Source organism: Anguilla anguilla, chromosome 13 (assembly GCF_013347855.1).
Source record: "Anguilla anguilla isolate fAngAng1 chromosome 13, fAngAng1.pri, whole genome shotgun sequence".
Lineage (NCBI taxonomy): Eukaryota > Metazoa > Chordata > Actinopteri > Anguilliformes > Anguillidae > Anguilla > Anguilla anguilla.
In genome coordinates this window covers 29753-101841 of record NC_049213.1, presented here as the reverse complement: position 1 = coordinate 101841, position 72089 = coordinate 29753, and the positions used below count along the sequence as shown (strand labels likewise).

The 72089-nt window shown below is 43.2% G+C and overlaps 2 protein-coding genes and 1 pseudogene across 5 annotated transcripts; 2 read left to right on the top strand and 1 right to left on the bottom strand.

Annotated features, from left to right (window-relative positions):
* Positions 1-31020: 31020 nt before the first annotated feature.
* Positions 31021-46626, top strand: LOC118210958. 4 transcript variants are annotated; one of them, XM_035387510.1, is made up of 5 exons: positions 31021-31141; positions 33406-33679; positions 36158-36873; positions 42895-43064; positions 44629-46626. In XM_035387510.1, the coding sequence occupies exons 3-5, from the start codon at positions 36178-36180 to the stop codon at positions 45536-45538; spliced, it is 1776 nt and encodes a 591-aa protein (XP_035243401.1). In that variant the 5' UTR covers positions 31021-31141; positions 33406-33679; positions 36158-36177; the 3' UTR covers positions 45539-46626. The 4 variants fall into 4 exon arrangements, with proteins under 4 accessions (XP_035243401.1, XP_035243398.1, XP_035243400.1 ...); XM_035387509.1 differs by lacking the exon at positions 31021-31141 and adding an exon at positions 32667-33190; XM_035387507.1 differs by lacking the exon at positions 33406-33679.
* Positions 46627-63566: 16940 nt separating this feature from the next.
* On the top strand, positions 63567-68118 carry LOC118211329. The gene is made up of 3 exons (XM_035388476.1): positions 63567-64687; positions 67483-67502; positions 68080-68118. The coding sequence occupies exons 1-3, from the start codon at positions 63667-63669 to the stop codon at positions 68116-68118; spliced, it is 1080 nt and encodes a 359-aa protein (XP_035244367.1). The 5' UTR covers positions 63567-63666.
* Positions 68119-68273: 155 nt separating this feature from the next.
* On the bottom strand, positions 68274-71053 carry LOC118211328 (annotated as a pseudogene).
* Positions 71054-72089: the final 1036 nt, after the last annotated feature.

Here is a 72089-nt window from a genome sequence, read left to right as displayed (position 1 = left end):
CGACAGCTTGCCTGGAGCAGACTGCCCTCCCACACTGAGCCTCTGTCCATCATTTGTCACAGTTAGTTGCCGTGGCATCTAACATTCCACTGGCATGTACGCCGTCCCACAGGGGTGGGGGTGGTTGGGGGGGCACTTTTTGTCCAGGGTCCTGCTCTGACCAGCCCTGTTTTGTCCTGGTAATGCTCTGCAGTTCAGCCTCCCCCATGGGCTAAGCTAATGTGCGGCAGCTCTCAGATGAACTAAATCTCACACCCTCTTTCCTCCCTCTATATACAGTATGTTCTCATCTTAAAAATAGCATCTAATATAATAAGCCAAGTAGACTTGGCTTGTGGGTGCACATAATCAGTCTGGTATGATTCAGTTGGAAAATAAAACAAGTTTTCACAACGCCAGGAAACAAGGCACTGAATTGTGTGGCTGATCCTAGAACCCTTCCAGACAAGGGCATTTTAAATAATTATTGCTGTCTTATTTCCCTCATGCTTTTTCCCATGCTCAATGTATTTTCATTACATAATAGCATAAAGTTAGATTAAATGCAAAGTATAGGGACAAAATTTTGTTGTTTTGGCTCAGTACTCGAGCATATAGGATTTGAACTGAAATAATGAATATGATTTTAAATTGTAGACTCAGCTTTATTTTGAGGGTATTTACATTCATATCGGCTGATCCATATAGGAATTGCAGCCCTTTTTATATGCAGCCACTGCTAGGCCGCCTTTTGGCTGCTTATGAAGGGTCTTCCACACCTGAATTGATAATGGAGGCTGCAGCAGTCAGCATTGACAATTAGGTCTGGCCATTCCAAAATTGGGAAGTAATGCATTTTTAAATACTAAAATTAGAGATGGTGGAAAAATAAAAGTTCTTCAGAGGTGGATTAATAAACAAACACAAAAACAAGTGAAATGCATTGTATCTACCTGACAGAAAGTGTAAGCTGAGTCATTGTGTTCACTTTAATATTTTAGTGCTTCTCAAGTAATTAATGCCTGAGACACCTCCAAGAAATTCATAAATTCATTTTGTGAATGACTAATTCTGCTTTCTTTTGTTATTGGAAAAAATATAAAGATTTTAATAAAACCTGCAAGTTCAGCTCCATTGTGACACATAGGGGTCTATGTCTGGCTGGCGCATGGTGTGTGTCAAGCTCAGGTATCCATAACAAAAGGGGTTTTGTTATGGACACCAGAGCCAGTTTGGTAATTTTGTGACTTGCCATGCACCAAAGTAGGAGGAGAGCCTCTGTTGAGGGTGTGTCAGTAACAATCTAGCAGCTGTTTGTTGTCTTTTTTCTTTTTGTTATTTCAATTCCTGTAGTTATTACATGGCAGCATGGTGGCGCAGTGGGTAGCACTGTCACCTCACAGCAAGTAGGTCCTGGGTTTGAATTTGTGAGGAGTTTGCGTGTTCTCCCTGTGTCCGCATGGTTTTCCTCTCACAGTCCAAAGACATGCAGGTAAGCTACTTGGAGACTCTACATTTTGCAGAGGTGTGAGTGAATGGTGTGTGTGCCCTGTGACAGGCAGCCTGTCCAGAGATTATTCATACCTTTCACCCAGTGCACGCTGGGATAGGCTCCAGTAGACTTGAATATGTATTTCTTTGTCCAAAATCTTTCTACATAAAATGATTATATTTGTGAAAAGAATATTTCATTTGTGTTCAAGATAACTTTCGAAATACATTTTACAGATAAAAATGGATCTGAGAAATAACAACAGATGAAAGGGCAAAGAAAAACTTTTTAAGAGAACGAAACTGCAGCATTTCCATAATTTGCACCAGTACTGTATATGCAAGCTACATGCATTGACTGCACTTGCTATCTCCACCCAAATTAATTTAGCATCATCTGGTAGCGCTCAATATCAAAGAGACTCATAAACAACAAGCTGTGTTATTGTTTTGCCAGGAGGGTATACTGTTACATAGCCTACAAAATAAAGTTCAAAGATGTGGGTCATGCTATCCACAGAAACAAAAAAAATAATAAAGGAGAAAGTCACCTGTAACATATGTGAGCGGCAACTGCCTATTTTTCATCAGTTCAGTTTAGTATAAGTAAGCAATGCCATTGTTGTGAATTAATGATGGAATAATTATTTTATTTTGTTTGAGCAGCAGTTTCATTTTACAGGTGAGAACGTGATCACTGTCATTATGTCTTAGCATGCCATGTTTGTGCTAAGAGGGAAATTAATGGGAAATTAAAATTGACCCATAATAAATGTTTCAGGGATGTTTTATTAAAATTCTGACTGAATGAAATTCAAATTCATTTGAACAAATTTCTCTTATTTAAGTGATTTGTTTAAACTCAATTGTTGAAAAAAGCAAAAGCCCAACTCTGCACCTCCCGCAAAAGAACATCTTAGGAGAAAGTTCCGATTAGTATATCCTCATCCTCGTCTTCTATTCCAGTCAATTCATTTGTTTGGCCATGATTGAATCCAGCTGTAACACACTTACTGATTATATATTCTGCCAAATCCAGCCCATTTTCCACCGGTGCCACCCTCTTTCAGCTGTGCCCTCCTTGGCTCTGGTCACAGAAATACAGGCATTAAACAGCCACACCCAGTGCACCCACATGCCTACAGCCACACCCAGTGCACCCACATGCCTACAGCCACACCCAGTGCACCCACATGGCAACAGCCACACCAAGTGCACCCACATGCCTACAGCCACACCCAGTGCACCCACATGCCTACAGCCACACCCAGTGCACCCACATGCCTACAGCCACACCCAGTACACCCACATGGCAACAGCCACACCCAATGCACCCACATGCCTACAGCCACACCCAATGCACCCACATGCCTACAGCCACACCCAGTGCACCCACATGCCTACAGCCACACCCAGTGCACCCACATGGAAACAGCCACACCCAATGCACCCACATGCCTACAGCCACACCCAATGCACCCACATGGCAACAGCCACACCCAGTGCACCCACATGCCTACAGCCACACCCAGTGCACCCACATGCCTACAGCCACACCCAATGCACCCACATGCCTACAGCCACACCCAGTGCACCCACATGCTGTGCCCCTGATTGCGCCCATACACTGTGCAACATTGATTCCAGAATATAGAGCACTCCAGTTTTGTGAATAGTTTTTTGTAGTCCTGGTGATTTATCTTATATTCTTATATTAGACTTTCTGTTTTTCCTCTCCTTGGACTTTTGGGGAGAGAAAATAACTCTATAAAGATGTATCATTAATTCAAATTATTATTATGATATAAATAATGTGTACAGTGCAAAGCCGTTTTATTTAATGGCCACAAATGAACTTTATAAATCTCCAGGATATGATACAGTAATTCTTATTTAAATGTAAGAACCTTTCACGGGTTTTTGACAACATGCTGGAACTGCAATCCTTCTGTTAATTTCTAAATGATCACTTAAATGAGCAATCAAGCATCAAGATTTCTCAAGTGCTACCATGTTAGCAATTACTGTAATAACAGCAGTATTAATAAGAGGGCCAGTCTATCTCGGCCCAGACTGATCAGAGGGAGCCTGTGGGAGGTGTTCAGCCCACACCAGCCTTTCATTGATGAAGACGAATGTGCAAACATGGGTCGGAAGAATTGCTGTTTGTTTTTTTTATTTTTAGTGTGGCCAGAGGTGCATGGAATGGAAGAACCAGGCCTCCTGATTTATTGTTTTTGGAACACCACCTCAGCCCCCCAACACCATCTCCACCCCCAATTCCTCAGCATCCCTTTTCACTTGTGGGAAGGTGAGCGGGTGGAGATTGCTGCAGAAATAGCATCTATGCATTGCTTTTTGCATTCAGCCTCATTAATGCACAGGAGAGAGAGGAGGTCTGGAGAAAGGGAATTAAGAAAGAATAAGAGAGAGATAGAGAAGTGGACAAAAAATAAACATAAAGGGTCAGGGGAATAATTGCGGGAGAAAGCAACTGGCAGACTTTTACATAAATCTACCCTGACAAATTTTAGTGGCTGAATGTCTCAGCACTGGGCTAACCAAACTATGGCTTTCACAACCAAACTCACTTTCGTTTGAGAGAATATTAAAATGTTCAACAAATGTTGAACAAACAGACACTTAAATTGGCCAAATTGCTTTACGCTAAAAAGACAGATTAGCACTAAGGAAAAAAGGTGAAGAAGAACATACAGCAGCGGAAGAGGAGGAGTGAGAAAAAAAACCTGGAGAAAGGTGGACATGGTCAGTGGGCATGGCAAGGGAACCTGAGAAATAGAGATAAACTAAACAAGATTGGATGGGCAGGGTGAGGCAAGTTACGTTCTGGCCGTGGAAGGACGCTGAAAAAAGATAAATTAATATAAATCAATTAATAATGAAGAAAGAAGCAGGGGAGCGGAGAGGCAGTGGGGGAATGAGAATGGATTTAAATAGTCTGTTTGGGGGGGAGGGGGTGTTGCAGAGAGAGATGACAGGTAGAATTGAAAGGTTGAGCAAGAGGAGGTCTGGGTGGGTTAAACCACAAGCAAATTATCCGACAACAAGTTTTGGACAGAGGAAAATGTTTCAGTGACACGGCCCCTGCTACCACTCGACCCATCTCAATGCCTGTATTTCCGACCATGAAATTACTGAACTGTTCGGAGGAAAATATAATAAAATTTTATTCAATTTGCACAGGATTAAATGAACAATTCCCCCAGTGTTTGTGCTGCTCTTGTCATTGCATCGTTATTTGGCCTTGGTGTCACAAAGAAGCAAAAACTGCAGATTATGGAAGCTCATGTTTTGCTGCCACCTGTTGGTTGCTTTAGATACTGCAGGTTTTCTGAGCCATTATTCAAGAGTCTGTGGCTTTCAACACCGAATACAAATGAGTGCAAAAGTATACTGTTCGTATTCAGACATGGTACAAAAGGCAGCATTGCTCTATTAATTCACATAAATTTATAACATTTAATAAAGTCTTCATCAAATCTCTTCGCCCCCCCGATCTGTGTTAAAACACTTTTCTTTGCTTGGGCTTTCTATTTTACTTGCGAGATTAATAGCTGAGGACCTATTCTGCCCAATCATTCTGTCTGAATTATCCAAAAGATTTCCCATTAACTCCCTATTACCATTTAGCTGAACTTTAACTATGGACACCAGGGTGGCCAACAGAAGATGTAATATATAATCTTGGGGTTCCTCCCAAGATTTCTTGCCACTGAGAAGTTATTTCTTCCCACTATCTGAGTTTTTCCCCACTAGGGAGTTTTTTACTTGGTTTTTTTCCAGGCTTATGCTCAGTCTTTCCTTTTTCCTCTTCTTGACAGTGTCTCTGAAAAGTGCCCATACATAAAAATAAAAAGTAGGCTTGAAAAAATACATGTTAACCAAAATTTAATAAAAATGACAGTTTGCAAATACACAAAAAGTGAATTTCGTTAGTGCAGGGGCCTGATTCATAAAAAAACGTTCTTGGATTAAAACTTAAACTTGATCTTATGACCATTTCTCAAGCTGGGCCCTGTTTCACAAAGCGGGATTACTGGAAGATGGACAGAAGTAAAAGGAGCTGTTCCGGGTTTTTCTCAGCACAGTTATCCAGCTAACTCTCCTGTAAGTCTGGCCAGCAGTAATCCTGCTTTGTGAAACACTCCCCTGTGCTTACTCTTGATTTATCCACAGCAAAAAGCATGAATCAACTGCAACTGCAGTCATTGGAAAATGGTCTATCTATGCCTGGGAGTAAGGCTAGTTTATACAGCACTGGGTTGATTGCCATGAGCCTCAGCAGCCACCCTGCCTGTGAATGGGACAGGTGCTATCCATGGTCCTGCAGCTCTCCTGTGAGTCTAGCCAGTGCTGTTTATGGTCCTGCAGCTCTCCTGTGAGTCTAACCAGTGCTGTCTATGGTCCTGCAGCTCTCCTGTGAGTCTAGCCAGTGCTGTCTATGGTCCTGCAGATCTCCTGTGAGTCTAGCCCAGTGGTCTCCAACCCTGGTCCTAGAGAGCTACAGGGTCTGCTGGTTTTTGTTTTCACCTCAAAATCAGCACCCAGTTGAGACCCAAGACACCAGGTGAGTAGAGTTAACTGCGTAATCAACTGCTCTAATTGATTCATGAAGTGCAGAGTCACTATGAAAACCAGCAGACCCTACAGCTCTCCAGGACCAGGGTTGGAGACCACTGGTCTAGGCAGTGCTGTCTATGGTCCCGCAGCTCTCCTGTGAGTCTATCCAGTGCTGTCTAGGGTCCTGTAGCTCTCCTGTGAGTCTAGCCAGTGCTGTTTATGGTCCTGCAGCTCTCCTGTGAGTCTAACCAGTGCTGTCTATGGTCCTGCAGCTCTCCTGTGAGTCTAGCCAGTGCTGTCTATGGTCCTGCAGATCTCCTGTGAGTCTAGCCCAGTGGTCTCCAACCCTGGTCCTAGAGAGCTACAGGGTCTGCTGGTTTTTGTTTTCACCTCAAAATCAGCACCCAGTTGAGACCCAAGACACCAGGTGAGTTGAGTTAACTGCGTAATCAACTGCTCTAATTGATTCATGAAGTGCAGAGTCACTATGAAAACCAGCAGACCCTACAGCTCTCCAGGACCAGGGTTGGAGACCACTGGTCTAGGCAGTGCTGTCTATGGTCCCGCAGCTCTCCTGTGAGTCTATCCAGTGCTGTCTAGGGTCCTGTAGCTCTCCTGTGAGTGTGTCCAGTGCTGTTTTATGGTCCTGCAGCTCTCCTGTGAGTCTAGCCAGTGCTGTCTATGGTCCTGTAGCTCTCCTGTGAGTGTGTCCAGTGCTGTTCTCTGGTCCTGCAGCTCTCCTGTGAGTCTATTCAGTGCTGTCCATGGTCCTGTAGCTCTCCTGTGAGTGTGTCCAGTGCTGTTTTATGGTTCTGCAGATCACCTGCGAATGAGACAGGTGGTGTTCAGTGTCCTGCAGCTCACCAATGAGTCTAGCCAGTGCTGCCTATGGTCCTGCAGCTCTCCAGTAAGTCTAGCCAGTGCTGTCTATGGTCTTACAGCTATCCTGTGAGTCAGGCTGGTGCTTACATTACATTTAATTTATTTAGCAGACACTTTTATCCAAATCGATGCACAAAACTGCATATCAAGGTCATTGGAGCAACTAGAAAATACTGGTTCAGTAAGGTACAATACTCCTTTTGTACAGTTATTCATAGCCAAGAACACAGTCCAGTTCACACAGTGAACATTATTCTGACCTAACCTATGCTAAGTCAAACTAGGGGGTACAAGTACAGGCTACAACATCATAATACAAGGCACAATAAGTGGAATGGATGTACATGTAACATGAGTGGCATGAAAGAGGGGGATTTAAAGTGAAATGATATGCAGAGTGGTAGTAGTTAGTCCAGGTATAGTCTGAAGAGATGCGTCTTCAGACCACGGCGGAAGATGGGTAGTGGTTGGGGAGTGGTTCAATGACGAACAGGGAGTTCATTCCACCACTGGGGAGCTAGGTGCTGAGTTCATTCCACCACTGGGGAGCTAGGTGCTGAGTTGATTTCACCACTGTGGAGCTAGGTGCTCAGTTCATTCCACCACTGGGGAGCTAGGTGCTGAGTTGATTTCACCACTGGGGAGCTAGGTGCTCAGTTCATTCCACCACTGGGGACCTAGGAGCTGAGTTCATTCCACCACTGGGGAGCTAGGTGCTGAGTTCATTCCACCACTGGGGAGCTAGGTGCTGAGTTCATTCCACCATTGGGGAGCTAGGTGCTGTCCATGGTCTCACAGCTCTCCTGTGAGTGGGGCCGACCACACCATGCCTGCTTTTCTGAGTGAGCTCATATATGTGTATGAGGGGACCTGTGGGCTGATGAGCCAATCATGAACTTCATCTGCCTTTAACAATTGAATGTTTGCTCTCTGTATGTAAGCTGAGGTGGCTTTTTTTCCTCGAATGATGTGTTATTGATTTGGATGGTTTATTACAGGCAGTGTGAGTATTAAGACTGTCCAGGAAGATGTGAGTGTGGGATTATCAGGAAATGTAGTGATCGATTGAGTCTGAAGGGGAGTGGCAGGCTTTGCTGTATCTTTATAATTCCGGGGGGGGGGGGGGGATTTAAGAAAGAGACAGAGACAGGAGCCCTATATGACACATCTATCAACTTAAAAAGCCTTTGCCCAAGATGCTAAGATAAAGCCACATCAACACTTTGTTTAACTTCATTTTGTGTAGTTTTGGTAAAGTGTTCAGTACTGAATATTATCTAACTGTCTGTTAGGCACTGTCATAACATTTGCTGATAAACAGTGACAGTTTTATGTCATTTCACGTAAACTGACATCATCTGCTATGCCATCTTGGGAGAGCTGTTATTACATTATATTTATTTGGTAGATGCTTTTATCCAAAGCAACCTACAATAAGTGCACTCCAAAGGTCATTGGAACAACCACATGTTATGTCATGTGTATGACAAAGTCATGTCAGACTTATGTCGTGGGGTCTAAGTAAAGTGTTACACCATCTGACTGATGGTGAAATCTGTATCAGCATGTGCATGTTTGGACTCTCTTCATCCGCTTGCATGTGCTAAAATATTCCTTTTGACTCATTTCCCCACCTTTCTCAAATAAAAGAAAAATAGGGAAAAGTCAGTGCTTATAAAAAAAACTGTGGTTCAGACAGATGAAGGCCTCGTTTTTCATCCTTAATTCACATTAATGCATTTAGGCTTCTCAGCATGCTTCAGTCCATTTATCCTTTGGGGACCACCATGGTCAATGCCATCCATGTATTGTCTTGCTCAGATTCTGTGGATCAACGCAGATTCTATTCTTATCTGATTCTGCAGCGGTTATTGTGCTTTTCTTCCATTGAGTTGGTCTGTTTCTCTGTAACTCCTTTATCCAATTCTCACCCTTCAATTCTATTGCCTATTAGCTGAACCAGCGGTGTTCTGGGAAACCTTCTTCCAGTGTCAGGCATCAACCCGTTCCCTATTCAACTGCAAGCCAAACCTTGCTGGTGTGTCTAATACATTTCATGTTTTCAGGGGGCGCTGATCGGCTTATTCGGTTAAGGAACCACAATGAGGTGCATGAATGAGCCTCACGGCCTTGGACTGAATCCAGACCGTGCCTGTGCAGACTGCTAGCTCCACAGGGAGACGCACAGTCTCACTCAGAGTATTGGAGGGTTCAGCTGGATTGGGATCAATTTTTTATCAGCAACCCCCACTGGACAATAAGCGCACTCATATGACTGCATGTCAAAGCTGCAAACGAAAAGGCTTGCTCTGCATAAGCTAAGCCGCACACTGGGACACAAAGAGAGTTTTTCGGAGGAGGACCTGTAAGTAAGAAAGACTGTGGCCTACAGGGTATCATGGGAGCTATCCATAAGCACTCAGCTAAACCATGTGATCAGAATATGTAAACAGTGAAACTGTGGCCTACAGGGTAACATGGGATCTATCCATAAGCACTCAGCTAAACTATGTGATCAGAGTGTGTAAACAATGAAACTGTGGCCTACAGGGTAACATGGGACCTATCCATAAGCACTCAGCTAAACCATGTGATCAGAGTGTGTAAACAGTAAGACTGTGGCCTACAGGGTAACATGGGATCTATCCATAAGCACTCAGCTAAACCATGTGATCAGAGTGTGTAAACAGTGAAACTGTGGCCTACAGGGTAACATGGGACCTATCCATAAGCACTCAGCTAAACTATGTGATCAGAGTGTGTAAACAGTAAGACTGTGGCCTACAGGGTAACATGGGATCTATCCATAAGCACTCAGCTAAACCATGTGATCAGAGTGTGTAAACAGTGAAACTGTGGCCTACAGGGTAACATGGGATCTATCCATAAGCACTCAGCTAAACCATGTGATCAGAGTGTGTAAACAGTAAGACTGTGGCCTACAGGGTAACATGGGATCTATCCATAAGCACTCAGCTAAACCATGTGATCAGAGTGTGTAAACAGTGAAACTGTGGCCTACAGGGTAACATGGGACCTATCCATAAGCACTCAGCTAAACCATGTGATCAGAGTGTGTAAACAGTAAGACTGTGGCCTAGACTCAAAGACCGTTTCCCCTTGCCTTTCAGTGAGGAATAACTACTGGGTCTATTCCTAATACCTTCCTTCTGGTTCACAGTACAGCTGAACATCAACATAAACACATACAAACATTAATTAATTCCCCAGGTAATTAATCCAATTAATACACAGTCAGGAGGCATGGCATAGTTTTCTTTGCACAGTTGCACAGACAATTTACATCGATTTCATTTCTGTTTATGTACAGTTTGCATGTGTGATTGCTTATACACGCAGTGTCGTATGAACATGATTGAGGATGTATCAGACCTGGGTCAAATAAAATAAGTATTTGTATTTGAAAATATAGTTTAATACATATTTGAAGTATTTTCAAATACATGTACAAATGAAATATTTTGTATTTGATTCATTTAAAATGTAAACTATTTAATAGAAAACCAAATACTTTCCTAAATATTATTTTAAAAATACATTTTTTTAAAAAGATACTTTCTTGGGAAACCAAATACTTCAGTATTTAGAGCCTTTTAAAAATACATTAAAATACAATTTAAAAATATTTGAAATATTTCTGAAATATTTCTGACAACAGAAATGACTGAGCCAGCAACAATGTTGGCTTCATACTGAAGTGTGTATACCAGAGTTCTTTGTTCAATCTTTGTGAGTGGCCCTCGATGTGATCTCAGCGAGTTATAATATAGAGGGCACTCCAGGGGAACTACTAATTTCTAGGGTTTGAATTTAGATTATAAGCAAGGGTAGTCTACACTGGGAATTTTAAACAACCCATGCACTGCCTCTAACAGACAGTAGCCTAAATGCCCATACATGTCTTTGCATGGAGGGGATGACAAACCAAGTTTATTTGTACCCATGCAATCTTTTAAAAGTTAGTGGTGTTTTACTCTATTTCCTATTTGTCCTGTTCGCACAGTGTTCTGCAGCCATATGTACAGTTCCACTTTTAACATTTTGTAAGGTTAGAAACTGATAAAATAGAATTCACTGTGTCATGGTCCTGTTTTCCTGTCTGTGTTTCCCCTGTTGGGCCGCCAGATGGCGGCACTTCTGTTTTGTGTCCTGCTCCCCTCCTGTTAATTGTATGATTGTTTCATTGTCTCGTTATCCCATCATTGTTCCCACCTGTGTCTTATCCCCTCCTTCTGGTTTGATTGTTTTTTGAGTTCACCTGTGTCTTGTTACCCCTGTCTATTTAAGTTCTCTGTTCCCTTGACTCGGGTGCTGGTTCCTTGTGTTTGTTACCTGACTTACATGTTCCTGCCTGCTTGTGTTTGTTCCCGATTTGCGTTTCCTCAGACCCATTGTACCTGCCTGCGTTTTTTACCTGTTTGTGTTTGTTTCCTGACCGTATTATACCTGCCTGTTTTGTTTGAACTGCCCTTGTCCTCTACCTGCCTGTGTTCTGCCCTGCCCATGTTTGTGAGTTCCTCTTGTTTTCTGTTTTATTTAGATATTTTTTGAGTTTGTGTTTTTGCCCTTCGTGTCCTTTCTGTTCCCTGTTTGTTTGCCTTATTTAGATTTTTTGAGTTTGTGTTTTTGCCCTTCGTGTCCTTTTCTGTTCCCTGTTTGTTTGCCTTTCTGTAAGTAAAGTCTTTGTTAATTTTCTCCCTTTTGAGTTTCGTGTTTTTTTCCACTCTGCGCCTGGGTCCCAGCACCCGTACCGTCACACACTGTGCATATTCACTACCAATCAATCCCTTCGCACGCATGCAAAATCTGGCCAATTTAAAGCTTTATAATTCCAGATGTGTGCATCACAAAGACTTAAAAAATGCCTAAATGAAGCAAGACATTTGTACCATTTACAATACTAACTTAGAGTCATTTATATGCATAATTTAGGAAGGAATAAAGTGCCACAAATGCAATTTTCTAGGCAAAAAAGCAAAAAATGAATTTGTACTTTTTCAGTTTGCAATGAAATACTGAGAGATCCCAAATATAAAATCGAAGGGTGGATATGTAGAACTACAAAAGATCTGTGAAGCAAAAAGTAAGCAGTGTACCGAGTGTCTCCAAATCTATCCAAAATGTCTAAATTATGCATTGCTGTAAATCACAAAATTATCATTTATTTGGTAAATGGACTGCATTTATATAGCGCTTTTATCCAAAGCGCTTTACAATTGATGCTTCTCATTCACACATACACACACACTCACACACCAATGGTGAAAGGCTGGCATGCAAGGTACCAATCAGCTCATTGGGAGCAATTAGGGGTTAGGTGTCTTGCTCAGGGACACTTCAACACGCCCAGGGCAGGGGATTTGTTATAACCTGGCTCTGGATTGTAACAAATGAAGGAGACCACACACCAAAATCATCAATTAAATTATTTATTTAAAGTAAATAATTAAACAAAAGCCTAATTACATTGTGGGATGTGTGAGATTAGAAGATCAGTTGTGTAAAGCATGTGTGGATGAGTGGAAATGAAGTGTAGGGTGTTGTAGAAGTGTGAACAAAACCAAAAGAAAGGCCTCCAGCAGGGAGAGAGTAAAAAGCCAGGTCAGAGAGAGCAACCAAAATGGCCACCATGACACTGCCTCTTATACACCTGGCCACCCAGCCCAGGTGTACATCAGTTAGAAGGACAGGCCTTCCAACTCCACCCACCAATCTCCTGCAGGGAGAAGAAGCAGAGCACAGAGCAACACAGACAGAGTGGGGAGGGCCGTCACAGGATTGAACCGGCAACCCTCCGACTGCCAGACAACCGCTCTTACCTCCTGAGCTATTTATTTCACTACATATCAACTGTTTTGACTCAAGAAACTCACTGTTGCATCATTTTCAAGTGGGAATTACAAGCTTTCTGTCAGTACAGTAGTCTAAAATATCTAGGGGTCCAGAAACATATCCAAAATCGCTCCAAAAATAAAATAAAATGATTTTGTCCACTGTATATAAATGTGCTCCCTATGAGGGGTTAAGATGAAACATTACATTACATTACATTACAGGCATTTGGCAGACGCTCTTATCCAGAGCGACGTACAACAAAGTGTATAACCATAACCAGGAACAAGTATGACGAAAACCCTAGAGAGAAGTACCGGTCCAAGTGCAGGGAACAACCACATAGTTCAACTTGGACCCTGATGGTTAAACTGATTAACACTAACAACGAGAACGGCCATCTATGGAAAAATAAAAATAAATAAAAAAACAAGTAGTCGTTAAGACAGTTGATGCGCCTAAGTCACCTATGAAAAAGACTGCCTAGTTACAACCCTAAGTTTAGTCATTTACAGGGGGGAAGGGAGGGATGGGGAGAGGTGCAGCCTGAAGAGGTGGGTCTTCAGTCGTCGTTTGAAATGGGTCACAGTCTCAGCTGTTCTGACCTCCACAGGGAGGTCATTCCACCATCGTGGGGCCAGAACAGACAGGAGACGTGTTCTGGAAGTGCAGGTGCGAAGAGGGGGAGGTGCTAGGCGTCCTGAGGTAGCAGAACGGAGGGATCTGGCTGGCATGTAGGGTTTGAATATCTTGTGGAGGTATGCTGGGGCTGATCCCTTGACTGCCTGGTATGCTAGGACCAATGTTTTAAATTTGATGCGAGCTATAACAGGCAGCCAGTGGAGGGTAGTGAGCAGGGGAGTTACGTGGGAGTGTCTGGGGAGGTTGAAGACCAGACGAGCCGCAGCATTCTGAATGAGCTGCAGGGGTCTGGTGGCAGATGCCGGTAGTCTAGCCAGAAGAGAGTTGCAGTAGTCCAGGCGGGATAGAACCATTGCTTGGACCAGGAGCTGGGTTGAGTAGGTGGTGAGAAAGGGGCGGATTCTGCGGATGTTGTATAGGAAAAATCTGCATGCCCGGGTTACTGCTGCAATGTTGCTGGAGAGGGACAGCCTGTTGTCCATCATCACTCTGAGATTCTTGGCGCAGGGTGATGATGTCACTACGGTGTCCCCTAAGGAAATGGAAAAGTCGAGGAGAGGAGAGGATAGAGCAGGAATAAAGATTAGCTCCGTCTTTCCCGGGTTGAGCTTCAGGTGGTGATTGTCCATCCAGCTCTGTATGTCCCTCAGGCAAGCGGAGATGCGGGCAGGGACCTGTGTGTCCGATGGGGAGAAGGAGAGAAAGAGTTGTGTGTCGTCGGCATAGGAGTGAGAGGGAACCAGAGGGAACCACAGCTGTCTACAGCTGACAATGACTACAGCCTGGATGTTGACAGCCTTTCGGAGTATAAGGAGATGGCAATCAGTTACACTGCAGGATTTATGGTCAACAAACTGAAAGACAAACTCACCAGCATGCCTTGCCCCTGAGCATTGATCTCACAGGACAGCATTCATCCTTTTGTGGCTTTGAGAGATAGGGGAGGTCTGTAGATGCCATTGCTTGGCATTGTTGCTGTGGGAGGCTGAGTACATTGACTTCTGAAAATGATTGTTGGTAAGTCCTCACAGGGGGAACACCACGCATTGTCAACCACTTATTCTGAGCGTAATCTATTCCCACACCTGCACAGCCACATATTTGACTAGTCGGTCAAAGGCAACCATGCACATCTGCTGGTAAAATGGCCTCCTCCTGGTTCTGTAATATCCACATGCATCACTTAGCAAGGCGATAAACACAAAAATGAACAGGGTCTGTTGTGCAAAGACTGTACACCAAGTTGGCTCTTTCCTATCACCAGTAGTGAGCAGTGTTTTTAGCAGTTCTGTGGTGTGTTTATATGTTTATAATATCTCTATCTGCCCTTCGTGTACAGTACCAGTCAAATGTTTGGACACACCTGACTGAATGTATGCTTCTCATGATCTTAAAGACATTTTGATCTAAAGGTCTATGCTGAAATGTTTGAAATTAGTCCATTTTGACAAATAGTGAAGTTGATGCCTATGTATGAATGTCTTCACAAAACTAAAATTATAATTAAAAAAAATATGTTTTTGAAATGCACCCCCAACAAGTAGTTTTCATTTAGAACTTCAGTGAAATTTAGAGGTGGAGAATGTTGAAGCACAATGATTTAAAATAATTTTAAAGGCACACATAGTAAATGTGTGTCTTTAAAAGGTCATTTGTAGAATGCCTTTTCTCATTAATGCCTACCGGCTGTGTTATGACAGGTAGGGTGGGTCATAAATAGCCCTGTTTGGTAGAAGGCCATTATTTCTGGTTGTCGTAGGCAAGAACAGCTCAACTTAGTAAAGAGAAAGGACAGCCCATCATTACTTTAAGAAATGAAGGTCAGTCAATTTGGAAAATATCAAGAACTTTGAAAGTTTCTTCAAGTGCAGTGGAAACAACCATAAAGTGCTATGATGAAACAGGCTCTCATGAGGATCGCCACAGGAAAGGCAGACCAAGAGTTACCTCTGTTGCACAGGATAGGTTTATTAGAGTCACCAGCCTCAGAAATCGGCAATTAATTTCACCTCAGATTAGAGGCTAAATAAATGCTTCACTGAGTTCAAGCAGCAGACACTCAGCATCAACTGTTCAGAGGAGACCGTGTGAATCAGGCCTTCATGGTAGAATTGCTGCAAAGAAACCACTACTGAGGCAGACAAATAAGAAGAGATTTTCTTGGGCCAAGGAACACAGGCAGTGGACATCAGACCAGTGTAAATCTGTCCTTTGGTCTGATGAGTCCAAATTTGAGATTTTTGGTTCCAACCGCCATGTCTTCATGAGACACAAAAAAGGTGAACAGATGATGTCTGGATATGTGGTTCCCACCGTGAAGCATGGGGGAGGAGGTGTGATGGTGTGGGGGTGCTTTGCTGGTGAAACTGTTGGCGATTTATTTGGAATTGAAGGCACACTTAACCAGCATGGCTACCACAGCATTCTGCGGTGACACACCATTCCATCTGGTTTGCTCTTAGTTGGGCCGTCATTTGTTTTTCAACAGGACAATGACCGAAAACACACCTCCATGCTGTGTCAGAGCCATTTGACAAAGAGGGAGAGTGATGGAGTGCTGCATCAGATGACCTGGCCTCCACAGGCACCTGACCTAAACCCAATAGAGATGGTTTGGGATGAGTTGGACCGGAGAGTGAAGGAAAATCAGCCAGTAAGTGCTCAGCATATATGGGAACTCCTTCAAGACTGCTGGAAAAGCATCCCAGGTGGCTACCTCATAAAGTTGGTTGAGAGAATGCCAAGAGTGTGCCAAGCTGTTATCAAGGCAAAGGGTGGAGAATTCTCCATTCTACTATTTTACATTCTACTTTGGAGAATGTAAAATACACAGCCTGGCAGAAAAAAAAGTCGCACACTCTAATATTTCGTTGAACCACCTTCAGCTTTGATTACGGCGTGCGTTCGTCGTGGCATTGTTTTGACAACCTTATGCAACGTCACAACATTTATTTGATCATATACTACTTTCTCCGGATTACTCGCCAAAGTAAATTGTAAATCGAAAGAAGCGAACAACTAAAGAAAATAAGGTAAGAGCGCATCATGGCTTCCATTCCCTGCACAGTTTGTTGCATGTTTAGCCTTAGCTCTGCTGCCAATTTTACGAGTAATGGTACTTGTGCTAAGTGTCAGCTTAATTTAGAATTGGCACAGAAAATAGCTGAGTTAGAGACCTGCATCCGGACATTATATCAGATTCAGGAGAGTGAGACTTTCTTAGACTCCCTTTTACCCAAGCCGGATGCTAGTAAATGCCTGTAATGTAATGTAATGTAGTTTAGATGCGAGTGTGCAGGATAATTTTGTCATGGTACCAAAGAAACATAGTTGCCAGCCCAGGGCCGCTGAGCACCACCCAACTCGCATTTCCAACCGATATTCCCCACTCAGTAACACATCTACTGAGAAATCCCTGATCATAGGGGATAGTATTTTGAGAAACGTGAGATTAGTGACACCAGGGAGCATAGTACATTGTATTCCTGGTGCTAGAGCCACCAACATTGAGGCAAATTGAAAAGTGCTGGATAAAAGTATCAAATTCAAATCAAATTTTATTTATATAGCGTATTTTACAACAGTTGTCACAATATGCTTTACAGACAACACTAGCCTAAACCCCCACAGGAGCAATCCTAAGGCAACAGTGGCAAGGAAAAACTCCCTGTGGCAGATGGGGTGAAACCTTGGAAGGAACCAAGCTCAAGGGGGAAACCCATCCTCCTCTGGTCGGCTCAGGGTGCCGACTGGTGACCAGCATGTCAGCCAGTTTATGCAGAAGATATGATATGTGATGTGGCTCAGATGATGGGTGGGGCCGGGTGGCGGTGATGGGGAACAGCAGGTGGCGGCAGATGTGGGCAGGGTGGAGGCAATGACGAAGGAGGGGCTGGATCGCAGAGGTGGGGGAGACCAGACGACTCTCGAAGCACTCTCGAGGGTTGGGGCAAGAGCCCCGCTGGCAGCGTGGGGAAGAGGGTGGAAACAGCAATTAGGGAATTTGCAATATAGCAGAGAGTGAGTAAGTGCCAGTGGTATGTATTGGGGGACCCCGCCAGGAGTAGAATATGGCTGCATATCTACTAGGACAGGGATGGAGAGCCCATGCAGTCATGAAGGGTAGACAACCATACCCGCCTATCAAGAGCCAGCCCATGTAAAGTCGGGTCACAGCTGATTGACAGGTGACAGTAAGGAAAGGATTGCCACCTACAAAGCTCTATGACTACAGGCTTCTCGCATCCTGTCTCCAGACTACAACTGATTGTAAGCCTGAGCATAGAGGTGCATTTTTAATCTAGATTTAAATATTGAGACTGTGTCTGACTCCTTTATAAATTTTGGAAGCTGGTTCCACAGTAGTGGGGCCCTGTAGGAGAAAGCCCTACCACCTTTTAGATTCTTGGAAATTCTTGGGACTACCAAGTAGCCTGCGTCTTGAGATCGGAGTGACCTTGTGGGCTTATAAGGTAGGAGCAGGTTCGATATGTACACAGGTGCACGTCCATGCAGAGCTTTAAAAGTCAGGAGCAAAACCTTTAAGTCTATCCTATGCTTAATGGGTAGCCAGTGAAGTGATGCTAGTACTGGTATAATGTGCTCATACTTCTTAGTTCTGCTCAAGATAGGAGCAGCTGCATTCTGCACAAGCTGGAGACTCTTTAACGAGTAATTATGGCAGCCAGAAAGCAGGGGGTTACAGTAGTCTAACCTAGACGTAACAAACGCATGGATCAATTTTTCAGCATCCTCGACTGACAGGAAATGTCTAATTTTAGCTATGTTGCGCAGCTGAAAGAAGGCAATTCTGGATATGTTTTTTATATGGGTGTCAAAAGATAGATCAGGATCAATGGTGACACCAAGGTCTTTAACGACCATATTAGGTTCAGCTAAACAACCATCACAGTTTAAGGTGAGAGTAGACAATTTCTCCCTTAATATTTTGGGACCTAAAACCAACATTTCAGTCTTGTCTGAATTTAGGAGCAGAAAATTTGAAAGCATCCAAACCTTGATATCTAAAAAAGCCTATAAAAAGTATAAATACTTTTATCCACGTAGGCACAAACGACATCCGATTGAGGCAATCGGAGGTCACCAAAAGTAATTTTATATCGGTGTGTGCAGTGGCTAAAAAGATGTGTCAGGAAGTAATTTGCTCTGGCCCGCTTCCAGCTCGTAGGAGTGACGAGGTCTACAGTAGGCTATCTTCGCTAAATCTCTGGCTGTCGGAGTGGTGCTCATCTAGTGACATAGGCTTTATTAATAATTGGCCTGATTTCTGGGGAAGGCCTGGCCTACTGAAGAGAGACGGACTCCATCTGAGCTGGAGAGGTTCTCGTGTCCTATCGAACAACATAGCTGCTAGTCTTAGTAAGGCCAGATCCTGACACTCCATCAGGGCGACGGCCAGGCCGCAGGCTTCTAACCCTATGTGTTTGCCTGCTCGTTTCTTTAGACCTGTGTCCCAGACATATGGCCCTATGCCTCTGTCTGCAAGGTGCGTTTCAGAGCTAGCCAAAAGAAATAGTATTTATCCAAAAGCCCCTTTAACTAATACTTTTGAACTAGAATCTAGTATCTGTAATATTGAGACTGTGTCTGTTCCACGCATCTACACCAAACGTAAAGCTAACCGTGGTATTGATGTGGATAACACCATTGTCATAAAAACACAGCATGTTGCTACTAACCATAGTGAACCTTCCTTGAAAATTGGATTATTAAATGTTAGATCACTCGCTCCAAAAGCAGATCTTGTCAACAAATTGATAATAGACCATAATCTCAATGTAATATGTCTGACCGAAACTTGGCTAAGACCTGATGAATATGTTGTAATTAATGAAGCGTCTCCGGTGGGTTTTATAGGTACTCAGGTGTCACGTCCATCAGGCAGAGGGGGAGGTGTTGCAGCTATTTATCAGTCCATATTGAGCCTAAGCATGGATATATGTTCTCCTCTTTTGAAGTTCTTGTTACCAACTGTGTACAGCCCGATCTAGCTAATAAAAGTGCTAGCGGGTGGCACTTTTTTTCTTGTGTCTGTTTACAGGCCACCTGGGCCTTATTCTGATTTTTTAAGGGAATTTGCTGAGTTTTTATCACACCTTGCAATTTCAGCAGATACGGTCATAATTGTTGGTGATTTCAACATACATATGGATAAAAACGGTGTCCCCTAGGAACAGCTTTTGCCTCTATTATTTATTCTATTGGTTTTTTACAGAATGTTTGTGAGCCTACTCACTACCGTGGCCATACCTTAGACTTAATTCTGTCCCATGGTATTAGTGTGGTAAATCTTACACTTGCACCTCATAACCCTATACTATCAGATCATTTCCTCATTACGTTTAATATTAAGGCATCCAATCCACCTGTATCAGTGCCTAGACATTACTACAGCCGATCAGTAAACCCTGAGATTATTCAAAAGTTTATAAACATGCCACCGGAGTCATTCCTCTCCACTGAAGAAATAAGGCTAATGAAAATGCTGGTGAAGCTGCACTGGACCAACGGACTAACCAGCTAACCCTTACCCTCATGAACACTCTCGATGTTGTTTCCCCCCTTAAAAGAAGAAACCCTAGTTGGAAAAACCACACTCCATGGTACAACAATACCACCCAGGCCCTGAAGCAGTCTACTAGAAAATTAGAGCGAAAATGGCGGTCAACAAAGCTAGAAGTATTTCATCTTGCATGGAAAAACAGCTTTCTTCAGTATTAACAAGCTCTTGCTTCTGCTAGATCTGCCTTTTTCTCAAAACTAATTGAACAAAACAGACATAACCCAAAATTTCTATTTAGTACTGTGGATAAATTAACTAAAAAACAATCATCAGAGTTTTCAACTTATCTCTCCAATCTTAGCAGCAATGACTTTATGAACTTTTTCGATCAGAAAATTGAGGCTATTAGAGACCAGATTTCCAAACTGTCTCCATCATGCACTATTCCAGTTCATAATAAACAGCCCTGTGCCTGGTTACAACAGGAAGATGTAAAGACAGCGGTACTAAACTGTTTTACGGCCATTAGCATGGTTGAGCTATCCGAACTAGTTATGTCCTCAAAACCGACGACCTGTCTACTCGATCCCATTCCTTCAGATTGGGTTAAACAACTACAACAACAATTTCCGGTACTAAGCCAGCACATACTAAAAATCATTAACACATCCCTAGTTACAGGATATGTACCTGAGACACTAAAAGTGGCAGTTACTAAGCCATTATTGAAGAAACCAAACCTAGAACCTGATAAAATGGAAAATTATAGACCCATTTCAAACCTTCCATTTCTATCAAATTATTGGAGAAAACTGTTGTTAAGCAACTAAGTGCATACCTTAGCTCTAACGGTATCTTTGAAGTATTCCAATCAGGGTTTAGCCTGCACCACAGCATGGAAACCGCACTTATCGAGGTTACAAATGATTTACTACTGTCAGCCAACCGTAACCCTGTGTCGGTTCTTGTACTCCTCTTTTGACAAAATTGATCATGGAATTCTACTGGACAGACTCCAGGTCTGTGTTGGACTTCATGGACAGGCACTTGCATGGTTTGGATCATACCTATGTGACAGGAAACAGTTTGTCAAATTAAAAGAAGAAGAGTCCAGCTCCTCAATAATTAAATACGGTATTCCACAAGGATCAGTACTAGGACCAGTACTCTTCTCACTATGTATGCTGCCACTTGCCAATATTATCCGGGCACATGGCGTAGAGTTCCACTGTTATACAGATGATAGATTTATATTTCAATGAAATCTGGCGAAGCACTGCCGCTTTCACGGTTAGAGGCCGGTGTTGTAGATATCAAGGTTTGGATGCTTTCAAATTTTCTGCTCCTAAATTCGGATAAGACTGAAATGTTGGTTTTAGGTCCCAAAATATTAAGGGAGAAATTGTCTACTCTCACCTTAAACTGTGATGGTTGTTTGGCTGAACCTAATATGGTTGTTAAAGACCTTGGTGTCACCATTGGTCCTGATCTATCTTTTGACACACATCTAAAAAACATATCCAGAATTGCCTTCTTTCAGCTACGCAACATAGCTAAAATGAGACATTTCCTGTCAGTTGGGGATGCTGAAAAATTGATCCATGCGTTTGTTATGTAAACACCTCACAGCTAGAAAAGAAGATAAAATGGATTAGAGTCATGAAGACCACACAAGTTAAAAAATAAGAAGAATTTATTTAACAGGCAGGTAGGTCATTAGCTTCAAATTCACAATCAATTATAAAATATGGAAGGTTTTAAAAACATAAATACAGAGTAAAAAGTTCTTACCCAGCCTGTTCAGCTACACACAAAATCACAGAGTCTGCGCAGTGTGGGAAGTCGATTACGATCTTCCCTGTTCAGCTACGCAAAGAACACAGTGCAGTGTGGGAAGTCGGTTACGATCTTCCTTGTCTAGCTACACACAGAGCACAGAGTATGTAAATGGTAAATGGACTGCATTTATATAGCGCTTTTATCCAAAGCACTTTACAATTGATGCATCTCATTCGCCAGAGCAGTTAGGGGTTAGGGGTCTTGCTCAAGGACACTTCGACATGCCCAGGGCGGGGTTTGAACCGGCAACCCTCCGACTGCCAGACAATCGGTCTTACCTCCTGAGCTATATCGCCCTCCTGGATTAGAGTCATGAAGACCACGCAAGTTAAAAATAAGAATTTTAAGCCAAAGTTAGGGGTTAGGTGTCTTGCTCAAGGACACTTCGACATGCCCAGGGCGGGGTTTGAACCGGCCACCCTCCGACTGCCAGACAATCGGTCTTACCTCCTGAGCTATGTCGCTCCTAGTATGTGCAATGTGGGATGTCGATTACGATCTTCCCAGATTGCTTTGTCTCCCTTCCTTTTAAGCCAAATCCCGCGTTCGGTCTAGGCGGCATTGCCAAAAATTAACCTGGCCGAATCAAATCTGGAATTTCGGCCCCCACCATTTGGAGGCTGCTGTTAAAACAATTAGTGGGGAAATTGGGAAACGGAGATGATTACCAGAGAGGACATTCCATTGTGATAGTTTTTCCCTGAGTTTCTGAAACTATGTTTTATTAAATGTGATTTGGTATGAAACACATTTCATTCAATTTCTGGAATTTCCCTGATACGCCCATATCAAACATGTCCAGGGGATGTAATATTATGGTGCAGTTGTCATGAAAATACCCTTTTGTTGAACCATTTTACATGCAATCCATGTTATTACTACTTAAGGCATAATACAGTAATATAATGAAAACATGTGCATGGTTTGTAAGGTTTTACATGGTTTTTGAATATGATAAACAGATGGTTTAGAATCCAGATCCAGAAAAGAAATAAAAAGTGTAATGGCAGAGGGGCCCACATAAGGGCACTGTGGTACTGTCCCGCGCAGTTGCCCCACCATTTGGCCAGAGGCCTGATGATCTTTTCACCCTTAATGGTCCCAACACACACACACCCACAACCCTAGACAAAGAGACTAGTTCCCCTTATCTCAGTCTTGTCCAGAGGGTAACAGTCCAGAGAGCCAAATGGCCTGCTCATCCAGAGGAAGTCCGAGTAACTTATTGTTTTACCACAAGGCTCTCGGGTCCTTTGAAGTACAGGATGAGTCCCAGCGTGCAGGCTCGTTCAGATGCCAGCATTTTCTGGGTCCCAGTTTGACTTCCCTCTTACAGTTACGTCTAGGTTAGATTACTGTAATGCCCTGCTATCTGGCTGCCCTAATAACTTGTTAAAGAGTCTCCAGCTTGTGCAGAATGCAGCTGCTCATATCTTGACCAGAACTAAGAAGTATGAGCACATTACACCAGTGCTAGCATCGCTTCACTGGCTACCCAAGCTCTGCATGGACGTGCACCTGTGTACATTACTAACTTGCTCCTACTTTATAAGCCCACAAGGTCACTCCGATCCCAAGACGCAGGCTACTTGGTAGTCCCAAGAATTTCCAAAAACCTAAAAGGTGGTCATTCCGATCCCAAGACACCGACTACTTGGTAGTCCCAAGAATTTCCAAAAACCTAAAAGGTGGTAGGGCTTTCTTCTACAGAGCCCCATTACTGTGGAACCAGCTTCCAAAATTTATAAAGGAGTCAGACTCACTTTCAATATTAAAAACGCACCTCTGTCCTCAGGCTTATAGTCAGTTATAGTCTGGAGACAGGGTGCGAGAAGCCTGTAGTCATAAAGCTTTGTGAGTGGCAATCCTTTCCTTACTGTCACCTGTCAATCAGCTGTGACCCGAATTTACATGGGCCGGCTCTTGATAGGCGGGTATAGTTGTCCACACCTCATGACTGCATGGGCTCTCCATCTCTGTCCTAGTAGCTATGCAGCCATATATTACTCCTGGCAGGGTCCCCCCAATACATACCACTGCCACTTTACCTGCTGTCTGCTATATTGCAAATTCCCTAATTGCCATTTCTACCCTCTTCCCCACGCTGCCGGCGGGGCTCTTGCCCCAAACTTCGAGAGTGCTTTGAGAGTCGTCTGCTCTCCCTCACCTCTGCGATCCAGCCCCTCTTTTCAAGTTTACAATGCTTTGCGTAAACTAAAGGAAATCAATCCTTTGTACAACCACATCTTGCTCCCTGATGATCCTGCAGACTTGCTTCGTAACCATGAATTGGAGGCATACATGTGCAATCAAGATGATCAAGAAGAAGTTGAATCTGATTCCAGTGTAGACGAGAACATTTCACAAAAACAGCAATGTCCCAAAGAATCGTTACTGCGAAAGATTGAACCAGAAGAAGAGGCTATTATCTACCAAAATTACAGCATTCATCCGTTACACTCGGAGAGAAAACATGAAACAGCCACAGCTCTTTACCAAATGCAACATGTACAAGACAACACCCTGAAAGACTGGGAAAAACAATTGGACTTACTCTGTTTCCCAGACTTGTACAGTAATGGAGCAAATGGAATGCATGCGAAAAGAGTAATCCCTCTACATGCAGGAGAGTTCGTAAAGGCTCGGCTCCAGTCACACCATGCCCAATTTAGACTCAATCAGCAATACCTCTTTCACCTGCAGCATCAAGCTAACCTTCGTCAGATCAGTGGGGGCATTTACCACAAGCTGAAAGTGCATCGTCCTAAAGAGCATATGACAGCAGCACAATGGGTTCAGAAATTGTCCATTGATGATGTTGAAATGGACCTCACAACCATTTTTGGACGCTTAATGAACACTCAACAATACTGGAAGAAACCAAGATGTGACATAGATGCCATGACAAGAGCCTATGGTCCTGCAACATGGTTTATCACAGTGAGCCCAGCAGAGTGGACTTGGACAGATCTAGGAGAATATGTGAAGGAGGTCAATGGACCAGAATTTCAAAAACTCTCCATCAGTGAACTTGTGGCACGTGATCCAGTTAGTTCATCCAGATTCATGCAAAACAAGTTTCAAGCTATTTTGGGTTTTATCACATCTCGTAATGGCCCCCTAGGCAATGTTACACATTTCTTTTGGCGCAGAGAGTACCAGGGCCGCGGCCTTCAGCATTTCCACATTCTGCTTTGGGTAGAAAATGCACCAGTAATTGGGGTAACATCAGAGAATGAGGTTGCACAGTTCATCAGTGAACATGTCACATGTGCCATCCCAAGTGACCTTGAAGCACCTGTACTCAGAGAACGTGTCTTAAAATGGCAGAACCATAAGTGCAACAAATACTGTCTGAGGTCAAAGAAACAAAAGAAGGGGATGGTGTCTGTCTGCCAATTTGGTTTTCCACAACCACAGCAAACAGAAATGGTCATCCGAGATGTTTCTGTGGCGATTGCTGGACGAAGAGCATTGAAATCTCACAGCAGGTTATATGATCTCCCCAGAGACTTTGCACAAGCAAGAATCAATGATTACAATCCAGCTCTTTTGCTGGCTTGGGAAGGCAATATGGATATTCAGTTCATTGGTGAGCACTCAGCAGCACTTAACTACTACATTACAAAATACATCTCAAAGCCTGAGAAGAGTTATGCACTGGGTATCATGAATGACATCAACTCAAACAAGCCTTTAACTAGCAGACTTTGGAACATAGCAGTCCGTAGCTTGTCCAATAGAGAATGTGGAGCACTTGAAGCTGCAGACAACTTGCTTGGCATTCCTCTACATGGAAAGGATCCAGACACAACTATCAAGTGGGTTGATGTGTCTATCATCAGAAGCCGGCAACTACTGTCAAAGGCAGACATTGATTCTCTTGTTGAAGAACGTCCTGACTCGACAGAGATCTTCTTTCCTTCTTGGACTGACACATACTATCCACAGCGTCCTGAATCTATGAATGACACAAGTCTCTATGATTTCATTGCATGGCATGACATTGTTAAAGAAAAGCCCTCAGATGAAAACATCACGTGGTATCAGTTTCCCTTCGGATACCTCAAAAAAAGACCAAAGCCCTATCTCATCAACCATTACCACTACAATGTCAACAATCAGCCAGAAAACTACTTCCATGCCATTCTGCTTCTCTTCAAGCCATGGAGAGACATATCAGAGCTTCTTCCTCAAGGGATCACATCCTACGTTGATGCATTCCACACGTGTAAGGATGGTCTTCGACAAGCAATGTCATACCATGATCAACTGCAAGAAATTTCTGCAGCAGAACAGCACTTAAACCAACTTGTGGAAAAAAAACAAAAAGAAATGGAAGCTGAAGAAAATGACTCTGACCTAGAGGGGCCTGAGAATCCACTTCAGTTTGTTCCCATGCAGGTTGCAGAAGCAATGGCTGAATTCAGGGATGGAGCAGCACAACCTCTCCATGAAGATGTGGATGACATGATTGCCAACTTAAATCTGGACCAGCATAAAGTGTTTGACCACATTGTTCAGATTTTAGAAGCACAAACTGAAACAAATGGTCCAGTTCTCCGCATGTTTGTGAGTGGCACCGGAGGCACTGGAAAGAGTTACATCATAAAAACTGTCACTGCTTGGGTTAGACAAAAAATGAAGAAGGAAGTGGCTATTACAGCTCCCACAGGAGTAGCAGCATACAATATCAATGGCATGACAATTCACAGGTTGCTAATGCTCCCAGTAGAACATGGACAAACACCCACTTATCGGACCCTTTCAGATGAAGTGCTTCACTGTCTTCGTACAGACTTGAGAGATGTCAAACTCCTCATAATTGATGAGGTATCAATGATTTCAAATGTCACTCTGTTGCACGTTCACCTGCGTCTATCAGAGATTTTTGAGACTACCAATGCAAATGATGGCTGGTTTGGAAAAATCAATATCTTGCTCTTGGGAGACTTACTTCAGCTTCCTCCTGTGCACGAGAAACCACCTTTTGTCCCACTTACACAAGAAGAGGTACACAAACTGACTGGTTCTATGGGGTCCGTAGACCTTTGGCAGTTGTTCACATATGATGAACTGACGATCAATATGAGGCAAAAGCAAGATGTAGCTTATGCACGGTTGCTTAATCGTGCCAGACTTGGAGCAACAAACAGCAGTGACCATGCTATGTTGCGTTCACGACTCATACCCATTGCTGGAAGTGACATTTCCACCTGTAAAAAAGAGATCATTCAGTACATGAAACAATTGGATGAAAAAGATGCAAACGCAACATGCCTTATGCCCACACTAAACGCCTGTAATCAGATACAAAATGCAATGCTGGATAGCATGCCTGGGGAGGACATTCATCTTGTAGCAATTGACAGTGTGGACTGCCCACAAAAAATAATGAAAACTGTCTCAAAGAAATTAAGCAACTACAAGGATGACTGCAGTCGCACTGCAGGATTGGAAACTTCAATACGGGTGAAAATAGGCTGCAAACTGATGCTTCGGAGAAATATTGACATTTCCAAAGGTCTTATTAATGGGGCCGTAGGGAAACTTCAGGCTGTTTCTTACTACATTGAAAATCCTCACATTGTGAAATCAATAACTATTACATTCAACAATGGAGTGACACACACATTTGAAAGAACAAGTTCCAAGTTTGAAGTCATGGAGAGAGCATACATTGTTCGAGAACAGTTCCCTGTTATTGGTGCCCATGCAATCACTATTCACAAATGCCAAGGCATGACACTACACACAGTGTTGACAGACCTTGGTAACTCCATTTTCTCCAGTGCCCAAAGTTTTGTTGCTCTATCCAGGGTAACTTCTTTGAGTGGACTTCACCTGATTAACTTTGACCCTGCCTCCATTACAGCACATCCAGCTGCTGTTGCAGAGTACAGCAGACTGAACGCTCAACAGTGCCCTGAGAGGATTAGCCAGAATTTAAGTACTAAACACAAAGTGCACAAAGTGAAAGACCGTGTGCGTTTTTTGCATCAAGCCAACAATTCTGTCCAAGACCAGCAAATCCCATCCACTTCGCGAAGCACCCCGATAATTGATCACATGGTGAGAGGTTTGCTCAATTCTAAATTCACCTCATGCTATGCCAATGCCACAGTACAGTGTCTTCTTCATTGTCAGCCATTGAAGCACTCTCTAAAAAACTGTGAGCAAACAGTTCTCAAGACCTTTGCAACGAAGTATGATGAACTACATTTTGCAGTTTCTTTGAGCACTGAAGAGATTTGTAACTTTATGGGAGAACCTTTCAATACACCTCAGCAGCAAGATGTTGCAGAATTCCTCACACAAATGTGTGCCAAGTGCCCTCAGATATCAGATTCGCTGTCCTTCAATGTTTCTCATGAAAGATTATGTAAGGACTGTGGCCACCTAACGTCATCGTCAGAGTTGGGCTACATTTACTCTCTCCATCTTAATCCCAGTGCACACAACATGTCTATTGAAGACACAATAAAATCAAAAGAAAATTGGACAAAACTAGCCGGACACAGATGTTTCTCTTGCCAATCTGAGGACTTGGTTGAACGTGACCGTTTTGGTCAAACGGGAAGATTGTTTGCTGTCCAGCTAATGCTTTGGAAAGCAGAAAGGCAAGGAAATGTTACACAAATTACAAAGCAGCAAGATGTGAAGTTTCCTGCAGCACACAGGAGCAAAATAGTTTTTGGAAAACACAAGTACAGGCTGTCCTCCATTATTTTACACAAAGGACAAGAAATTTCTTCAGGACATTATATTTCTGTCCTTTCAGTACCTGGAACTAAAAAGTGGGTGCATGCCAATGACACGAAGACTACATTGGAACCATGGCCAAAAAATGCAAAGGATATGTACATGGCCTTTTATGAAAAGATGTAACACTTGAGGTACAATTCAAACCTTACACATTGAGGTTAAGCAAAATAATATTCAACCACATGAAACCATACATGGAACTGCAGTTACTAACATGGCCAAAAATGTATGTATTACATAGAAAATCAGCAACAAATATTGTATATACTGTAAATATACATTGTATATATGCTACTTTGCCATAAAAAATGTAAAAGTGCAGGGTAATGTGTATTTTTAAGATAACCTGTTGCATCTGGAGTTCTGGCATTATGTAATCTGTTCAGTACTATTTACATAATATGTTATAGTTCTTAGTTCTTATACATTTCGTATAAAGTTCTTCCATATCACAATATTGCAATGGCAAGTGTACACACAGCTGTCTGTTATTGATGTAATAATGACAAATATATGTGAAATATTCTTTTGACATGCTTGTGTCATTCTTTACATTTTACCATACCTATAATTAAGCATAACCCATTAAAACACTTACAGTACCACAATCCATCAAAAAAATTACACTTCCATTTATTTGTAATTCATGTTAACAGAAAAATGACTGAATCTAGGCCTATGTGTTTCTTTTAGCAAGAATGTATGTGTGTTTGCATGTATGTATGTGCATTCATGGTTCTCTCTCATTTATATGCATTATTATTATCAGTTACACATAATAGACACAGTACAAAAATAAATGATATCTTTAAAAAAAACACGTTTTCAACGTACAAAAAGGCCAAGTTACTCACACATACAGTCATTAAAATAAAAAAAACTTGCAGAACCTAGGCCTGCGATTAAAAGTATTGATATCAAAATGGGGCCAAGTTACAACAAACAATATTGGCTATCTTAGCTTACACAAATTAAACAAGCTCTATTCCAAAGCAATGCTACCCAATGTTTCCTAAATCATTTCATGTAACTTGGCCCTGTGTTTTTCCATCTTACCATCTGAAGAGAATGTGGTCGTTCTAAATTTATGTGTCACATCAAAGTGTCAAGTGTCAATTGCCAAATCATTTATAGTGGATCTGCAATTCAGCTGTTACACTTAAATGTCATAAAAAATATATAGTATATGTTAAAACAGTTGTCTGAATCTAGTGTTTGTCTGTATGAACAATACATTATGAATAAAATTGGTTGTTGGTTTGTGGTTGTTGGTTTGTGCTGGTTTGTGGTGGTTGGTCTGTGGTTGTGGTTGTTGTGGTGTTTGTTGTTGCTGTTATTATTATGTTTTGAAAATAGTGTTCACAAATAAGAATACAATTATTTTACATTGTAAAATTAATTACACTTATTTTACTTATTTGGCTAAACTTCATCTGACTGAGAAACATATGGTATATTAATGGGGAAAACGAAAGGGCATGGGTTTGTAAGATTCAATATTTATTTAATATGAATTAATATATTTTAATATTAATTATTATAAATATTTGTAATTTTCTGTTTATTTATTCAATCCACCACCATTCTGTAGTGTAAATTATTGTATGTTTCTTGGTATAAATATCTGTTTGTAAATGTGTATGCTATATGCTGCAATAAAAATTGTCCCATGGGGTTAATAAAGTATTCTATCTATCTGTTTATCCATGTACAGTATGTATACATAATATTTATCCATCCATTATGTATACCCGCTTATCCTGAGCAGGGTCACGGGGGGTGCTGGAGCCCATCCCAGCGTGCATTGGGCGAGAGGCAGGAATACACTGTGGACAGGCCACAAATCTATCGCAGGGCACACATTCACTCACACACTCATACCTATGGGCAATTTAGAGTCTCCAGTGAGCCTATCTGCATGTCTTTGGACTGTGGGAGGAAGCTGGAGGACCACCGTGCTGCCCACATACCATACCTGGAGTTTCATTTTTGTCAGCCTTTAAAGCATTCATTTGAATGATGTATTCTTCCATGAGGCAATTTCTGTTATCTTACACTGATAAATTTAGAACGACCACATTCTCTTCAGATGGTAAGATGGAAAAACACAGGGCCAAGTTACATGAAATGATTTAGGAAACATTGGGTAGCATTGCTTTGGAATAGAGCTTGTTTAATTTGTGTAAGCTAAGATAGCCAATATTGTTTGTTGTAACTTGGCCCCATTTTGATATCAATACTTTTAATCGCAGACCTAGGTTCTGCAAGTTTTTTTTATTTTAATGACTGTATGTGTGAGTAACTTGGCCTTTTTGTACGTTGAAAACGTGTTTTTTTTAAAGATTTGAGATGTACCTTGCCTAATCTTTTCAAGTAAGGGGGAATGTTGTGTCCGCCACTAGGTGGCATAGTAGATCTAAGAATGGTTTGTGTGAGCCAGCGTTAGGGGAGAGATGAGAGCGGAAGTTCGGGTTTAGAGTGAGTGTTCCGGTGAGGTGGATGAAGTTGTGAACAGGCGAGCTTTACTGTGTAAATGGGCATGCACTCCTGTCAGAACTGTTTTGTTGCAGCGAACGCAGTCCTCGAGTAAGTTACCGTGACTGTCGTGCATATGTTGTGCAGTTTGTATGCTTATTCGGTGTTTGCTAATCGATCATTTCTAGCTTATTACACCGTCATTACTAGTTTTAGCTCTGTATGCTAGCTGTTTTCTGGGTAGCTGTCTATGTCTAGCTTAGGTTCGCCTTTGTTACGCACTGTTAGTGTTTATATTTCGTGTTTATATTTAGCCACGAATGTATTTCGCAAACTTAGTTGTTTTCTGTCGGTTTACATGACGTGACTGAGAGCTAGCCACCAGTTTGTAATTGCCTCTGAGTTGCGTTATTGCATAGCTATGGCTAGCTACTGTCAGGGTTCGTACGGTCATGAAAAACCTGGAGAAGTCATTGAAATTTAAAATGCAATTTCCAGGCCCTGGAAAAGTTATGGAAAATAATATTTTTTGAAAAGTTTTGGAAAAGTAATGGAAACACAGCTAAAGTTGCATCAAATATAATTACTAATTAATCCAATCGTAAAAATAGTATGTATAGTAATAAAACGTAAATTGTCACGTAACCTTCGCGGTATTTTGGTGGTGTGAGAAGTTAATTCAGTCTGGCTCAGTCTGTTTACTGGCACGCCCAACAGGCACGCTTCTGCTAATGTAGCAGTTAGTAAACGTAGGCCCTACTGTGCCGACAATATGCCAGGGAAGTGCAGCTTCAATAATATATCAGGGCTCGAAATTAACTTTTTTACTTCGTAGCACTGGTGCTCCCAACTTCAAAAAGTTCGGAGCACCCACCAAAATGTAAGGAGCACCAACAATATATGCAATAGATTTTTTATTGATAAAAAACGACAATATAACAGTACGGTTTACAAGTAACAGTTAAACTGTCACGCATAAAATGTGTCGACTCTTCAAGGAATTGCGTGTTATGCATTCAAACGACAAAGAGCTTCTCGTCACATTAATACCGCTAATTAAATCAACCGCCAGTAAACTGCATCGGAGAAATGAGCTGTTTCAAACGGGTCGCTAAAACACAGTTAACGTTTAAAAAAAATGCCGTAATCGTGCGCTTCAACTTTTCAGCTTTCGATAACGCTAATAAATTGAACATAAACTTTTGTCTTTAGGTAACATTAGTTAACGCGTTAGCTCTTTGTGTCGCGTGACAGTGGAGTGCAGCGAAAGGGAGTGATTGAAGGCTAATATTAACCAATTTAAAATCAGCATTAAAGGTAAGAATGTCAAGCTCACGATTGGTTAGAAGGGTTACCGTCAGCTCCCAAGGCACATACTGAGTGTACTAACTAGCGAATGTAGCCTACAGAGAAAGACGTTCGACTGGAAAAACTGACAAAAACTATTCGAATTAAAATATGAGAGAATGTATCTAAGTGTGTCTGTCTGGTGTTTATTTGTTTTAGAGAGGCACCATATGTTTCAGATGCAGACCTAATTTTACTTAGTGTTACAATAAATAATTTTAAATTGTCCCGCTGAGATAAAGTCATTTGTTTTGGTCATGGATATTCAGTTAAAGGTTGTGGAGAAGTCATGGAAAAGTCATTGAAAATCATTGGTGAAAAAGTGTATGAACCCTGTACTGTTTTTGTGCATTTCGGTCGCTATTTTTCCGTTGTTTATACCCTTGTATACTGATTGCTCGTTGATTAGTGACTGTCGTTCATATGTTGTGCAGTTTGTATGCTTATTCGGTGTTTGCTAATCGATAATTTCTAGTTTATTACACCCGTCATTACTAGTAGCATAGTAGATCTAAGAATGGTTTGTGTGAGCCAGCGTTAGGGGAGAGATGAGAGCGGAAGTTCGGGTTAGGAGTGAGTGTTCCGGTGAGGTGGATGAAGCTGTGAACAGGCGAGCTGCTGCTTGGCTAATAAAACACAGTTGAAGGAGTCATTGCCTGACTACTACTTGCTTTTCTACTCCACACAACACTATGGGTGACATTTAGCGTCCCTTCCGCGCTACACGGTATGCGTTATGGAAGCCAAGTTTACTGTGTAGATGGGCATGCACTCCTGTCAGAACTGTTTTGTTGCAGCGAACGCAGTCCTCGAGTAAGTAACCGTGACTGTCGTTCATATGTTGTGCAGTTTATTCGGTGTTTGCTAATCGATAATTTCTAGCTTATTACACCGTCATTACTAGTTTTAGCTCTGTATGCTAGCTGTTTTCTGGGTAGTTGTCTATGTCTAGCTTAGGTTCACCTTTGCTGTCTGTGCTAAATTCTGTATTACTAATCAGTCTGTACTGTTGTGTTCTATTGTTACAGAACCACACACACACACCTTTTTTGTGTACAGCCATTTGGGATTCATAAACGGCCTAAACCCTAGACCTGGACTCTGCATCTCTTTTTTCCCCACACTCACCTGAGCACCAAATAGTGTCCTGATCCGACACCCTGAAGTGGTTGCTGCCACGCCTATAGATCCATACACATCCTCTGACACAAAAATGATGTCAAATCATCTAAGCAGTAAGAATAGCCTGCCAGCAAAGACAGACTACATTGATTACTGAAACACGAGCCACTGGCTTACTCAGTAAGTTACTGAAATCATAGCCCTGGATCCTGGCTGAAGACTTAGCATAGTTATCTTTAAATAATTTGAACCAGTATTAATGGATACAGATGGAGTCAATACAACATATTAGGTAGCTTTTTAAAGGCAATTTGTTGCACCTGAGCAAATGAAGAGTTGTGACAAGGGGCGTGTATACTTACGTAAAAAATACATTTCAGGGTTTTATTTTTTTATGAATTAATTTAATTTACTATGAGCTTTCTTTGATTTAATGTCTTGATTTCAGACTGTAAGGCAACAGAAGGTGAACATTTTGAAAGGGTCTGTGAACTTTCTATAGGCACTCTATATATACTTATACCATGGTATGGATAAATGCTCGATTCTGATTGGCTGATGGCCATGCATTATTCTCTGATATACGCATGGCTATGATTGCCCAGCGTTCCAAAGATGCTACACTGAATGTCAAACTTCATTAATGACAACGTGCAATTAAACTTTGGCAAAACAGAAGAGTGTAGTCCTTCTGAATGAAAAAGCGATTGAAGAATAAGAAATCTATTCATTAAATAGCGCTAAATTAATTGTTTGGTGAATTAGTTTTTATTTGTAACGGTTACAAATCCAGCGGTAGAACATTAGCTACACTGTCACCAGCTATTGATAACTTCTTGATATCTAGCTAACGTATTAATATTGTAGATTATTAATCACCACAAGCATAGGCTAGCAAGTTGGTCGGCTGAGCTGACGTCCTCTACAGATCGCTCTGCGATGAATGGGTAAGTTTTTTTTGGTAGGCTATCGATAAAAGCTTTGCAAACTTCCGATATTCTCGGAAGTGGCTAGCAGTGTCGTTACTATAGTAACATCATGGAATATTCTGGCGGATACATGAAAATGCCTGATTTTGTTCTGTAAAAACAAAATTGTAGTAAATATATACATTGTAATGGTAATCATGGTACAAGTAGTATAAACCACGAAGAGGTGTGCGTATATCAAAATATATTGCACGGGTAGGCAGGTGATCGGCACAAGGAGAAGCACTCATGAGTTCCGTTAACCCTACCCGTGCAATATATTTTGATATACGATGCGCATAAAGTCTAGCAAACTTAAAATGTTATAGAAAAGTGCCTATAGTCCACAGGAACAAAATTGTCTAGCTGGCAAGTGGCTAACGTTAGCTTGCTAGCTACATTCCAAGTAGCTAGCTAGCTAAAGCAATTAGCTACCTTTGTAATTAAAGATAAAAATACTTCATGGAAAAACTTAACGTTAACTTAACAATTTAACAATGTGTGTCAATGAGTGAGCCAGTCAGTAACGGAATATGACTATAGTAGGCTGTACCCTGTTCCAGGGTCCAGCAAAAAAAAAAAAAAAAATTACCCATTCATTGCAAAGAGACCTGTTGAGGACGTCCGCTCAGCTAACTAGCTATGCTTGTGGTGATTAATAGCCTACACTGTCAGGATCCGGGGTAGGACTCAAAATCAGACCAAAAATCCAGTAAAACCCTTGGCGATTTATTGTCACAAACAGGGTACAAAAACAGCAACAGTCTCGAAATCACTAAACAGGCGTAGGTCGAAAATCCAAAAAATCCGAAATCCAATCGGGCAAAGGCACAGAACAGGAGCAGAGACCAGGTCAAGGGAACAGGCAAGAGTCGAAACCAGAAATTACACAACAGAGCAGGCAGGCTAAATTCGTAGTCGGAGTAAACAGGCAAAAATTTCAAAAACCGGGAAACACAGAGATACAGAATCGAAGGCTCGAACGGCAACTGAGAAAAACAGGCACGATCTGGCACAGGCTAACGGGGCTAACAGAAATATATAGCAAAGGAAACTGAATGGAGAATGAGTTGCAGGTGGAGACGGCGGCCGTGGCTTGATTGCCTAATGCGGTGAGGCTTGATGGAATAATGAGGCAGACGGGCAGGACTGGGGGCGGAGCGTGGGCGGGAACCAGGAACCTGAAAACCAAGGCCCACCCCATGCGCTCACACATACACACACACACAGAAAGCATAAAATAAAAATTAAAATAAACAGATAAAAAATAAATATAGAAACCGGAACAGAACGGAAACTCAGGCAGGCCTCCTGACATACACTATTAATACATTAGCTAGATATCAAGAAGTTATCGATAGCTGGTGGCAGTATTGTGTTCTGTTGTGTAGCAGTTACAAATAAAAATGAAATCATTAAACAATTAGTTTAGCGCAATTTAATGAATATATTTCTTATTCTTCAATTGTTTTTTTTTCATTCAGCATACTGTTGTTTTGCCAACGCTGAATTGCACGTTGCCATTAATGCTGAAGTTTGACATGTTCAGTGTTCATTTTTAGAACACTGGGCAATCACTGGGGAATACAGCAGGGCCATCAACCAATAAAAATAGAGTATTTATCCGAACCATGGTATAAATATATACATTTATATTTGTATAAATACAAATAATCTTTCTTTCTCACAGCTCTTTTGCACTTTTCCTCCATGGACATCGCATCTGAACTGTGTGAGGAGCTCTTCTCCTGGCTGAAGCAGAGGAAACTCTGTAAGCAACAGCTCATGACTCTGGCTCAGAAGCTGGAGAATCTACGTGAGGAGATGAACAAAGGTCAGGTGGTAACAAATAGTTTTCAAGTGGCTGGGGGAACTGCACTGGTTGGGGCGGGGATTCTCACTTTGTGCACAGGGGGGGCCGCTGCCCCATTCCTGGCCCTGCTGGGAGTGGCTAGTGTAATCTCTGCCACAACAGTCGACGTGTTTCTCAAGCTGGCGGAAACCTGGAGTTCAAGCAGTACGATGAAGACTGCGAAAGGGATCATCCAGAAAGATGAAGAGATTGGGAGGAACATCCAGAGGCTCCAGGAGAGACTGTTGGAGACATGTGGAGAGCAGGCCCGTGGAGCTTCTTCCTCTGATGGGAAACACGAAGCAGCTGTGTATATGTTGAAGGCCATAGGCATACAAAGTGGGATACAGTTGCAAGACGCCTTGTATCAGAATCTCATCTTTGTAGTTGGATCTGCTGCAGCTGATGGAGTGAAAAAGAGCCTACTGGCACCTGCTATCTTGACAAATATAGCATTAACCCTAACTATGGCAGTGATAACGGATATTGGATTCATAGGTCTGAAATCTGCTGCTAAAGGATCGGCAAAGGTTGTGGCTAACTGTACCGCTCAGGTAAGTTCATAAGAAAGTTTGTTGATTTATTGCATGTATTTTGAACCAGAAAACAATTATTTATTTTTTCAGATTAAAGTAATAATCTCAAAGATTTTCATTAAAATAAATGTCTGTTAAGTCACTATCTATCGCTGAATTAGGTAACACAATGGTGATTGAGCCTATTATTATATTAATTAGTGTGGTTGCCTTAGGGAAACACACTATTATTATCGCACATATTAATTTATTTATTATTATTCCACCCATTTTTTGGACCGCTACTCCTCCCAGAGTTTTCGTACCACTTACACGTGCCATATGTCAAATTGACCGGCTTCTTTGGGAATCGTGTGCTATTACTTTTTGGAAAGTTTCGCTGCACGGTTTTTGAGAAATGTGACTTTTTTTGGCCAATTTTTCCCATTGAAAATGAATGGGTAATGTGATGTCATACATATGTGAGTTATGAAGTTACAGCATTGGTCGGCTTTGCACACGTGATGCAGTCCGCTCTACGTTTTCACCTGGTTTATCTACTGGGTATTCAGAACCCTGATACGGTGCATATCTCTCTTTTGTCGTAATTACATAAAACACACATTCGTAAAACTCAAAAGCTTTATACCACTATTTAGATAAGTCCTTGACGAAGACGTACATGCACGTATTGTGTTGTTCAAACGAGGTTTCCCAGCGACTTAGCCACCAGAAAGGATATAGCTGAATGCGGAAGTGAACGCGATAAAACGGTATTCCAAATGCAAAATTACAAATGAAAACGCTGTCAGCTAGGTATATCAGCAAACACATGGCTTAGGCATACCCAGACGTCCTCAATAATAATAGTATTTCACAAGATATTACGCAAATTCGTTGACGACGTTTCGTTAGGTGTAGCGTCTTTGAATGCTAGTGCTAACAGAGTGAATGCATTCAATGCGATGACGAGAGAACTTTCGGTTGACCTAAAACCGATATTCCAAAACCAAAATTAGACATGTTATACATGGTTAGAAAGCTTATACTCTCACCTACTGAATGAATGAATTCTCAATCAAGCCAGACTGTACTAAAAAGTGCAACAACGCCGTCAACAACACGTGCAGCAGCTTCTGGTCCGGTCTTACTCCAGAAAACGGTGTCATCTTGTAATACCACACATGTTGCTTTGGGTGTTGTCGTACTTTGTAGTACAAACTGGCTTGATCTACACTTCATCGATCCAACAGGTGATAGAATAAACTTTCTAACTATGTGTAATATGTCAAATTCGGCTCGGCTAACACGTAATAGGCTACTCTGTCTATGAGTTACATCCAGAGGATCATCAGACCCTACACACTAGCCAGACCTCTCCGTTCTGCCACCTCTGGACGCTTGGCACCTCCCCCTCTTCGTGTCTGTACTTCCCGCTCGCGTCTGCTGTCTGTCCTGGCCCCTCGATGGTGGAATGACCTCCCCGTGGCGGTCAGAACAGCAGAGAATCTGACTACCTTCAAACGCAGACTAAAGACTCATCTCTTCAGGCTGCACCTCTCCCCACCCCTCCCTAGCCTATAGTTTAGCTCAATGTACCTAGTTAGGCTAATGCGATCACGTTAGTTTTTATTTGGCAGGATTGTTTTTGTCTGATTCTGATTAGGCAAATGTGATTTCAGTGCTAGTTTGTACTTGGCAGGGTTGTTTGTTTGTTTGCTGAACAGGTTACCCTACAGGTTTGGAGTCCTGATCTATGTGGTCAGTTCTGGCACTACGATCTTTACTTCACTCTAGTGTGTTTCTGTTGTACGTCGCTCTGGATAAGAGCGTCTGCTAAATGCCTGTAATGTAATGTAATGAGTTGGTCTCAGAGATAACAGATTACACTCTGAATTACAGCCCAATTAAATGTTTTTAGTTGTGTGGTTAAAATGAGCTGAAATTCACGCAAAATCATACGTCAATCAAATTAATCTCCCTAGCCCTGTCTTGCTTTTTTAAAATGGTGCGATCGCGCAGTGTAGACGTAGGGTTTTTCCAAGACCCTCTGAACATGCCAGCTAGCTTCATGATTCACCGTCACTCGTCACCGCATACCGCAAGTAAAACACTGAGATCTCAAGTTTTGATGAAAGGATAATTTAACTCTGAATATAGGCTATGTGTCGCAAATAAACTTGTTGCCGTGATGTTATAGCATGTACACAATACTCTGTCTCTGCTTATACTAACTGTTAACTGTTCGCTCTGTTCAGCACAAAGTCGACTTTGCGTTGGCGGCAACCACACTTCAAAATTTCTGCAGGAATTGTCTAGTTTATATTATTATTATTATAATAATTTATGATTAAAGAACTGGGTGTCTACGTTTTATAAAACGCTCTACGTTTTCACCTGGTTTATCTACTGAGAATTCAGAATCCAGAGACGGTGCATATCTCCCTTTTTGTCATAATTACAGAAAACACACATTCTTGAACCTTAAATGCTTTATACCACAATGTAGATAAGACCTTGACTAAAACGTACATGCATGGATTGTGTAGTTCAAATGAGATTTCCTGGCGACTTAGCCACCAGAAAGGATATAGCACCAGCAACAGAACATAGCTGAATGCAGAAGTGAATGCGATAAAAACGCTATTCCAAATACAAAATTACAATTCAAAACGCTGTCAGCTAGGTATATCAACAAACATATGGCTTAGGCACACGGATGTTGCTTTTGTTTGGCAAAGGAAGAGAGAGGCCTTCAACCCTAAAAACACAGTTCCCACAGTTAAACACGGTGGTGGGAGCATAAAGTAGGCAGTATACTTCGTAAGAAGTAGAACTTTTTGAGCAAAACGAAGCAATGAGAACAACTGAAGAACAAAGAGACGCGGTGTTGTGTGTTCGTATGGTGCAGTGTGTGACGGCCTCCAGGGAGAACTTTTGGAAAACTTATTTCTTGTTCTCCGACCTCCCCCTCTCAGCTATTGGTCCAAACATCACATGGTTGGTTACATCACGGTTGAGAGTTCAGAGGGCAGACTTCACATGCTAATGGTCTTCTAGACCTCTCTGCTGCATTTGACACTGTGGACCACTCTACCCTCCTGTCCTCCCTGGCAGCAACAGGGATCCGCGGCACAGTCCTTGACTGGATTGAGTCCTACCTCTCTGACCGCTCCTTCCAGGTTGCCTGGGCGGGTAAGGTATCACCACCCCGTCCCCTCACCACCGGAGTTCCCCAGGGCTCAGTCCTTGGTCCCCTTCTCTTCTCCATGTACACCAGATCCCTTGCCCCTGTAATATCTGCCCATGGCTTGTCCCATCATTCCTATGCCGACGACACGCAACTCTTTCTCTCCTTCTCCCCATCGGACACACAGGTCCCTGCCCGCATCTCCGCTTGCCTGAGGGACATACAGAGCTGGATGGACAATCACCACCTGAAGCTCAACCCAGGAAAGACGGAGCTAATCTTTATTCCTGCTCTATCCTCTCCCCTCCTCGACTTTTCCATTTCCTTAGGGGACACCGTAGTGACATCATCACCCTGCGCCAAGAATCTCGGAGTGATGATGGACAACAGGCTGTCCCTCTCCAACAACATTGCAGCAGTAACCCGGGCATGCAGATTTTTCCTATACAACATCCGCAGAATCCGCCCCTTTCTCACCACCTACTCAACCCAGCTCCTGGTCCAAGCAATGGTTCTATCCCGCCTGGACTACTGCAACTCTCTTCTGGCTGGACTACCGGCATCTGCCACCAGACCCCTGCAGCTCATTCAGAATGCTGCGGCTCGTCTGGTCTTCAACCTCCCCAGACACTCCCACGTAACTCCCCTGCTCCCTACCCTCCACTGGCTGCCTGTTATAGCTCGCATCAAATTCAAAACATTGGTCCTAGCATACCAGGCAGTCAAGGGATCAGCCCCAGCATACCTTCACAAGATATTCAAACCCTACATGCCAGCCAAATCCCTCCGTTCTGCTACCTCAGGACGCCTAGCACCTCCCCCTCTTCGCACCTGCACTTCCAGAACACGTCTTCTGTCTGTTCTGGCCCCACGATGGTGGAATGACCTCCCTGTGGAGGTCAGAACAGCTGAGACTGTGACCCATTTCAAACGACGACTGAAGACCCACCTCTTCAGGCTGCACCTCTCCCCATCCCTCCCTTCCCCCCTGTAAATGACTAAAACTTAGGGTTGTAACTAGGCAGCTGTTTCATAGGTGACTTAGTCGATGCGCCTGTCTTAACGACTAATTGTATTTTTATTTATTTTTTATTTTTCCATAGATTGCGTTGTTGCCGTTCTCGTTGTTAGTGTTAATCAGTTTAACCATCAGGGTCCAAGTTGAACTATGCGGTTGTTCCCTGTACTTGGACCGGTACTTCTCTCTAGGGTTTTCGTCATACTTGTTCCTGGTTATGGTTATACACTTTGTTGTACGTCGCTCTGGATAAGAGCGTCTGCCAAATGCCTGTAATGTAATGTAATATACGGAGGATCAACGCCTATCTCTCTTCTGTAGAGATGGGTATTCTGTGAGTTCCCGCATGTTTGATGAATGGTGCTACTCCTTTCAGCAAGTCATCAAAACGCCTAGCACACATTCAGAAATAAGCGAAAGTGGACCACCTCGTCTAAACTCCGCATTTGCCGAATGTACAGACAAAACTCTCCATTCTCCGTCCTACTCTGATCTAGAGGGCGAACGTTGCCTACCATCTCCTTCGCCTTTTTTCTTTTTTTGCATAGCTAGATAAACTAAAGCCACTTTAAACTTTTTGTTTTGTGTTGTGATCTTGCGTAGCCCTTCTCTTTATACATCTATGGCGTAGCCGCGAGACGGAGGTCTGGGCTAGATTCCAGCCCCTGTTAATAGCTGCATGGTAATTATTCATGCCCCAGCAGCGTGGAGTGACTTTAAACGGTGCGGTGTTCTCACTGAGTATACCGACAACAGTGTTCGTGGACATGTTCGCCGGTGGTCCTCAATTCTGAAGTTCTTTCTTCTTACTGAGTATACTGCCAGCTTAATGCTGTGGGGCTGTTTTGCTGCTTCAGGCATAGGGAACCTTGTTCAAGTATCATGGATCATGAAGAAGATTATGTTCAAATTTTGAAGGATAATGTGAAGAAATCTGCTGCCAGTCTGGGTTTAGGTCACCGTTCGGTCTTCCAGCAAGACAATGACCCTAAGCATACATCCAAGTTGGTCCAGAAATTTTAGCAGGACACCAAAATCAAGGTCCTGGAGTGGGTTTCTCAAAGCCCAGATCTCAATCCCATCGAGAATCTATGGCAGGAGCTCAAGGTTAAGGTCCATGCTCAAAAACCCTCAAATTTGAGTGAGCTAGAACAATTTGACATGGAGGAGTAGGCTAAGATCCTTCAAGAGACGTGTGCCGACCTAGTTAGGAACTAGAGAAAGAAGTTGCTGTCAGTTGTTAGTCAGAAAGGTTACAATATTGACTGTTAATTGTCAGAGTTCTAATCATTTTGGCCTTGCCATTTTTGTAATTTCTCGTTACAACTCAGTACATTAGTAAAATATTTTCATGAAACTTCTTGGAGTTTTTGTCTTTATTCATTTGGAATTTATTATCCTCTAAACCATATGGTACTGGTCATTTCCTTGGAAAAGTTAAGGGTTTTGTTCAATTTCAGAAGGGGGGCTAATAATTTTGACCTTAAGTATACATTGTAAGCATACAGAGGTGTGAGAAAATTAGCAAATCATTATCCTGACCATCTGAGACATACTTGACCATGTTCTAAAATCTCAGAAACATCATCCGGGAGAGCTGATAGAAAGTGAGACTAGACCTGTTGAAAGGCTTTAAAACACAGATAGAAGGTTCACAGCTATTTTTATAACCGCTAAAATGATATGTTCCACATTTTTCAATAGTCAGATGCAAAATTATGGACTGGGAGGCAATTCAATAGTGATTGGTGAACATATGCCTTTTTCTGACTCCTAGCTTCAGATGTCTTTTAAATATGGGATTTAACACATGCTCTCTTGTTTGCTGTAATGCATGTCTTTCTATTTTCAGGCGCTTGGTGGAGCATTAGGGCTGGCAATATCGCTCCCTGAGCTCATTAAAAACTGCAATGAAATGGTGGGAAATAATCATGTGACCGAGGCCAGCCAAGCCCTGAGAGAGGCAGCCCAGGCCATTGAGCAAGCCAGACAGGAGCTGAAGACGAAATTGGATGCTATCCAGTATGTTCTGGATTTGTTAATGTTTTTAATTCTGAGTGATGTATAGTGTGATGCTACTTTTTTTCCAGTGCTGGGAATCCTCTATATTACTTTTGCATACAACACAAATAGTTACTCATCCATAATTATTATAATCATAAATATTGATGTTCTTGAGTGTTTATAAGTAAACATGTAACCGTGTTGTAATGAAGTAGGTGCTTTCTTAGTAATGAAGGTGCAGAATTTTCAGTCTTACGGGAATCGCCCTTTTTTAATGAATGTTCTATTTATGAATTTTAAAGCTCCACGCTAGCGTACTTCCACTTCCTTGTTCCGATCTAGATTCCAGTACCTAAAACCGAAATGACATTACTTAACTTTTTAAACATGCAACCCACAGCTCGACCACAGCCCGCCTTTACATTGGAACAAGGGAGAACAACGTCATAGCATGTGATTTTTTCTTTCTGCAGAAACTAGAAATCTCTGTCTTTAGCCCTATATTCATATTAGACAAGTATAACCAGAGTTCATCTGGTACTGTCATTTATAGGAGGACCTCCATATTCGTCAATGCGAATCAACCACCTACACAATTTTCACAGAGTAGCCTACAACTGTGATAATTACAGCCCAAAAAAAAAAATTTTTCCACCAACTGAATATGTCGTCTGATAATATTAGTCCCATGCAAATCAACATCTCATAGTTTTGAGCAAAACACAGAGGTTTGATGGCTCATGCCCCTGGAAGTCAGGGCAACTTTTAGCCTCTGTTTCAGCATCATTCAACTCACATCATTCAACTCACAAATCCTTATTGATAATGATTTATTCTGACACGTTAATTCCGAAATGATGCTGAGATAAATGGCATTAATGATGACAAGGGAAAATACATTTATTTTTTACTTTAATATAACTACAAAAATATTGAGTACTGCCCTATAGGCCAAGTCCCACCGTATCCGTAAAGTTGTGCAACAAAATAAAAATTACCACTTGTTTTCCGAATGGCATAATGCACACCGAGTCAGTTTCTGTCATATGAGGGTGATCTGTCAGTTTTTGAATTGAAACTAGTTTGATTGTCGGATGACGGATCTGTTAAATTATGGATTGAAATGAACGATACGGATGCGGTGGGGCTTGGCCTTAACTATTACCAATATTGTGACTACCCCAAATGTATTAAATCAAAAATAAATGTGATTTGGCTTATGAAATTTAGCTTTTTAAGCTATATTTGGATGATTATATGTTATTGTCAACTTACCTGGAGTGTTTCCAGTCCAGTTTTTTCCATTAAAAAATAATTGAATCCATCCTGTGGTTATTGAGCAATTCTGGACCAGGTAGCATTTCTAATGAAAGAGAACGTCCACCAATAGCATTGTGTACTAAAAATCACTAAAATGCCCTTAAAACATCTTCTAAACAACCCGTTCGTAAATTGTATTCTTAAATGTATTCTTAATTTTAAAAAAGTTTTTGAGATGTATAATTACTGCATTGCATTTCCCTGTTTAAAGAGGAAATGTGCTTCCAAAAAATTCTCAACCTCTAAACCTCTCATTTCACAGGAAGAAGTTAAGAGACATTGCCAGAGTGAGGGACCACCTCAGAAACTTGGGACCATACAAGTCCAGCATAAGTGAAAGTGACGAGGAGATAGTGAACTACGCGATGGATAACTGCAACAGTGATGTAAAGCAATGGCTACAGGGCCAGTTTCAACAAGCAATGTTTCTCAACCTTTTTCGATTTTTTATGAATGATCTCCTTAATACACTGAAGGAAAGGGAAGAAGAGATTCAGCGGAAGGCTCGGAATGAGCACATTCACCTTGTGTTTGTTGCTCATGGTAACATCACCAGCAACTTCTTGCCAGCCTGCTATCTAATGCCATTCCAATCCATTAAGGACGTAATCCTGTACTCTCCATGGAACTGTGCGATTGATGCGAAAGCTGCTTGTGGCATAGCAACAGGTCGTATCAAACCTAACCAGAGAGTCTTCCATAATTACAATCGCAATCATATTCCCAGTGACCTGCCCCAAAGCTGGAATTCCATGCGCTCTGCTGGGAGTGACAAAATACCAAAGATCCTTCTCAACGCGGTTGGAAGCGATGAAGAGGTATGGCGTAAATTCAGTAGCCTGAAGAATTCACACAAACTCAAAGTCGAAGACCGCATCATTTTACCGTACTTAGTACCGCCAGGCGTGGGCAAAAACCTATTCCCTGAGGTTCCCTTCGAAGTAATCACTTGCGTCGTGGCGTTCATATTTATGTTCTTTACCAGACTAAAAGTCACCATTCACCTGGCGGCCTGTTTGAGTTCAGGACCGGAAGACTTTGTTTTTGGGCAGTGGTCAGGACAGTACGCCTGGGTTTACGACAATACCTGGATGACCACAAATTACATGGATTTCGATGAAGACGTGGAGTTGTATGATGCTTTCAGAGCTTTATTTGGTGAGGTATCGTGACATCCGAACCGGCATCAGAGCATCCGAAGCACACTCCGATACCAACGGAGACGATAGCAAATAAGTCAAACAAGGCTACATAAATGGATGCCGATGACTAGATAATGTAATTTTGGCAACAATTTATCCAGGCAGTGTCATCCTCAAGACAGCATACATTACAAGTATCCCCCATTTTTACGAATGCTCTGCTCACAAAATTTCACATTAAGGAACTTGATAAATTAGGGGCATTTTTTTCGTGTAACAGAATCTGCAGGATGAAAGGGGTGAACAATTTTCACATTCCTCACTGCCAAAATGAGTATTCATACAGATGACTTCATGAAAATTTTATTCGGCATTGCCGTTTTTAGCGGTGTTACCACGTGACATGAATAGCCACTCGAAGATTCTGAATGGACAAAACAAACTTACCACGATTTAGAACATCAAACCTACACCGATTGAACAAATTAAATAAATGCACGCCGAGATTGCGGGTAGGCTAATGAAATACGAGACACTTTGTCAATAATTTCCATGGCAGACTTTGAAATTGAACTTTCTAGCCATGCAGGAGAAGGGGCCACGGTAATTGTTGGAATTGGAATGGGAATGGAAATTCGTAACGCCACAGATGAACTAGACATTCAAAGTCTTAACATAACATGCACAATTACATGCCGTCTAAACACACTAATGCGCAATCACTTTCGAACTAAGGGCTTCAAAATTCACAAAACTCATCTTCAATTATGTATTTTAACTTTTAGAACGAAACATCCTCTATTCGGGGAGTCTCTGTTAAACATAGATATTATTTTCTACAGTTTTTGCAAATCCCATTCATTTTTCCCGTAGGGATTTTGGACTCCACCCCAAATGTCGGAAATGCTAACAAATGCTTAAAGCCTACAAAATGAAATCATGTGGGAGAAACTAACCCCAGCCTGGGCCAGTTGGACTGAGTGTTCCCACCACACTGTTGATTAGAGCCCGACCGATATATCGGCCATTATTTGACTTTTTTGACGATATCGGGATCGGCAGTTATGCAGCCGATGTGTCCCGATTTTTTAATAATTATAATAAACAAAAAAAAAAAAAACATTGATTATTTTTCTGTACTTGTCTGTTCGAACGTTGTAATTGCTATTTACTAGAATTATCCAGTAGATGGAGCTCTAATACAAGTGTGAACTGCAGCAGCTGACGCGCTACTTCTGTAATAAGACGTTTGTCACTTGTGCCTCATCCAATATTCTCCACCGCAAGACTTGTCTGCACAGATTCGATTGCCACAATAAAGGTATGTATATTTAGTGAAAGTTTTTAATTAAATGCGTTTATACGACCACTATGTTTATCAATCCTCATTATCAAGCGAGCGAGCTGGCTAACACATTTGGTTCACTTTAGCAAGCTAGCTGGCTAGCAAGCCTTTATGAAGTGGCAGTGAGCACATAAGCAGCGTAGGATTTACATTTCCAGAGGACATCGCTGTATTCTCAAATAAATAACCAGCCAAAATAAAATGGTGATTGAATGCATCACACATTTGTTTTTTTATCTGAGATGATATTAGCTACTATATGATGCTGTGTCGATAGCCAACGCGGTATTGCAAGCGAGTGTGTCTTCTAGTCACGCTCATCGTAGCAAGCTAACCACACAGTAAAAACGCTGATAAAACACTTCTAACGTGGATCATTTTAAGCCATGTTATCTAGCTTTGTCGTGATAACATGAGAGAAGGATTGCTGTTGGGAGAAGTGAATCAACCAACAGTTAGCACGGGTAACCTGCATGAAAGCGCATTGTAGTTTTTTTCACGCATTTCATCCAGTCAATTTAATTTCATCTAACGTTACACTTGATTCACTCATTAGCTCCGCTAGATAATGTCTTACTCTTTGAGATCATGTAGTAGAAATAAAAGAAAAAAATGTAATTCATTTAACTTACTGAGAATATATAATAAGAAATAATGAGGCTGTGTCAATAGCTAATGCGTTATTGCGAGTGTCATCTAGTCAGGCGTCAGAGCGCATTGCAGTTATTTTCACCACCAAATTCTTATGGACAGGGAAGCTCGCTAGATGAAGTCTTACTCTTTGAGATCATGTAGAAGGAATAAAATAAGAAAATATAATTAATTTACTGAGAATAGATACTAAGAAATAATAAATTAACAACAACAACAATAATAATACTATTTATAAAAATGTTTGAAACTGGAAAACTGATTTTAAATTAATTTTTTATAGACGGCTGGAAAAGAAAGTAAAAGCAAGGTGTGGAGTTATTTCACACACTTAAAGATGGTGTTTATATATATATATATATATATTTAATATCATCTTTTGTTTGTGTGTTTATTTTTATTTATATTTGTTTGCTTATAAGTGAAATGTTCTTAAATGTAGAAACTTTAATAAAATAGTTTTTCAAATTGATTTGAAAATGTTGCATTTTTGACAAAATATCGGTAAAAACATTGGTAATCGCTGGGCTAGGACTCTCCAAAATCGGGATCGGCATCGGACCCAAAAATCTGGCATCGGTCGGGCTCTACTGTTGATGCCTTCTTCAAAACCAAACACATTACACAGAGTCTGATGTAATTGGGTTTATTGTATATGACTCAAAGTTACATACAAGAAACCTGGCTGGTCCAAGCTCTGAGCTCAACTCTGAACACACTTCTTTTATACTGTTTTCTAGCTCCTCCTGTTGTGGAGCTTAAACTCAAACCCCTCCTACAGGTTCACACCACACACCATTTCCCGTACACCATTATTTCTCATTGTGGCCTTTGTTCCCGCTCCACACCATTCCCACCATTATTTCCTCACTCCCCACTCTGTTCTATAAAAAATAAACGGTTATTCACTCTGAGCTAACTTTGACCTATCTTGCATATGGCATGCACTGGTACTACGATTTACTACTTGGCCGCAGTAATTTAATAAGTAATAGGGATACATATAAATGATAATGATATATAATGACTATGAACTCCTCTCTACCTTCCTTCCACAATCACCTCACCACTCAATGGGCCAATTTACTTCTGCTTCTCCAGATGGTTTTGGTAAATAGCCTGCTATTGTACCACTCTATCTGGAAACCAGGTAACTTAAAACTGTCCTTGTCAATTAAACATCCCACACTGAAATAATAGCAAAAAAAAAAAAACAGTGTGTACTAACCCTTTAAACATACAGTCTGTACATTTTGTGTCATGTAATGTAATTTAATCTGTCCAGACTGTCCACTAGATAAACCGCTAGTAAATCACTCTCAAAACAATGGATACATTATGATTACGTGAAACCACCGTAGGATCGTGGGAATTGTAATAATAATATTGCCAAATAATAAGTAACTAGCATTGCGAGGTAGCCTATGCATTATATTGTGCTCACTGGCTAGCTATCAATGGAAATGTACAATATGTAGGGGCTATATTCCGTAATATTCTTGTTGTCTCAAAATGGATATGATGAGCAAAGACCTTTAAATGACGTGACATCTGGAAGGCTCTCTGGTAACACTACATGTCGATGCAGAAAATTATGAATTTCCCTGAAAATGTTCAAAAACGTTTGTGATAATGGAAGGTACTTACTCAACAAAATATATAACATAGGTATAGTATAGTATAGTTTTGGGAACGTTTAATGTGAAAATGTCACATATTATACCTGTTGTCTTAATTTCAGTTTTACTATTTTATTTGATGTATTTCTTTTATTCAAAGTGTTTTATGGAAAGCGCTTTGTGTGCCATGTAAGGAAAGCACTCTACAAATAAAGTAATTATTAGAGTTTAGCCTAAGAGAGAGAGCAATGAAGAGAGGGTTGAAATAAACTGAGACTGTTTTCCACCTGCCAAACAGATTATGACAAAGAGATTGCGTAAGGATTTTCTTTTATTTTTAAGGTATCCTTCTAAATCTTTCTTTTTGTGTTCATACTCAAATGTTGCATTTCTTAAAGAATGCACTTGTATGCAGTGTAACTGAGACTGTATGTACATGTCAAATGTCTTCTCATAACTGATGAATGATGCCTATCATTAATTTGCTTTCATAATAAATTGTTCATTTGACACATTCTGTCTCTGTAGGTTATTCATACATTGCTGTTTTATTTTAAATATAATCATTCCAGGTAATAAAAATGTAAGCTAAAGTCTTGGAAATAACCTGTGACATTTGTGGTAACCCAACGCATGGCGTGATAACCCCCCAAAATTTAAATGATGCCATGAAGGGCAGAGGCAGAAAATTTCAATGTTTTAATATTGATGCTGGACTCATGGGCATGTTCTCTGCTTGTTTGGTAGAAGTTGGTACTAAACTAGTAGCCTACCAATACTTGTATACTTGGAATCCATGAAGTATGGATTTTTATGCCTCCGCGACGGCATAGCCGTGGCCGGAGGCATTATGTTTTCGGGTTGTCCGTTTGTCCAGATTCTTCTGAACGCGATCTCAGGAACACGTTGAAGGAATTTCTTCAAATTTGGCACAAACGTCCACTTGGACTCAAGGATGAACTGATTACATTTTGGTGGTCAAAGGTCAAGGTCACTGTGACCTCACAAAACACGTTTTAGGCCATAACTCAAGAATTCATACCCTAATTAAGTTTTACACAAATGTCTAATAGGATAAAATGATGAAGTGATGACATTTTATATCTAAACTGGCTACTGGTTGGTGGAGGCATACAACCGTGAGGCGGTATTTCTAGTTTTTTTTTAATTATACTAGTATGCCTCTCTAAGAGAAGTGACTACTTTTTTAAAAATAAATAAATGTGGATAACAGAGAAATTAAGTTGTGATGTTTTGCGTCATCATAGCAACAAAAATTCAAAAGTGGATAACAGCAGTCAGGCTTGACTCCCCCTAGTGGTAGAGACGCCGGCATCTCAAATCATAACTCATAACTATCATATTTCACAATTCATTTCAATTTCATAATGATAGCTCAGACTGCACTCTCAACTTAATTTGTGCCTCTTGGGCTGAAAATATGAAAATATGAATCATATGCATACAGTAGAACGCCTCATTACACCATATTGGTCTCCACACGTCCAATCATAAAACACAGTCCACGAGAAGTGAAGCTAAAAGCTTTCTGTTGTAACAGAAAAATCATGTTCATTTACATGAACAGAAACAATTTAGTCAATAACGTCTAACACAAACATTTATTATTTCGTTGCTCACTGCTAGCCGGTTGTTGCATGCTAGCATTGCTAAACTGTAAACAAAGATTCCATTTTCGGGTTCGCCACTTCAGAGACGAGATAATATTATCCGTAAAATCTTCGATAGAAATGTCAAAATTTTAATTATGTGGCGACCCTGAGGTAGCTAGCTAGGCAGCTACTGGCAGGTGAGGATGGAGCCGGAGGCGAAAGAATAAACAGCTTTCACTCTTGGACAAGGGCTGTGGCAGTTCTGCGTCATGCCGTTCAGACTGTGCAATGCGCCTGCAACATTCAAGCGGCTGATGGAGCGGGTGCTGTCGGACGTCCCACGAAGCCGTTGTGTCATGTACCTGGACGACCTCCTGGTACACGCCAGCACCTTTCTAGCACACCCTCGCTAACCTCCATGATGTGCTCACTGCGATTCGCCGGGCTGGGCTACGGTTGAATCCGCAAAAGTGTCAGCTGCTCCGGAGGGAGACAGCTTTCCTCGGGCACGTCGTGAGCGAACGGGGGTAGCCACTGACCCAGCTAAGGTGGCTGCTGTGCGGGATTGGCCGACGCCGACGAATGTGGGCAAGCTGCGTAGCTTCCTGGGGTTAGCCAGCTACTACCGGCGGTTCGTCTGAGGTTTCACCTCTATAGCCAGCCCCCTCCACTGCCTGACTGGACAAGGGGTAGCCCTTCGACTGTGCTCAGTCTGCTCAGGGTGACCCTCACGGAGGCCCCCGTGCTGGCGTATCCCGATGTCCACCGCCCCTTCATCGTGGACACCGATGCCAGCAACACGGGTGTCGGGGCTGCCCTCTCCCAGGGCCGGCGACGACGGGGAGCGTGTCATTGCGTACTACAGCCGTGCCCTGAGTCGAGCGGAGTGCAATTACTGCGGCACTTACAACCCTACCTGCAAGGCAGTCACTTCCCCCTGTGCACCGAACACGCTTTGCTCGCCTGGCTCCTGCACTTCAAGAACCCGAAGGGCCAGGTGGCACGTTGGCTGGGGGCTCTGCAGGAGTACGACTTCCTAGTCCAGCACAGAGCGGGGCGACACTATGGGAACGCGGACGCCCTCTCCTGGCGCCCCTGCGGTGCCCTGGACTGTCGCTACTGCAGGCGCCAAGAGGAGCGGAGTCAGGCAAGTCTGGAAGTGGCGGTCGCCCAGACCACCGGCAAAGCATAGGAGTGGCTCCTGACCACACCACAGCAGCTGCGTCAAGAACAAGCGACCAACGAAACCTTGGGCAAGGTGAGGGGCTGGCTGGAGGCGGGACGACAACTGACATGGGTTGAGGTGTCAGCTGAGGGGCCCATGCTCAAAGGGTACTATAGCCAGTGTAGGAACCTTGAGCTGCGGGACGGTCTGGCGGATCGGCGGTGACAGGCCCCCGGGCTAGGAGGCGACCTCCCTTAGTTATTGGTTCCCCGGACACTCCGCCCCCAAGTCCTTGGGCTAGTGCACGGCTCGGTGGGGGCAGGACATTCCAGGAACACCAAGACCTGCGGCGTCTGAGGGGGCGCTTTTTCTGGCCCGGGTGCCGACAGGACGTTGAACTCCATGTACAGTGCTGTGACTCCTGCACGGCGCCGAAGGGGCCCACCAGGCGCTCTCACGCCCCGCTGCATTGCTACGTGGTGGGGGCCCCAATGGAGCGAGTGGGGGTGGACGTCCTCGGCCCCTTCCTAATCACCAAGTCCGGCAACCGGTACGTCCTCGTGGCAATGGGCTACTTTACAAAGTGGCCCGAGGCGTACGCGGTGCTGGACCACAGCGCGGTGACCACAGCGGAGAAACTGGTCCAGGAAATGTTCACCCGTTTGGGGATCCCCGCTGAGCTTCGCAGTGGCCAGGGGCGGAACTTTTGAGTAGGAGGTGCTGGCTGAGGTTTGCAGGCGCCTAGGGGTGGCGAAAACCCGGACAAGGCTGCTCCACCCCCAGAGCGAAGGGCAGGTGGAACGCTTTAACAGGACATTGTCCACTCAGCTCTCCATCCTAGTCAGCCAGCACCAGCAGGACTGGGACCGCCATTTGCCCTTGGACTTGTAGGCGTACCAGCCTGCAGTGCAGAAGTCCAGCCTGTGCATGCCTGCCGCCCTGATGTTTGGGCTGGAGCTCCGGACACCTGTGGACTTAGTGTTTGGGGCCCCGCCTGAGCCCGACTAGCCAGCTCGTACGAAGGCCAGCAACTTCCGCCAGCTGCTGGACCGTCTCCAAGTCACCCAGTGCTTCGCCCACCAGCTAGCACTATTGAATTGTCTTGAAAACAGCGGATACTATGAATGTATTCGTTCACAAAAAAAACGGTTGAAAATGTGTCCCGTAGCCATGAGTTAAATGCGCAATGCCCATTCTACAGTATTTACAATTTTATGTCCCACACGAACTATTTACAAAAGTTTGCACACCGTGCATTCCGGGAGCTGCCGGCGCAGCTTGCTTGTACAGCCCCCGGACGTCACACTATTGGGGCCCACATAAGGGCACTGTGGTACTGTCCCGCGCAGTTGCCCCACCATTTGGCCAGAGGCCTGATGATCTTTTCACCCTTAATGGTCCCAACACACACACACCCACAACCCTAGACAAAAGCCGCGTTTCCACCAAAATTACCCGGAACTTTCAGTCCCAGGAACTACTTTACCAGGAACTAAAAGGTTCCTTCAGCCAATGGTTGTCTGCGTTTCCACCGGGGTCTAAAGTACCGCGAAGATTAGGCAAATTAGCCCACTGACGTTGTCGTCGGTCCATCTGTCATATGATTTCTTCTGTAACCCCATCCTACCACCGAAGTAGCCTACGTTATTTTCTAATAACCGGGACAGCCCGGAGGGGTTTATTCCACTTATATACAACGGGTTACCAACAATGACTATATATGGTTACTTTTGTATTTATTGATTTTCATATATCCTCTCAAACACATTCATTAACAGCAGAAAACATGCACACGTTGTAAACAATTTGCTGTTTTATTACTTTCTCGTCGTCAATTCCATATAGGCTAATCGCAAAATGACAAGAATAGAACGAAAACTCGGACTTGCGTGAAAATGTAAATTAGTAGTGGTACAGCCACCGTTTGCTTTCCTTCGAAGTTACTGCTAGCCGAGCAGCGAAGTGTGCCCTCCAGATGCGAACCATGCACCATAAATGAGTCCATAGTCTTCCTGGTCTTTTCGTGGAATTGAAAAAATGGCACTAAAATTGAGTAAAATTACGGCAGTCTGAAAAAGCTAAAGGGAAGATTACTAGAATGAACCTGTTATTTTACCCGGATAAAAAGTGCGGAAGGTAATTTCTAGTTTGCTTGTACTGTATCATCAATTTAAATTATGCAGAACTACCGCATACCTCACATAACTGTATCAAACGTTTTGAGTCAATTACAACGGGCTAACAAAGAAAATCCGGAAGAAAATATTCAGCAACCGAATTAATTCGTTTGAATGTTTTGGTAGCCTACGTAATATGCTGTCCCAGCACGAATGCTTAGCATTTTATAAAACGAATACTAAAGCAAGAAAAGAACAGAAGAGCACACCTTATAATTCCAAGACGTTGACAGGCTATAACCAAAAGTAGGCTACTGCGCCGCATAACATACAAGTTTGATTTGAAGTTATTATGAAAATAAATTGGTTTGCCGCTGCATATTTTCAAACATGGCGGGTAATGGCGGAAAATAAATACAACACAAATGCTACGAGTACTCGACCAATCAGAAATGTTCAGCGCTGCAAGCTCCACCCAAAAGGTTCCTGTACTTTCGGAAAGTACTACCCCCCGAGCAGGAACGTTTTGGGGGGTAAAACAAAGCCCCCAGAACTAAATTTAGACCCTAGTTCCTGCGGTGGAAACGCACTGAGTTCCTCAAAAGGTTCCTAGTTCCGGGGTATAGTTCCTGCGGTGGAAACGCGGCTAAAGAGACTAGTTCCCCTTATCTTAGTTGTGTCCAGATGGCAACATTCCAGAGGCCTGGTGATTGTCTTACCCTTAATGACCCCCAACACACACCCCCACAACCATAGACAAAGAGACCAGTTCCCCTTATCTTAGGTGTGTTCAGATGGCAACATTCCAGAGGCCCAATGGCCTGCTCATCCCGAGGAAATCCGAGTAGTAGCCTACATTATTTTCTAATAACCGGGACAGCCCGGAGGGGTTTATTCCACTTATATACAACGGGTTACCAACAATGACTATATATGGTTACTTTTGCATTTATTGATTTTCATATATCCTCTCAAACACATTCATTATGTTTTTATGCGAACATTCGCTTTCATGTCTTGACATCCGAAGCGACAGAATGCATTCACATTTATATGTATAACTGGCAATAACAGCAGAAAACATGCACACGTTGTAAACAATTTGCTGTTTGATTACTTTCTCGTCGTCAATTCCATATTGGCTAATGGCAAAATGACAAGAATAGAACGAAAACTCGGACTTGCGTGAAAATGTAAATTAGTAGTGGTACAGCCACCGTTTGCTTTCCTTCGAAGTTACTGCTAGCCGAGCAGCGAAGTGTGCCTTCCAGATGCGAACCATGCACCATAAATTAGTCCATAGTCTTCCTGGTCTTTTCGTGGAATTGAAAAATGGCAGTAAAATTGAGTAAAATTACGGCAGTCTGAAAAAGCTAAAGGGACGATTACTAGAATTAACCTGTTATTTTACCCTGACAAAAAGTGCGGAAGGTGATTTCCAGTTTGCTTGTACTGTATCACCAATGTTAATTACGCAGAACTACCGCATACCTCACATAACTGTATCAAACGTTTTGAGTCAATTACAACGGGCTAACAAAGAAAATCCAGAAGAAAATATTCAGCAACCGAATTAATCCGTTTGAATGTTTTGGTAGCCTACGTAATATGCTGTCCCAGCACGAATGCTTAGCATTTTATAAAACGAATACTAAAGCAAGAAAAGAACAGAAGAGCACACGTTATAATTCCAAGACGTTGGCAGGCTATAACCAAAACTAGGCTACTGCGCCGCATAACATACAAGTTTGATTTGAAGTTATTATGAAAATAAATTGGTTTGCGGCTGCATATTTTCAAACATGGCGGGTAATGGCGGAAAATAAATACAAAAAAATGCTGCGAGTACTCGACCAATCAGAAATGTTCAGCGCTGCAAGCTCCACCCAAAAGGTTCCTGTACTTTCGGAAAGTACTACCCCCCGAGCAGGAACCTTTTGGAGGGTAAAATAAAGCCCCAGGAACTAAATTTAGACCCTAGTTCCACCCTGCGGTGGAAACGCCTCAAAAGTTCCTCAAAAGGTTCCTAGTTCGGGGGAAAAGTTCCTGCGGTGGAAACGCGGCTAAAGAGACTAGTTCCCCTTATCTTAGTTGTGTCCAGATGGCAACATTCCAGAGGCCTGGTGATTGTCTTACCCTTAATGACCCCCAACACACACCCCCACAACCATAGACAAAGAGACCAGTTCCCCTTATCTTAGGTGTGTCCAGATGGCAACATTCCAGAGGCCCAATGGCCTGCTCATCCTGAGGAAATCCGAGTAACTTATTGTTTTAGCACACGGCTCTGGGTTCTTTGAAGTCCAGTGATGAGTCTCAGCCTGCAGGTTCATTCAAATGCCAGTCTTTTCTGGGTCCCAGTTTGATTTCCCTCTTACACTATCATAAACCCGTTTCAGAGGGTTTTCCAATAACGGGACTGCCCGTCGTGCAGCATTACCAGGTATACGATAATGATCGTATTTGTACCATAATTTTACCCTCTGTACGATCAATAATGCCAAAAAGTGCCCAAATGTACGATAATTTCGCCATTTCCCAAAAAGGTGCATGACTTTACTAAATTCCCTGGCAGCTGATTCTGGATCCAGTTTGCCTTTTCACATACTGTATATGGTGAATTGTGACGTCACAACTCTCAATTATAACGATTGCATGTTTGAGCGATTGCGATTTAATTGTAGACTATTTGACAAAATCCGTAGACCACGCTTTTTAGTGTGAGTCTCATTCATTTGAGTAGGGTATAGGAAGTTGCCTGCTTCCACGCAGCCAATGTGGTGGGCAAATGTTTTTCTCCCATTTGTGGTTGTTGGTATTGCACTCATTGGCTGAAGTATGTGAGCAGGCGTGTCAAACAAGGCTGTTGCTTACAAAAAATATGCTATTTTTGTGAAATTACATATTTACACCTGTGATTTCTCTTTTTTGGTGTTCTTTAAAATCCGATCATTTTAAGCCTCCGGTACGACAGTTTAATATTTCCCACCTGGCAAGGCTGCCGTCGTGGGTTATTCCTTACACGTACGATGGGCTGCCAAGGCGAAGCCGAGGGCCGGTTAACCAGCCCCGTAGTAGCCTACGTTACTTTCCAATTACAGGACAGCCCGGAGGGGTTTATTCCACTTAAATAACGGGTTAGCCTACACTGTAAGAAATTTTCATGTAAATTTACAGTAATTTACTGGCAGCAGTTTCGCGAGTAAAGTTCTGTTTATTTACAGCACTGTTACTGTATTCTCAGACTACAATACATTACTGTACTCCAAAAATGCTGCATTGTTGTTGTAATCAATTCAGTTATAGCTTCACTGCATTAGTAGTAAATTAATAGTAATCATCTTGTGATGAATACTGTTTTAAAAAGTGTGAACTAGCTTAACATTGTTATTTCAAACATGAAACAGTCTGTCAGTCAAGAATCTGCAAAGCAAAACAGTAAAATTTGAAAAATACAATTATTTGCAAAATAATCTGGAAAATGAACCATAATGGCTAAACCTTCAAATGTTCAATGTTCAAATTGATATTTGAAAGAATTATGCTACCTCTGGATGAACTCCAATGTGCAGCAAGCACCATCCTGATACTGCAGGTTGAAGTCATAGATGCAAGAAACCAGTGTGGCAAGCCCCAATGTGAACGACTCCCCCTCAGTCAACACTTGGCTCTCTACGGTCGCCATCCAGCGACTTGTGTGTTCCACCGGACCTGTATTAGATAATTATTAATTAAACAAACAGGAAAAGCACACACGTATTGCATGTGTTTTGTGAAAATAGTCAACATGGTTAATTTCTCATAATTACTGATCACAAAGTTACATCACTGACAAAATGTGGTTTTACTCAAGTGTGACAAAGATCACATGGACCTTCTTCTACATTACATTACATTACAGGCATTTAGCAGACGCTCTAATCCAGAGCGATGTACAACAAGTGCATTAGATCAAGGTGCAGAGGTGCAGAAAAACACACTAGAGTGTAGTAAAGATCGTAGTGCCAGAAGTGACCACAGATCAGGTCTCCAACCCTGTAGGGTAACCTGTTCAGCAAACAAACAAACAAACAATCCTGCCCAGTACAAAACTAGCACTGAAATCACATTTGCCTAATCAGAATCAGACAAAACAATCCTGCGAAATACAAAACTAACATGATCGTATTAGCCTAACTAGGTACATTGAGCTAAACTAGAGGCTAGGGAGGGGTGGGGAGAGGTGCAGCCTGAAGAGATGAGTCTTTAGTCTGTGTTTGAAGGTAGTCAGATTCTCTGCTGTTCTTACCGCCACGGGGAGGTCATTCCACCAGCGAGGGGCCAGGACAGACAGCAGACGCGAGCGGGAAGTATAGACACGAAGAGGGGGAGGTGCCAAGCGTCCAGAGGTGGCAGAACGGAGAGGTCTGGCTAGTGTGTAGGGTCTGATGATCCTCTGGATGTAACTCATAGACAGAGTAGCCTATTACATGTTAGCCGAGCCGAATTTCCAAGAACGAAAATGAGGCGAGTGAGAAAGCTTCAGGCTTCAGGCCTGGCCACTCGACCCTCTCCAAGAACATTGCAGCAGTAAGCCGGGTATGCAGATTTTTCCTGTACAACAACAAGAATCCGCCCCTTTCTCACCACCTACTCAACCCAGCTCCTGGTCCAAGCAATGGTTCTATCCCGCCTGGACTACTGCAACTCTCTTCTGGCTGGACTACCGGCATCTGCCACCAGACCCCTGCAACTCATTCAGAATGCTGCGGCTCGTCTGGTCTTCAACCTCCCCAGACACTCCCACGTAACTCCCCTGCTCACTACCCTCCACTGGCTGCCTGTTATAGCTCGCATCAAATTTAAAACATTGGTCCTAGCATACCAGGCAGTCAAGGGATCAGCCCCAGCATACCTCCACAAGATATTCAAACCCTACATGCCAGCCAGATCCCTCCGTTCTGCTACCTCAGGACGCCTAGCACCTCCCCCTCTTTGCACCTGCACTTCCAGAACACGTCTCCTGTCTGTTCTGGCCCCACAAAGGTGGAATGACCTCCCTGTGGAGGTCAGAACAGCTGAGACACTGACCCATTTCAAACGACGACTGAAGACTCACCTCTTCAGGCTGCACCTCTCCCCATCCCTCCCTTCCCCCCTGTAAATGACTAAGCTTAGGGTTGTAACTAGGCAGCTGTTTCGTAAGTGACTTAGGTGCATTAACTGTCTTAACGACTACTTGTATTTTTTCCATAGATTGCTTTGTTGCCGTTCTCGTTGTTAGTGTTATTCAGTTTAACCATCAGGGTCCAAGTTGAACTATGCGGTTGTTCCCTGCACTTGGACCGGTACTTCTCTCTAGGGGTTTTGTCATACTTGTTCCTGGTTATGGTTATACACTTTGTTGTACGTCGCTCTGGATAAGAGCATCTGCCAAATGCCTGTAATGTAATGTAATGTAGCTCTAATGAAACCAAAGTTTCCAATATGCTGGGATGTTAAACGGTGTTACAAAAGTAAAATTTGACATATTACACATAGTTAGAAAGTTTATTCTATCACCTGTTGGATCGATGAAGTGTAGATCAAGCCAGTTTGTACTACAAAGTTCGACAACACCCAAAGCAACATGTGTGGTATTACAAGATGACACCGTTCTCTGGAGTAAGCTGCTGCATGTGTTGTTGACGGCGTTGTTGCACTTTTTAGTACAATCTGGCTTGATTGAGAATGAATTCATTCAGTAGGTGAGAGTATAAGCTTTCTAACCATGTATAACATGTCTAATTTTGGTTTTGGAATATTGGTTTTAGGTCAACCGAAAGTTTTCTCGTCATCGCATTGAATGCATTCACTCTGTTAGCACTAGCATTCAAAGACGCTACACCTAACGAAACGTCGTCAACGAATTTGCGTAATATCTTGTGAAATACTATTATTATTGAGGACGTCTGGGTATGCCTAAGCCATGTGTTTGCTGATATACCTAGCTGACAGCGTTTTCATTTGTAATTTTTCATTTGGAATACCGTTTTATCGCGTTCACTTCCGCATTCAGCTATATCCTTTCTGGTGGCTAAGTCGCCGGGAAACCTCGTTTGAACAACACAATCCATGCATGTACGTCTTCGTCAAGGACTTACCTAAATAGTGGTATAAAGCATTTGAGTTTTACGAATGTGTGTTTTATGTAATTACGACAAAAGAGAGATATGCACTGTATCAGGGTTCTGAATACCCAGTAGATAAACCAGGTGAAAACGTAGAGCGGACTGCATCACGTGTGCAAAGCCGACCAATGCTGTAACTTCATAACTCACATATGTATGACTTCACATTACCCATTCATTTTCAATGGGAAAACTTGGCCAAGAAAAGTCATATTTCTCAAAAAACCGTGTAGCGAAACTTTCCAAAAAGTAATAGCACACGATTCCCAAAGAAGCCGGTCAACTTGACATATGGCACGTGTAAGTGGTACGAAAACTCTGGGAGGAGTAGCGGTCCAAAAAATGGGTGGAATAATAATAAATAAATTAATATGTGCGATAATAATAGTGTGTTTCCCTAAGGCAACCACACTAATTAATATAATAATAGGCTCAATCACCATTGTGTTACCTAATTCAGCGATAGATAGTGACTTAACAGATATTTATTGTAATGAAAATCTTCGAGATTATTACTTTAATGTGAAAAATAAATTGTTGTTTTCTGGTTCAAAATACATGCAATAAATCAACAAACTTTCTTATGAACTTACCTGAGCGGTACAGTTAGCCACAACCTTTGCCGATCCTTTAGCAGCAGATTTCAGACCTATGAATCCAATATCCGTTATCACTGCCATAGTTAGGGTTAATGCTATATTTGTCAAGGTAGCAGGTGCCAGTAGGCTCTTTTTCACTCCATCAGCTGCAGCAGATCCAACTACAAAGATGAGAGTCTGATGCAAGGCGTCTTGCAACTGTATCCCACTTTGTATGCCTATGGCCTTCAACATATACACAGCTGCTTCGTGTTTCCCATCAGAGGAAGAGGCTCCACGGGCCTGCTCTCCACATGTCTCCAACAGTCTCTCCTGGAGCCTCTGGATGTTCCTCCCAATCTCTTCATCTTTCTGGATGATCCCTTTCGCAGTCTTCATCGTACTGCTTGAACTCCAGTGTGGTAGGGTGGGCGTGGTTTTGCGTTGGCTGCAGAGAGAGAGTGGGCTGGGCGGCTCTCGGAACTCTGCGCCACGGCTGTTGGGGATTATTAATCAGCACTGATGGATAATTGTTTGATTGATGGACAATGTGCTGATTACCTCGACAGTGAGCCTGGACGCTTAAAAGCTGGTCGACAGAGACAGAAGCGGGCGGACTGGAGACGGAAGAAGAGCTGACGGACAGTCAGCTGTGAATTGTGTATCGTGTATCGTGTATTGTGTATTGCGAACAGAAAGCCGCGTGGCGGCCGTAAAATAAAAAAAGACGCAGTCGCGTCCAAAAAATAGCTAGTCTCTCTCATCTCTTAACCTCTTAAGGCATAAGCCAAATTTTGCCAATCCTTGCCCATTTAGGGGGTACCCTATTTCAAGCTTTATAACTCCAGACGTGAACACCACAGAGACTTGAAAAATGGCTTAAATGAAGCAAGACATTTGTACAATTTACAACACTAACACAGATTAGTTTATATTCATAATTTTGGAAGAAATAAAGTGCCACAAATGCAATTGTTTTGACAAAAAATCCAAAATAAATTTGCACTTTTTAAGTTCGCAATGAAATACTGCGAGATTGAATATATGCAGGAGGTTAAACTATACATGTGCTAGGTCAAAAACTTCTTGACCACAAGTTCATAAAATCTAAGGGTGGATATGTAGAACTACTATAGATGTATGAAGCAAAAACTAAGCAGTGTACCCAGCATCTCCAAATCTATCCAAAATGTCTAAATTATGCATTACTGTAAATCAAAACATATCCATGTATTTCACTACAAATCAACTGTTTTGACTCAAGAAAATCACTGTTGCATAATTTTCAAATGGGAATTACAAGCTTTCAGTCAGTACAGTGGTCTAAAATAGCTAGGTGTCCAGAAACATATCCAAAATCTCTCCAAAATTGAATAAAATGTTTTTTGTCCATTATAAAGCATATAAATGAGCCCCTTACGAGGGTTTAAGATGAAACATTGCTATCAGATTAAAAAAATAATGCAAAAACATTGTCACACAATGCGGTACAGTACCTAAATGTGTAATAATTAACTCGTGTGTATTTCTATACTCTGTACTCTCGTATGTTTTCTTGTATGGGGATGAGACAACATGAAAACAATTTTCACCCGTCCACCACGTTTTGGCAATGTTCCAGCTCTGACGTCATCACTGTTGCATGCTTCACAAAAACTATTACACTTCCGTCTAACGCTTACATTACAGTGTGAAATATTTACATTATATAACACCACTAACCTATTTAAAAATACTCAATTTCAAAAATAACGTATATAACCGAAATATTTTGAACGGTAATACTTACATAGCAATGATGAAATCTCCTCTATGTTCAGTAGATAGAGACAGAGACAGTATCAATGATATTGTTCTATTCGCTTCTGTTTTGCTCCAGAAAACGATGTCAGCTAGGTCTATCAGCAAACATATGGCTTAGCTATGTTCAGAAGTCCTCAATAATAATAGTATTTTCCAAGAAATTACGAAATATCCTTGAACACGTTTCGTTAGGTGCATCGTATTTGTCTGCTAACAGGGTGAATGCGTAAGTGAATATGATGCTAAGAATATTTTCTGTTACGCTGACCTATAAAACGCTATTCCAAAAGCAGAATTAGACATGTTATACATCGTTAGAAAGCTTATACTCTCGCCTACTGAATAAATGAATTGTCAATCAAGTCAGACTGTACTAAAAAGGGCGACGACGCCGTAAACAACAGGTGTGGTGTTACGCACAGCTATTTTGGAAGATACCCAGGCGTCACAGATGCGCCTATATTTCCCAAACGGATTGTCCAAGACAATATATGACCACGCAGTCTCAAAAGGGACATCTCTACACGTAAAACCAAGAGTAAGCTTTTATATTTATTCAATATTTAGTCCCAGATATTGACTGTAGAATGACATGGTATCCTTAAAAAACCCTAAAAAACTTTTTCTCGTTTATTCCGTTATTCAGTGAGCAGCGTTTTCACTGCTGTATAGGCATATCTTAGGGCTATTGACGGGTTTATCTTGTTGCTATGACGGAATACGATTTTTTAGTGGTGAAAGAATATTTTTATTAATGCCAGGATAGACAATATTGTCCATTATGTCAAGGGTGGGGGGTGTTTTTTAGATGAGACTGCAGGGAGGGGGTGCGTGTTAAATGAACGACCGGAGCGACAATGGTGGGGCTGCGAAACTCCGTTTTCGGCGTAGTTGTCATGTATCGTCTACTAATGAAACTGAAACAACGCGTTTCTGTTTTCATCTCACACGTTGGTTGTAGTAGCACCGAATGTTTGACTTTAGTAATCTAGGCACGCGGGCGTGCCCACCACTAGGGGCTGTGCGCTACGAGGTTAAACGAGCGGTGGCACTCGGCTTGCTACAGTGGTGGCCCGTACGGGGAGACGGCAGGAAGAGAGAGAGAGAGGAGGTCAGAAATGGACCCAAACCGGAGCGAGACGGCGCAGCCTCTCGTAGCGCTGGCGCGGATGCTGGAGGGGATGGCCCAAATGCAGGAGCGGCAGGCGGCCGTACACGCAGAGCAGATGGAGGCTCTGCGTGCACAAGCCTCCCTCCAGACACAGGCGCTGCGACAGCTGGCTGCCGCCGGGAAAACCAGCTCCCAGGACCCGCCGTCCCGATCCCCTCTCCGGACCAAAATGATCACCGACGATGACATCCAGGCATTCGTGGAGAGTTTTGAGGTGGCAGCGGAGGCGTGCCAGTGGCCCCACGAGGAGTGGGTAGTACACCTCCTGCCCCTCTTAACTGGGGAAGCCCAACAGGCGGCGCATGGACTGCCGCCCGGAGCCCGGGCGGATTACAAGACTGTGAAGAGGGCGATCCTGGACCGACTGGGCTGCAGCCCGGAGGATTACCGGCGCCGGTTCCGGATGGCAAACCTGGTGGCGGATGACCGTCCCTTCGCATACTCCCAAAGGCTAACCCACATGGCCCGGCGTTGGCTGCAACCAGAGATCCGGTCCGCCGGGGGCGTGGTGGAGCAGGTCATACTGGAACAGTTCCTGGAAGGGTTGCCAGAGGAAACGGGCAATTGGGTGCGCTGCCATCGCCCGACCAACCTAGAGGGGGCGGTTACCCTGGCGGAGGACCACCTAGCGCTATACCCCAGCTCCCAGCAGCAAGCACGGCCGGAACCGGCGCCCAGGAGGAGACCCCCTCCTCGTACTGGCCCCTCCTCTGTCCCCAGGGCTCTGCCCCCTCCCTTTCCTCAAACTAATCCCCCCTTTTTTCCGATTCCCTCTCCAGGTCCAGGCTCAGTGGCGGGGGGGGTCCGGCTCACAGAGGGCGCCTCAGACGCTCGGACCGGGGTGTTGGCGGTGCGGACAGCTGGGTCACCTGCGCCGCGATTGTCCACTTATGGAAGTGGGGCAGGTGGTCCGGGTGGTCGGGCCGCCCACTTCCGCTCCCGATCAGGAGGGAGCGTACTGCATCCCGGTAAGGGTGCAAGGGAGTGAACACCGGGCGCTGTTGGATTCGGGGGCTATGCAGTCCCTGATCCAGCAAAACCTGGTTCGAACCGAGGCATTGGTAAAGGCACCCTGGGTTTCCATTCGGTGTGTGCATGGAGATGTGCACAAGTATCCGGTAGTACCCGTGGAGATTTGTTACCAGGGAAAAACGCATATCGTGAAGGCTGCGGTTAGCTCCCGGCTTGCGCATCCCCTAATCTTGGGTACTGATTGGGCGGGGTTTAGGGAGATTTCTAGAAACATGCTGGGGGTGCGATCACGACCGATAGGGAAGTGTGACGTGTGTGCTGTTGACGGTGGTGACGCAGGGCCGTCCGACACGGCCGGGGCGGGGAGGGACCCAGACGAGCCTCCGGTTGAGACTCCCCGGGGTCCTGTATTCCAACCCGCGGAAGATTTCCCACTCGAGCAGTCTCGGGACGACACCTTACGCTTTGCCTATGACCAAGTGATGCGGATTGATGGTCAGCAGGTGCGCCCCGATGCAGTACTCTCGCACCCTTATTTTTCTATTATTAGGGACAGGTTGTATCGAGTGTGTCGTGACGCTCAGACCGGTGAAGAAACGACCCAGTTGTTGGTACCCAAAAACCGCCGGGAAATGGTTTTCCAGGCGGCTCATTACAACCCCATGGCGGGACACTTAGGGTATGATAAGTCACTACACCGAATAATGGCTCGGTTTTACTGGCCGGTCATTTGGGCGGACGTACGTCAGTGGTGTGCGTCCTGTCCCGAATGTCAATTAGTGAACGCCCCGGCCACCCCAAAAGCGCCTTTGCGCCCACTACCCTTAATAGAGGTGCCCTTTGATAGAATCGCTATGGACCTCATCGGGCCATTTGAACGGAGCACCCAGGGATACCGTTTCGTGTTGGTCTTGGTGGATTATGCGACCCGGTATCCCGAAGCAGTGCCGTTGCGCAATATTTCAGCTAAGAGTGTTGCACAAGCTCTATCTCCCGCGTCGGAATCCCGAAAGAGATTCTGACTGATCAGGGCACTTCGTTTATGTCACGTACACTAAATGAGCTATACGGATTACTGGGCGTCCGCTCTATTAGAACCAGTGTATACCATCCCCAAACAGATGGGCTTGTGGAGCGGTTTAATAGAACTCTGAAGTCCATGATTCGAAAGTTCATTCACGACGATAGCCGAAATTGGGATAAGTGGTTAGTCCCTCTATTATTTGCAGTGCGGGAGGTTCCCCAGGCCTCCACGGGATTTTCTCCCTTTGAACTGTTATTGGGTAGAAAACCTCGGGGAATATTGGACCTAGTTAAAGAAAGCTGGGAGGACGGTCCAAGCCCCAGCAAAAATGAGGTGCAGTACATCATGGACCTGCGAGCAAAACTCAATACACTGGGTCGGTTGTCACGGGAGAATTTGCTCGAGACTCAGGAACGTCAGCAGAGGCACTACAATAGAGGGACGAAACTACGACAATTCTCACTGGGAGATAAAGTCCTGGTATTACTTCCAACCTTCCAGTACAAAATTACTCGCCAAGTGGCAAGGGCCCTTCGTGGTCACACGACGAGTTGGGGAGGTTGATTATGAGGTGGAGCGTGCTGATAGAGAGGGAGCGAAACAGATTTATCACCTCAATTTATTAAAAGCATGGAAAGAGGTGGTGGCTGTTTCTCTGATAACGGTGGATCAGGAGAGGGACGAGCTGGGGCCGGAGGTAGTAAATTCAATCAATCAGACCCCACCCCTTTCAGATAGCCACCTCTCGCCAAGTCAGAGAGCAGACCTTGCCCTGTTGCAAAAACGGTTTGCGGATGTGTTTTCTCCCCTACCAGGACGCACGAACCTCATACACCACCATATCGACACCCCCCCCCCGGGAGTAACGGTACGTTCCTGTCCCTATAGACTGCCGGAGCACAAAAAGAAATTGGTGCAGGCAGAAATAAAGGCCATGCTGGAGTTGGGTGTAATAGAGGAGTCCCACAGTGCCTGGAATAGCCCCATTGTGCTGGTAAGTAAGCCGGATGGCTCTATTCGGTTCTGTGTGAACTATAGGAAAGTGAATGCTGTGTCACATTTTGATGCCTATCCTATGCCTAGGGTCGACGAACTCCTGGATCGGCTGGGCACGGCTCGTTTTTTTCAACACTGGATCTGCCTAAGGGCTATTGGCAGATTCCCTTGTCTGCAAAGTCCAAAGAGAAATCGGCTTTCTGCGCTCCGGACGGTTTGTACCAATCCCGAACACTTCTGTTTGGGTTGTTCGGGGCCCCAGCCACCTTCCAGCGCCTGATGGATCGGCTGCTGCGTCCGCATGCTGCGTATGCTGCTGCCTATCTGGATGACGTTATCATCCACAGTAGCAGCTGGGCACAGCATATGCGGCATGTGGGGGCGGTGCTCGAGTCCTTGAGGCAGGCGGGGCTCACGGCTAACCCAAAGAAGTGTGCGATTGGCCGAGCGGAGGTACGGTATTTGGGGTACCACTTGGGAAGTGGACAGGTGCGACCTCTGGTGGATAAAACCGCGGCGATTGCGACCTGTCCACGACCCAAGACGAAAAAAGAGGTGAGGAGGTTCTTGGGGTTGGCCGGCTACTATAGGCGGTTTATTCCGGCGTTTTCACAGCTGACCAGCCCCTTGACTGATTTAACTCGCAAAGGTGCCTCAGATCCGGTCCAGTGGACGGAGCCATGCCAGCGAGCGTTTGAGAGGGTAAAGGAAGCCCTCTGCGGGGAGCCGCTCTTGTTCACCCCTAATTTCTCTCTTCCTTTTATCCTGCAGACCGACGCATCGGACAGAGGGCTGGGGGCTGTTTTGACCAGGTGGAGGGAGTCGACCGCCCGGTGCTGTACCTCAGCCGCAAACTATCCCAGCGGGAGGCGAGGTACAGCACGGTAGAAAAGGAGTGCCTCGCCATCTGGTGGGTGGTCGGGTCCCTGCGCTACTACCTGCTGGGTCGCCCATTCACCCTCTGTTCGGACCACGCTCCCCTCCAATGGCTCCACCGCATGAAGGATACCAACCCGCGAATCACCCGTTGGTATCTGGTTCTACAGCCCTTTAATTTCAAGGTGGTTCATAGGCCGGGGGCGCAGATGGTGGTGGCGGACTTCCTCTCTCGCCCCAAAGGGGGTGGGGGGGGGGGGGTCGGTCATCGGCCGGATGGCTCCCCGGCCTAAGTCGGGCGGTGGGGGTATGTGGTAGGGTGGGCGTGGTTTTGCGTTGGCTGCAGAGAGAGAGTGGGCGGGGCGGCTCTCGGAACTCTGCGCCACGGCTGTTGGGGATTATTAATCAGCACTGATGGTTAATTGTTTGATTGATGGACAATGTGCTGATTACCTCGACAGTGAGCCTGGACACTTAAAAGCTGGTCGACAGAGACAGAAGCGGGCGGACTGGAGACGGAAGAAGAGCTGACGGACAGTCAGCCATGAATTGTGTATCATGTATCGTGTATTGTGTATTGCGAACAGAAAGCCGCGTGGCAGCCGTAAAATAAAAAAAGACGCAGTCGCGTCCAAAAAAATAACTTGTCTCTCTCATCTCTTAAACGAGCGGTGGCACTCGGCTTGCTACATCCAGGTTTCCGCCAGCTTGAGAAACACGTTGACTGTTGTGGCAGAGATTACACTAGCCCCTCCCAGCAGGGCCAGGAATGGGGCAGCGGCCCCCCCTGTGCACAAAGTGAGAATCCCCGCCCCAACCAGTGCAGTTCCCCCAGCCACTTGAAAACTATTTGTTACCACCTGACCTTTGTTAATCTCCTCACGTAGATTCTCCAGCTTCCGAGCCAGAGCCATGAGCTGTTGCTTACGGAGTTTCCTCTGCTTCAGCCAGGAGAAGAGCTCCTCACACAGTTCAGATGCGATGTCCATGGAGGAAAAGTGCAAAAGAGCTGTGAGAAAGAAAGATTATTTGTATTTATACAAATATAAATGTATATATTTATACCATGGTTCGGATAAATACTCAATTTTGATTGGTTGATGGCCCTGCTGTATTCCCCAGTGATTGCCCAGTGTTCTAAAAATGAACACTGAACATGTCAAACTTCAGCATTAATGGCAATGTGAAATTCAGCATACTACAAACAATATAGGCTATCTTGCCTCACCGAAATGACATAAGATGTATTTCAAAGCAATGCTACCCAATACTTCCTCAATTCTTTCAAGTCACTTGGCGCTGTGTGTATAAGCATGCACTACATGGACAGGCCAAACATATGTGTGGATGGCTCTCTCACAGTCAAGATTGATTGAATAGGCGTGTATATGTCCAATTTGTATTGATATGTATGTGTTTCGCTGCCCAGCCTTTCTGTTGCATGAATGATAGTATGTGTCTTGGTATAAGTGTGTGTTCGTAAATGTGAATGTAACATGCTGCGAGGGAAATGTCCCCATGGGGATAAAGAAGTTCTCTTTGTATGTATGTACAATATGTGTTTCACATGCAGTATTTATTGTATGCAGCAGATATACAATAACTTGCACATGTACTCAAATTCAGTTCAGAAGCAAGTACAAACATGTTTTCTGGAGAAATATGCTTCCTGTAGTTACTCAGCAGCAGTTTTGTACATTAATTTCAATGTGTTCCATGAGGCAATTCGAAATATTTAGATTTTTGTCATTTTGATATCAATACTTTTGAGTAACTTGGCATTTTTGTATGTTGAAACGTGTTTTTTATGAGATTGAACATATACTTAACCGCAACATAGAAAGATATGTCATCAATAACTGTAAAATCAGTGAATTAGCCAACATTGAGTGCCTTGATGTTTGATGGGGAGTGCTGAGCAACTTCAAAATTCAATTGAGCACCTTTGGGTCCTTGTTAGTCTTGATATGTTTCATTGGTATCTGGTAAACCAGTGTTGCTGAAACACTACATCATATAGGAACCTCAAATATTTTTATTTGTAAAGAGATATAGCTGGATTTCCTGGATTTCCATTCATGATGTGCACTGTCTGTGAATGAAAGGAGTCATGTTTAGTACGACATAGCTCAGGAGGTAAGAGCGGTTGTCTGGCAGTCGGAGGGTTGCCAGTTCGATCCCTGCTCTGGGCGTGTCGAAGTGTCCCTGAGCAAGACACCTAATCCCTAACTGCTCTGGTGAATGCGAGGCATCAATTGTAAAGCGCTTTGGATAAAAGCGCTATATAAATGCAGTCCATTTACCATTTACCCCCCAATTCCCATAGAGATCCATTCAAATGCAAAGAGTTTTAGTACCGCTTGTAGGACAACCTGAAAATAATATATCCAGACTCTGATGATGTTGATAGGTCACGGGCATCAGGAAGTCATGGCATGCAAAGGATATGCAACCAAGTATAAAAATATGACAATTTAATCTATGATTATGTTAATTTGTCCAATTATTTTTGAGCCCCTAAAATTTGGGGGGACTATGTATAAAAAAGGCTGTAGGTCCTACAATGTTCACTTGATATGGATGTAAATATGGTCAAATCAAAGCTGAAAGTCTGCACTTTAACCACATTGTGACTGTTTTATGTCAACTGTCTGTTTGTTGGAGAACAGAATGAAAACAACAAAAAAAATGTGTCCCTGTCCAAACACAGAGACCAATTAAATGGCTTCATACTAACATCTGTTTCCAGTATCAGTGCATCACTCTGCTGTTTGAAATGAGCCATCAGCACCAGCAGAACATATGGAGCTGCCACACTGGTATTGCTTCGGGTCAGAACAGCCTTGACTTCACTATTGGTAGGGTTTTTCTTGAGGAACTCCATGATATTTCGCCCATTTCCTTCAAGAGATGCTTCCAGTTTTCTAAAAATGTTGATGTCTGATAACATCTCAAAATGTGTACACATACTCCTAGGGACAAACAGGTATGGCCACTGAGATTTCAGATATTCAAGTGTGTGGGCCGGTGTTGTGTTTATCATCTTGCGCTGTAAGTAGTACGTTGCCTCCATGAGATTCTGTACTTTCAATCCAGACAAGCCCTCACGAGATTAGAACTCCAAAAGTATCTTCTTTTTCTCTTCCAGTGTGCTTTCTGTTTCTTCAGGTGGAAGGTCTGGCTGCCACCGTGTGCAGCCATAGCTATCTGCAAGGCCTGTGTTTGGCTTTGCCCCTGTGGTGACAGACCTGCGCCGTGCCAAAGTGTTATTTCTGTTTAAATGCTCAACATGAAGTTTTATTTGACTCAGGAGAGATGCATATCCTCCCCCTATAAATTTCCCTTCTATCATGTCAGCGAAGGACTGTGGAAACTCGTTGACAATCTTGACAGAAATTATGAGGCACTGCGACCACGAAGGGTTGGCCTTAAACTTTCTCATTTTGTCCACCAAGACCCGAACCATTTGCCTTCTATCTGCTGGTGAGGACCTTATCCCACTTTCAATGGCAGTACGAATACCTGGTGGCATTTTCTCCCAGGGTACCTGGAAAGTTTCTGGCCATTTTTGCTTTACTGGTGGCCATGTGGATTGTGATGGTGAAGGGCTACCGGATCTCGAGGAGCTTGACAGTGATGAACTGCCTTCTGGGGACTGGAGTAGTGGGGTAGCACAACTTATGGCATCTGGCAATGAAAACAAAAATCTATCATTATTAATATTGACTAAAGTGATGCCATAATTAATTAAATAAAACAATAAGCATTTTAATACACTCTTTAATTTGGTAGTGAAGTAGTAAATATACAGTACCTGCTCATTTCCATGCATTTAAAAGTTTTCTGCACTGAATTGGTCGAATAACCTCTGCAATTTCCTGTTCTCTTATGTACTGCAAGTCATCTTTGCTTTCCACTCCCTGGTGTAAGATCGTTTCAACCAACAGAGTGAGCGTCTCTTCTGGCACACTTGGCAGGACAGAAATGACTGCGTCCTTGATGCTCTCACTTATATCAGACATTCTGAAGGAAAGGAGTGGTGAAGGGCTATTAGAGACAGACCATTCCAGGTTTGTATTTGGTCAGTTGTTTTCTTTAAGTTGTATCCAATGCCACAGCGTCCATATAGAAGAACTGGTTAATTATTTCAGTGTCGGGAATTTGGATTTATGAGATCGCTAATAACGTAATCAGCTGTTTTTAAAACGGATGACGCACACACCTGCTACCGAATACAGGAGCTTCTTCGTTCACTGCGCAATCGCGCCTTTTATTTGCCCCAGGCATTTAAAAAGCCTTAAATGTAACGCTGCGTGTGCACAAAACACCTGTGAGGGCATGCATTTCTTATAATGAATGTCAATATTACTAGTAATAGCGGTGATGCTTGATTATTGGCGAATTCGGCATATTAATTGTCTTTACTGGCGATATGGACGCCTACTGCATGTCCCGAACAGGGCTGTGGCAGCGCATTCCGGTGCCCACGCGATCTATCTGGA

What these genes read in the sequence shown, in the direction of transcription:
- LOC118210958 (XM_035387507.1), top strand. Translation starts at nt 36,178, where the DNA reads ATGGACATCGCATCTGAACTGTGTGAGGAGCTCTTCTCCTGGCTGAAG. An exon ending in TGGCTAACTGTACCGCTCAG is followed by an intron (nt 36,874 to 42,894) that starts GTAAGTTCATAA and finishes TTCTATTTTCAG; the next exon opens with GCGCTTGGTGGAGCATTAGG. An exon ending in ACGAAATTGGATGCTATCCA is followed by an intron (nt 43,065 to 44,628) that starts GTATGTTCTGGA and finishes CTCATTTCACAG; the next exon opens with GAAGAAGTTAAGAGACATTG.
- LOC118211329 (XM_035388476.1), top strand. Translation starts at nt 63,667, where the DNA reads ATGGACCCAAACCGGAGCGAGACGGCGCAGCCTCTCGTAGCGCTGGCG. An exon ending in AGGGAGCGTACTGCATCCCG is followed by an intron (nt 64,688 to 67,482) that starts GTAAGGGTGCAA and finishes TTTATCCTGCAG; the next exon opens with ACCGACGCATCGGACAGAGG. An exon ending in ACCGACGCATCGGACAGAGG is followed by an intron (nt 67,503 to 68,079) that starts GCTGGGGGCTGT and finishes GCTGGTCGACAG; the next exon opens with AGACAGAAGCGGGCGGACTG.